The sequence below is a fragment of the Channa argus genome, chromosome 16, assembly GCF_033026475.1.
Source record: "Channa argus isolate prfri chromosome 16, Channa argus male v1.0, whole genome shotgun sequence".
NCBI classification, from domain to species: Eukaryota; Metazoa; Chordata; class Actinopteri; order Anabantiformes; family Channidae; genus Channa; species Channa argus.
The window spans coordinates 1,850,003-1,903,404 of record NC_090212.1 but is presented as its reverse complement, the minus strand read 5'-3'; the positions used below and the strand labels follow the sequence as shown (position 1 = coordinate 1,903,404).

At 39.5% G+C, this 53,402-nt stretch overlaps 2 protein-coding genes across 3 annotated transcripts; one reads left to right on the top strand and one right to left on the bottom strand.

Moving 5' to 3' along the window:
* Positions 1–8,831: 8,831 nt before the first annotated feature.
* On the bottom strand, positions 8,832–17,243 carry LOC137101714 (cyclin-K-like). The gene is made up of 11 exons (XM_067480456.1): positions 17,220–17,243; positions 16,770–17,053; positions 15,474–15,555; positions 14,845–14,976; positions 13,493–13,598; positions 13,237–13,294; positions 12,677–12,846; positions 11,422–11,594; positions 11,291–11,321; positions 11,102–11,173; positions 8,832–10,066 (listed from the first exon to the last, which is right to left on the bottom strand). Exons 1-11 carry the CDS (start codon positions 17,241–17,243, stop codon positions 9,621–9,623), a joined length of 1,578 nt encoding a protein of 525 aa, XP_067336557.1. The 3' UTR covers positions 8,832–9,620.
* Positions 17,244–17,508: 265 nt separating this feature from the next.
* On the top strand, positions 17,509–46,521 carry setd3 (SET domain containing 3, actin histidine methyltransferase). Of its 2 annotated transcripts, none has more exons than XM_067479378.1 (13): positions 17,509–17,621; positions 20,544–20,668; positions 21,378–21,470; positions 21,684–21,832; positions 22,287–22,359; positions 29,528–29,784; positions 35,263–35,321; positions 35,814–35,928; positions 36,041–36,115; positions 37,583–37,749; positions 40,153–40,238; positions 41,511–41,671; positions 42,448–46,521. In XM_067479378.1, the coding sequence occupies exons 2-13, from the start codon at positions 20,566–20,568 to the stop codon at positions 42,940–42,942; spliced, it is 1,833 nt and encodes a 610-aa protein (XP_067335479.1). In that variant the 5' UTR covers positions 17,509–17,621; positions 20,544–20,565; the 3' UTR covers positions 42,943–46,521. The 2 variants fall into 2 exon arrangements, with proteins under 2 accessions (XP_067335479.1, XP_067335480.1); XM_067479379.1 differs by lacking the exon at positions 17,509–17,621 and adding an exon at positions 19,609–19,748.
* The last annotated feature ends 6,881 nt before the right edge of the window (positions 46,522–53,402 follow it).

The following is a 53,402-nucleotide window of genomic DNA, read 5'->3' as shown; positions in this document are numbered from 1 at the left end:
AAAATTAAAATTTGAGAAACTGGAAGCATGAAATCACCAACACTGATCAAAACATTTTCTGTTTTCTTTCTAACAGAAAGGTAATTACTGGTAACTACTGACTGGTACTGTAGTTTGATTTACAACATGCATGTTAGTTATTACTTCTTCAGATAATTTAGAAGCAAAAATCTTGAAACTTGAAAGAAAGTTAAAATGTTCAGTGAAAAGCACAATATTATACATTTATTAAAATATAACTATAAAAGCATTTGCCTCTTTGGAAGTTCTCACTTTTTACATTTTACATTGTTAAACCAGGGCTGAAATTATAAAAAAGACCCTTTCATGTTAAATAGCCAATTAAATTATCCAAATTAATTACAAATTAGGGTTTTCAAAGAGGGTTTTTATAATTTTTCGGGACAACAATACAGTTTGATCCATATTTATAGTACTTTTGATGTTTTTTATTTAAAAACTTAAAAATATGTTTTTGTTTAATTAATTCTTATATTCTTATACTTAATCCTATAGTTTCACATTTTATGTGAACGATTGTTTTGTTGATGTATTTTATATCTTACTTTGTCTTATTTTTAGATGTTTTCTATCCAGTTTTATGTTTAATACTTACTGTTTTATACTTATACTTATATTTAACTTATTTTCATATTCATGATCATTCAAGCAATAGCTTTTGGGGGTTGTCCACTAGATAATTACTTCTTACTCTGCATTTCTATACATTGGCATTTGTCCACACCCTTTGCTGAAACACATTGGTATAATAAAGAAGGTTTTTAAATTTTTTAAGAAAAGCAATTCCGACATAGGCCTTAGATTCTAAACTAATGATTGGTTTATAGGATTTGTCGGTCACAAGACACATGCGCCAGAGCACGGAGTGATTAGGCATGACCATCCACTGTTTTTACCTCACCCCCACCCCCCCAAAGACCAAAGTCTTGTTTGGAAGGGTGACTGTGGTGCAGGAAGGTAGAGGGGTCATCCACCAAGCCCACAATTGCTGGTTCGATCCCCGGCTCCTTGAGCAAGACACTAAACCCTTAATTGTTCCTGGCCGTCTGCATAGCACATCCTCCCATCAGTGTGTGATTGTGAGTGTGTGAGAGGGGTGAATACGAAGCAGTATAAAGCACCTTGAGTGGCAATAGGTAGAAAAGGGCAAATTAAGTGCAGAACACTTAACATGACAAAATAGCCTTGGCTACCCTATGACCTGGTACACAAACCCTTCCGTTGGTTGTGAGCATTCAAGATTGGTGTGTCTGTGAGATCAGGTGTGGGAGCTCCTCACTGCAGTTATGAGGATCTCCATCCTCCACTGTAGGAAGAAGTGTAGCACTGTTCAACACATTACATCTTCTCACAGCAATGTTAGGTATTTCCACCAATACAGTGTGGTATCTCAACCAACGCTGAGTTGACATATGTGCAGTTTTCTGTGTGTGTAATATGTGTGTAACAGCGTGCGGAACCATAAGAATCAAATCAGTATAACCAACCAAATTTACGTGATGCTAAAACAGCTTTGTCTGCTGCAGCAACAGCTCTCAGACCGAGGGGGAGACCTGCTGCTACTGGATCCAGCTTTTTAAATGAGAAATAAGCAACAGGCCGCAGTTTACCCCCGTGAGATTGGCATAACACCGAGGTCATGTAACTGTCTTTTTGATCAACAAACTGAGTAAAAGGCATGTTAGGATTAGGCAGAGCCAGAGTGGGAGCTACAGTAAGTGCTGCCTTAAGATCACTCAATGCTTTTTCTCCTTCAAGAGTCCACTGAATTTTGTCAAGCGCAGAAAGTTGTTTACCATGCACCATAGCAGACAGGGAAGCTCCATGCAGAGAGTAATTTGGGATCCACTGTTTATTTGTAACAGGTAACAGGTACTATTTGGAATTGTAAGAATTGGATTTGGTGACAGTGTTTTGCCCTCTGGGGTGATCACATGGCCCAGATATGTCACTTTTTGTTGCACAAATTGCATCTTTTGTAAGATCTGCAAGATGTTTTAACAGGTGCACCTTCCCTTCAATTGAAAAAGCAAACCAGTACTGGCCGTCTTTGTGTACAGGGACAGAGAAGAAAGCATTGCCCAGATCTATTACTGAAAAATGAGCTGAATTTGGGGGATTTGGTGGATTGTGGATTACTTACTTCTGGCCCCCGGGGGTGTATGGCTGTATTCACCGCCTGCAAATCTTGCACAAAGCGCCACTCAGTTGTTTGACCTTGGTCTCTTATTCTTTTAACAGGAAATATGGGAGTGCTCACTGGGGAATTGTTACATGGAATTATTACACCTGCTTTTAACAGAGAATTGAACACAGGCCTTATGCCATCGATGGCTTCCTGCTTTAGAGGATATTCTTTCTGACATGTCCTGTACTCTGATTTTGGATGTACTGTCAGAGGTTCTGCATCTCTCATAAGACCTACATCATATTTATGGGCTGCCCAGAGAGATTTTGGAATTTGCTCGAGCTCTGGTGGTAAACTAGTTTGTGTGATGGTATAGGCTGCAGCCTGCGCGGTGTCATGGCCATCAATGAGCTCAACTGTTCTAAAAGCTTGTACAACTGATGTAAATTGTGTATGATGTACATCACCCTTCTTGCTGTATTCTGTCCTAGGACCTGATGCTGTTGGTCGGAAATCCTCGAGGAACAGCCTGCTCTGCAACCATGGGCCCAGTTCTTGCCAAATCTAGTTAGAAGGTTTAGCCAATGATACATGTGGAGTGTCCCCCTTAAATTGTACTTCCTGTTTAGAGGAGAGTGAGACAGGCAACCGCAGCCGTCTTTGTCCAATACACATTTGTCAAACATATCACTTCCGATAAGCCCATTTTTAAACATACCACTGTCTTTCATATTTACCTTCTGGTCCTACATTTACGTTTGCTGTGCAGTGTAGTGACTTATGATGCTGGGAATATCTTATACTTATCAGAATGACTATATATGGTAAAATCATATCTGGATTTTGTTTTTGTGTGTGAATGTGTGGGCGCTGGTCACCTGATCCAGCGTCTGCTCCCCCTGTTCTCCCACTCAGTCAGTTTGTTGCTCATTCACAGAGCAGTCTTGCCCATTGGCCCTTCTCACCACACCGCGAAGCTGCTGGGTCATGGTGATGTCTTCCCCGGCCCCGTCTCCATCTTTGTCCTCACCCATGAGCTGTCATGTTGCCCATGGCACTGAACATGGTGTATTGTTTAGAATAAAACTTATCTTGGCGCCTGTTTCTTGTTTTTTCTTCATTCTGCCTCTGTCTCTTATGCGTCTTCTGCATGTTGCAGAATGTCTCTAAGTGGACAGATTTTCCAAGTCAAACAACTCTGTTTCACTGCCTCTGCAATTTCTGGTTTCATTTTGTTTAGAAATGCATCCTTCACGTGGGCATCATAGGCACTCAATGGTTTCATTCCCAGTCCGTCCTCTGGTGGAACATGACCCCTGTAGATGTCATATGCCTCAGTTAATTGGGTGAGAAATGCTCCCACAGACTCATTTGTCTCCTGCTGTATGGCACTGATCCAATTCATGTCTTGCTTAAGTGGGAACTTTGCTTGCACACCCTGCACCAGTAGTGTATAGCGTTTCTGTATAAAGCATTGTCCTCATGTTCCCAGTCTTGCTGCGTCAGACGAAGCTTGAGATTGGAGTTGGTAAACAAGTGTCTGACCTTGTGAAAATCACATCCCAGCAGTCGTTTCAACAGGCGTTCCAGTTCCTTAAAGGTTGGTTTGTAGTCCAATTTTAATGTCCAATTCTGTCGGAAAACAAGTTGGAGGCCGTGAACTCCCCCCACCTCAATCATGGAAAAAATTAGGACATGCATATCATCTCTTTTTTGTTCTTCAAGATTGGGGGGAAAGCACTAGTGTAAGCAGGTTTGATACTGGGTCTGCCAGAAGTGTGAAACAGTGAAACAGTGTTAGCTAGATTTTGAAATTTCCCTCACATTGATCACTAATGCTGTTAATAACTAAAGCTAATGTTTGCAGCTAATCGCTAATGCTAACAGGTTTGCCGAAAAGAAAAATAACATCCACCAATTCATTCATTAAATTAACAATCTCCCTGAAATATCCTGAGATAAAAAGGTTTTTTTGCATATCATTTTTAAAATATTTTTTTTGTCTTGATTCATTGGACTTTTTTGGCAACATTTTTGCTGACAACAATGTGAATTTTCGATACAAAAATAAATGTTGCCTATAACATTTTGAAAATGTAGAGTAGTTTAGGCAGTTTTCTCTTTGTTTTTTGTATTTAACATAAAACCTTTTACAGCCTTTTTTTATTTCACCTGTGGTCGGCACAAAAACAGTTTCTGTCCTTGTTCAGAGAAAGATGCACAGTAGACACGTGAGAAGTTATTGCCGTCAGGTTTCCCATGTTGGAAAATGATTAGTGCCATCCCTCCTCACATGAAGAGGCAAACTGCAGCTTGGTCTTTTAAGGTGTGGAGTTGGAATCGCATCTAAAGAGGAAAAGTGGTCTGCCACACTTGATTTTGGCCTTTTCCTGTGAAACCTTCGCAGAGCCATGGGTTTCATCTGGGGGCTCTAGCGTCACATCTGGTCTCCACTGTGTGCCACCACATGTACATGTACCATTTTTGGAATCTGAAGCTGAAATTGTAAAGTGCAGACAGCATATCAAAGAGATCAGCACCTCCAATAAACTTGTTATATGTTTCAACAATGGCTGGTCTGCGAACTATTATGTGAGTTTTGGATTTGCAATCTCAGCATTTCACATTTCACACAGGTTCAATGCCAACAAAAGAGGAAATCCGGTTCACTGCTTTGTTGTCGTGCCAAGTCCATGGACCCTCTTCCATTCTTATTCATTCATGGCGGTGCTGTCTTTCTCATTGTTCATACAGGCAGTGGAGCTTGATATGGTATTTTTCTCCATCTGTAATTTTTCCTCTTTGCATCGCCCTTCACTGACTCCTTTCTGATTGTCCTCTGTTGTTTTGGGGACCTCAACTTCTGTGCTTATTTGGGCTACGCTTTCCTCTTGATAGTCTTCCTCATCACTGCTATCTGAACTTCCATCATCATGCATGGCCTGAATAGTCTATTCCTCCTCATCCTCTTCATCATCTTCCCCTAACTGCTCTATGTCACTTGAATTGCCATCCATTTTCAGTGTACTTTGCTTTTCTCTCTTCTTTCTCTATTCTTTTTGACATTTAAAAATATACACATATCAAAGTGGTCAATATCACATATCATTTCAGGGGAATAGTTATTGTGAAAATGCCCAAACTGTATTTTAAGATGGCATTTCAGTCATTAGTTATATAAACAAATCATCAAAATAGTTTGTATTGTGGTAGGCAAGATGCAAATTACATTACAGAAATGTGACATAACAGTTCAGGAATAGAGCACCTTATAGAGCCGCAGTATCGAATTTAATACACACATTTTAACATGATTTAACTGTAATATAAACAATGAATTATTAAGTAATTATGCATTTTATTTCAATAAAGGACAATTTTAAAAATGAGTAACAATATAAATATTATTCTTACCATAACTTCTTGAAAATTAGCAAAGATTTTCCTGCCAAAAGTGTGTGGATGATTTATAGACAGCAGCCATTTTGAAAAGGTCCCCTCCCAAAAAAGTAGTCTCAGAAACTTGAGTAACAAATATGATACATTTGTGTCCTTGATCCTAAAAAGTAAAACATTAAAATAAATAAATAAAACTAAAGTGAATTAATTTAAGAGAATAATAGCTTTGCTTCTTAATATTTAAAGCTGTTCCCAAGGAAATCAAACAGATTTCAGTAATGTAACAGAAAGCCTTTGCAATTGTACAATAATAAGCAACTGCTCTGAAGGAGGTTTCAGTTTTTTTGTGTTGATGTTAGAGAACACAAATAGAATGATAAAGTATATCAAAAAAATTAATTAAGTACCCAATACATTTTTATATTGAGACACTGTTTACCATACTTTCATTTTGATCAGGTCTAGACTGAGTAGGATGATTTCGGGTTCCTAGCAAAGTTTTTTAATCTCTGAAATATTTAATATATAAAAGATGTTTTAGCAGAGTGCTCCAGTGTGTAAATTGAAATTTTACATCTTTGTAAAGTAGGACGAATTGCAATGAATGAGAGGTTACATTTATACATACACACACACACACAAAAAAACAAGAATATGTAATGAGAAGATTAAAAATGAGGCTTCCCTCCATTGGTCAGACGATGTAATTACAACAGTGGTGTTAATTGCTTCATATGTTCCTGCTGTTTTAAGACTGCGGTAATGTTACTGATCCCTAAATTTTATTTAAATTCTGAAAAGTTTTTTTTCTGAAAAGACATTTTTATATGTCACTGTTTCTGTATTCTATAGACCAAACTTTAACCTTTTTTATTTCTCTACACAATTGTGGAAAAAAGAGGCGTTTATACAATGTCAAAATTCTGTTACAATTCTGTGTTGTTACAAATCTCTTACATAATCATGTTTTAGCTTATTATTTTAATTTAATTATTTGGAAGAGCTAAATTATTTGTTTTAATTAATGTAAACATCAAAATCAATCACTAAATATGTGGAGATTTTATTATTTGTTATTCTATTAATAATGAAAAAGAAATTGTACCTTTGTGCCCAGTTTCTTCCTATTTTGTGGCAGTGCTGAAAAGCTTTAATATTTTATTTTACAGTTTTTATTTTCCCTAAAAACTCCAACGTATAGTTTAAGATTATTTTTCCACTGAGGAAACAATTGAACCTTGCTACAGTGCCACTTTGAATGTTGTGTGTGGTACTAAACGTCACAAATAACGGAACTTTTTAGTGCTCTACTTTAAGTTTTATTCTCCTCAAATCATCTCAGTTGGTACAGTTGAACTGTACACAACATTCAAACTGCTAATAATACATATCTACATTTTTGTTATATTTTATACAAACTAAATATTTATATACAAACTAAAAAGAGGTAATTTTCTGCTCCTGTGAGTTCTCTTCAGAGTTAGGACAAAAAAGGTGAGAAAGGGCTGTGACTGTCAATTTTCATGCCAAGTGTTGGTCCAAGAGGAAGTCAAACACAAACAAGATGCTGTATTGATACCAGCAAGACTTTACTAGAAATACTCAATATTTTTAATTCACTTTAAGAAGACATGAGGCAGAGCTGGAGGTAGCAGAGCTTAAGATGTTGAGGTTCTCTTTGGGAGTGATGAGGATGGACAGGATCAGGAATGAGGACATCAGAGGGACAGATCATGTTAGATGTGTTGGAGATAAAGTCAGAGAGGCCAGACTGAGGTGGTTTGGACATGTTCAGAGGAGAAACTGTGAATATATCGGTAGAAGGATGCTGAGGTTGGAGCTGTCAGGCAGGAGGTCTAGAGGAAGACCAAAGAGGAGATTTATGGATGTAGTGAGAGAGGACATGGAGTTAGTCGGTGTGAGAGAAGAGGATGCAGAGGACAGGGTTAGATGGAGGCACATGATTTGCTATGGCGACTCCTGAAAGGGAACAGCTGAAAATAAAAAAAGAAGTTTAGTTTTACATTCATCACCCTTCCTCATCAGTTTTTCTCAGTTTCATTTTACTTCCATTTCATCATCCAAATGGCAAATTAGCCTTAATGTCATCCTGATAATCTGATTTAATCAAGGGCTTATGATTAGCAGCGCCTGGCTGCAACTTCCCCTCTTAAATCCTATGGAAACACTAAGAGGATACTTAGTATTGTCCACATTTTGTTGTCTTTTTGGCATAATTTCTGTTGAATTATACTGGCACGGTGAAAAAAGCTATATGTCGTTTGTTTAAGGTTGTTTTTGTCTAATACCATATACCGCTAAAAACACATTATCTTTACCGAAAATGTTACACACAAAAATAAAAATAAAACAAAACATAGATTTCTAAAATAATCACCATGGCCATCGTGACAGCTATTTCTCCTCCAAAGGACTTAACAAGCTTCAGCAGCTGAGCTATGTGTCTTGATGGCCTGTGACCTGACACCAGTTGTTCAAATTGCAATAAAGGGCCACTGTATGTAGCAACCACAGAGCAATTTTTCAGTATGTTCATTTATCATCACAGAAAAATGTCAATACATAGCAGTATGGTTTATATTCAATTTTTAAACAAAAGGATCATCAGTGATGGTATGAGTTCAAGCAAGTGTTTTGTCTTCTTGGCTTATCCCGTGAGTTCAGGGTCGCCACAGCAGGTCATTGTCCGCATGTTGATTTGGCACAGTTTTTACGCCATTCCTGATGCAACCCTCCCTAATTTCTGCCGGGCTTGGACACTGCACGGTTGGGGATGGGAGTGGGCTGTTGTGAAGATACCAGTCTTGTACAAATGTGTAGAGATATGCTTTGCTGTGAACTAACAAGCCCAAGTGTAATATTACATAATGTACCAGCGTAACACTGTGACATTAGTAGAATTTCCTTTTCAAAGTGTGCTTCTTGTGGTGTATTACGTTCTGAAAGTAAAAATAAATAGCAAACATCCAAAGCATTTTTTTACAGGGAGTGTTTATGTATTCACATTACATGTTCACATACAAACTGCTTTTGTTCGCACTGACTGTTTTTCCTTACAAAAACAATAAAATAAAATAGAGGCATTATAAAACTCATGAATAAAAACTGTAATTGTAATATGTTTTAATGAACATACAGCAGATACTACTAAAATGTAAAAAAAAAACAAAACAACTGAACAATGTAAAAAGCTGCCTTTTTAAGTGCTATGTTCTCTTTAACAGGCTAATAAAGAGATATGAAACACCTCATACTGTTAAGGTAAAATGAACGACATGATAAAAAGGACTCTTTGCCACATGGCAAAACAAAAAAGTGGTAGTTCTTGTTTCAAATGGACTAGAAGCCACAAAAGAGATGATCTGAACCAAAGATAAAACTTTTACTTTTAATATAACATATATCATGTGTTGTGCAAAAAGAAAAAACCCAAAACAAATGAAGACCTAAAGGAAGAACTCAGCTTAACAGTGCTTTATGCCTGTCATTTATGCAAAACACCAATGCTGGATGTGCTAATCCTGGATAAGGTTATCTGGTTCTGTTGGTTCTTTAAAGTGATTTGAGAAGTTGATTAGATAAAATGGATTTAATCTGAGAAGATGCAATGATCCAAAATGCTGGACTAGACCATATATATAAAATGACTGTTTATCCAATTCTTAAAAGGGTTTGAAGAACTTATATAACTGGATAATTTTATCCAGGATTTACACCATCGAGAATTGCTCGTTCGATCCTGGATCGGTTTGACATATGAAGAAAGGGGGCCCAGGGTCCAGGTCTTTGTGAACATGTCAAACCTACATGATTTTTGTAGAAGTACATAATTTCAGAATGGGAACAACCACAGATCCAAGAACATGTTAGCTATAGTTATTTCCTTACAATGTCTGCTCTATGTCATCATGTAATAAGGAGATTTCTGACAGCTGTACATGGCAAGTGTTTTCTTTTACCAATTTAAGGTAAAACTGTTTAGGCCAAGTTACCCACTGTGGTGATTTTATACCACTTAAATGACTAGAACTTGTCACTGCCTTGGCAGTGCTCATCTCATCCATGTACCCCTACTCAGCCCACTGACAGGGGGCATCCCAGGTGGTAGTGGAGGGGGCAGCTGATTGTGTCCTGTGCTTGATGGAGGTGGGTACCCACCAGTCAAAGTAGGTGTCATCCCTATGACTGGGGGAGGTGGAGGTGCAAGCAAGTAGCTATAAGCTGAGAGTGGAGTAGTGTGGTAGGATGTAGTGCCTGGAGGATAGTGATGGTAGCCAAGTGGTGGGGCACAGGCCTGGGGTAGAGTAGTGTAGCAAGGGCCTTCTGTCTTAATCATGGACTGCAGCTTCTGATAGCCCTCGCTGGACACCAAGGAGCTGGAGCTATGGAGGTCCATGGTCAGAGGAGGTGGTGGAGGGGGGCATTGTGGTAGAGGTGGAGGTACTGGTTTAGAGGGGAGGTCTGGGGCTGGTGGAAAGGTGGAAGAGGGTTTATGATCTGTGGATGAAAAGAAAGTTGCAGTGAATGGAGTGTGGAAGAATTTGCCTTTGCAAGCAAAGCTCCCACTAACAATGTCCCTGTGTTGTGTTCCAGCTGAATTATGGCTGCTGAAGACAATCTGCTGGTGCCTTAACCAGCGTACTGATGCCTACTAGATAGGTGAGCCAGCTGTCTGATTTATGGCTGACCCCCGTGGGGTCTGGGTGCTGGTTGAGTAACTATAACCACAAAGTACCTGATACAACATGTATTCAATGTTCTTAAATGCAATTGGAGGAAAGTGTGCTCGGCTTCTTACTTGCTCAAGTGGACAACTCATGTCCATGTTATGTTGAGGTGCAACTCAATTGTAACATGGCTGCAGCTAATAGAAATGAGGGTAAGGAGTGTTTATAGTGGCAGCTGACATTTTTATTACCAAGGGGAACATGCAAACCCCAGATAGAAAAGCTCCAACCAGCCGGTAGATCCGAAAAGGGGACCTTCTAGCTGTGAAGCGGCAGAGCTAAACACCACCGTGCTGCTCATGCTCAAATTATCATATCTACGACTATGTATGAAAATGGCCAAGATCTGATTTGTGAAAGTCTGATTTAGGTTGTTCACACTGTAGATCTAAGCCACTTGGGGACAATGCGGCTCTAATGTAAACTTAACTTAATACACTAAATCATTCTTTGGATCCAAAAAGAATTCATTGCCATTTTGTCTTTCTAAGACATTTGTTGGCGATAATGAAAGTACGGAAAATCACAGGCAGCATTCACGCTAAAAAAAAGCTTGAAAAAATGCAGGGGGATGTGTTGGCTGTTTTTAATGAAGTATGATCCACAATGTCCACCTGGAGAGGTGGAGTATGTTTTTATAAATTATTAAACACCTTTTGTTTTTAATACTCAAATCTTGAAACAAACAGAAGAAATTGCTGTTAAAAATCCACTGGTGAATGTGAGGCCTTGCTCGGTGACAAATGGGTTTCAAGCGATGTGAATGGTACTGTGATGGTATTTGGAAAGGGCAGAGAAAACCTACCAGGGTTTATGGAGACTGGAGGAGGTGGAGGGGGTGGAGGAGGAGGTGGAGGAGGCTCTAGATCTGAGAGCTCTGGAAAACAAAAGCACATGAGAGGAAGACAATTATGATGTATGACTGTATGTGATTTAACTGCACTGTGAATCTTCTTTGTTTGGTGTTAGCTAGCTAGTATAGATTTGTACTTACTAGTGGCCTTGCTGTCTTCTTTGAAAGAGGGCTAATAGAAACAACATCAGTCAGAGTCAGACAATGTTCATCTTAAGCCTTAAAATGAGATCAGGCGCTAATACAGGATTCATGCACTGAAGTCCACCTACCGGAGCTGGTTTGGGCGGTCTGGGGCTGGTCTGAGGGGAGAGCTTCTTGGCTGGTGGTGGAGCTGAAGTGGAAAGGATGGAAAGTGGTGGTGGAGTTTCCCCAGCCCCTATTCCGCCATCAGGCAACTGCTGCTTAGCTTGAGAATACAAGTCCAGGATCTGGTGACAGATGTCTTTGAGGTGGAGGAGGACAGGACAGAAAAGGTGAAGCAAATGTGACAGGAGAAAGGTAGAAAACTAGCAAAGCCGATACTATAAATTTTGTGTGAGAATGACTATAAAGCTCTGGATGTTACGTGGTTAATCCTGTGTTGTGGCACAGACGGCAGGAGTAGAGCTTGCTATTATGGATTTAAAAAAATGGTGGTGAATTTCAAGCTGTAATGGTTTTTTGCGCACTTAATTAATTAATTCTAAATACATAGAGCAGTATCTTGCAAAGCTTATTTGAACATTTTTGACCCTTACATTACCCCTGGAGTGTTTTCAGAATGATTGACTGCAGCTTCAACTAAAGTTAGATCACATTATTTTGCAGTCACAGAGACAAAGGCACATATATGTATAAAAAAAGTCTGAGGATCATGAGGTCAGCAATGCACTAAACTGTTTACACAGTCAATGTCCAGGTAACAACGGGAAGGACAATTTAGTTTTTACCTGTTCCATCAATAATGTCATTATTGTCATTCATTCATTTCCTTCCGCTTCTTAGACATTTGACTAAAGACTTCAGACTATAACCTGCTAATGGGACTTTTGGAGATTTATTTGGTTTTGTGTGAACCAGATAATGTCAGAAGCTGCATTACCTCAGAAACAAATTAGATGCTTATTTGTTTATCCAGATAATTAAAAGAGGATTCTGGAAATATCGAAGAAATGAGGTGAGTGTTTCCAAAGTGGACTTTGAAAATGTCGCCATATGTTGATTATCAGCAGGTTATCTGTGAGTGGAGTGTAAGTAATACATGAGGCACAAACCAGAGCAACAGATCCATAGAATCCATACATCTAATTCCCTTGTTGTTACAGGTGAGTGAAAACATATTTGATTAGGAAGTGTTCATTCTGACGAGCACCACCTCATACGTGAAATGCTGCCTTTATAAATGTCATCAACCCTTCCTTCGATTGAAGTTATCACAGCCGTGCCATAAAACTTGCAGATTATTAAAGGTTAATTTTCATAGCTCCTGCCAATCTTTGAATTAATTCTAGGATCCTGTGACAGCATCTCCCAAAGCTGTATTACCTTCCAGAACCTCCACGGGGACATCGTGGACAAATTGCTCCCACCAGCGCCGCGATGACTGTTTGGAGGTCCAGTCCTGGATGTCAAACTTACAGAGACGTCCAGCCAGATACAACACAGCCACTGCTATGATCTGTGGCTCCCACTGCAGGGCCACCATAGTGCAAAGGCTTGGTACAACCATAATAAACAGTGTTATTATTATCATAATGCTATTATTAGTAAAAGACACACAGGCAGCAAATTGATTGTTTAGCTCTTTAGTTATTGTTACCATATCCTGATAATGAGTCCTTACATGTAAAGTCTATTAGTCTAGTAATTGTAATATTTTATTAGTGGCTTCATTAGTGGCTTTGTCTCCCCACAGGGTGTAACTCTAGTGTGACATGGGACAGTTTCCACAGAGAAACAAGTTCTGGTGAAATAATAGATACATAAATAAAGCTAACAACAAATTAACAACAAATACCCACTTTTTAAAGAGTACACATATGAACCATTGGCATTAAATCATCTAACTGTGGTTCCTCTTTCATTAAGAGAGTTTCTGAGCTCACCTGTCATTCACAAAGGTCCAGGCCATCTGAACCAGCTTCTGCACCTTGTTCTTGTCACCTGATCAACAGAGTGGTTTTCCATCAGCCACACATCTTTAGTCTGAAACTTTTTTTTTTAAATATATAACTGAGTGACTATGTGGTGTCAATACTAATAATAATAATAACACAGACTTAAGGAAATCTGTCAAGACTTCGATGTTTGTGAACATACTACTTAATAATGAATATTTGCCAACAAAGAAAAAGGAGGAACCTTTAAGTTGCTTTGCATAGCGCAGTAGGAACTGGTAGGGGTGTTCAACCTGCAGGTCAAACTTGATGGTCTGCAGCAGGATGCGTTCCAGTACCATCACCTCCTCCTGTAAGAATAACAGTTCTTCCCTGAGCAAATGGTAAAACACTTCTAAATGACATGATATCCTGTATCTAACTTTGTAAGAAACTATCACAAATTTTTGACAGAAATCCTCTCATGCAGATCTATTGCAATAAAGATAGTGTGTTACTTTATTATTTAATTTAAATATATTCCAAACCTTCACTAAAAGCCCTGTTCATTAAGATTAAAACCAATTGCGTCTACCCACTGTTACATCTGATTCACAATGACATTCACATAACGGTGCCATAGAGGTCTACTGTTGTTTAGAATTACTAAAAACACATCAGTGAGTCATATTACTCCACTGGGTCACATGTATGTTATGAAAAGTATAACTGTAGTATTTTTTAAGAATATAAATCTCAAAGGCTCAGATAACCATCATAATTTAAATTCTTCTACCTGCTGCCATGCTAACAAATACAAGTGAACTGAAATCAGCTTGAAATACTTAACATCATTACATGCATTTAGAAAAATTTTAAATCTATTTTAGTTAACTCAACTGGAAAAACCACATTCAGTTCAACCAACTTGTTTCTATCAAATTTCATGAGTTGCATGTAATCTACGCTGTTTACTCACTCAATTTATCATTTAAAGCCTCAAGTCAGAACAACTTGTGGCCGAAAAAAATTAAGACTAGACATTCTAAGGTATCAAAGTTACATCTTTATATTAAGTTAACCACAAAAGTTTAGTTGATTTGACTAAATTCCTGTTTTACAGTGTGAAATGGGTTTCTACAAGAAAGATGTGATGGAGTGATTTCTTCTTGGAAAACAAATCCTATGATCCACTTTTTTGTTAAAAAACAACAAACAAACAAACAAACAAACAAAAAAAGCGGTGTGGCTCACTGATGTTTTTGTTGAAAAACTAATTGTTGTTATAAAAACTATCGAGATTAGCACAGACAAATCATTGCATTCCAGTTTTCCCTTTTTTTACTATTGATACTGACATTCACATGATCTTTATAGTTGTGCAAGTGCTGATGTTGAGAATACAAGTAAAAAAGAAGGTTAGAATTTCACTTATAAAACACTGAAATCTCTCACTGAAAGTTACTGACAGAACAATACAGCCTAGGAAAGACCCAAATAAAGGCTCACTCTTTGTATTCTTCTCAAATTCCTTTGAGCTTTGGTCAGCCTGTTTCAGTCTCCCATCACTGAAGCATTACTGTTCATGGTCTTATGAAAGCAGTTATTGTAACAAACCTTGGGATCATCACCAAACTGTGCAAACTGGAGGTCATTGAGCAGGCTGCGAGCAGTCTTGATGATGTCTTTGCACTTCTTTGGTGTTTCCTCCACTTTGCCTGCGAGGAAAAGGCAGCAAGCCCCTGTCACCTGCAGGTACATGCATTGGTTTAAAAATAATATTATCTGCTCACAATGTACAGTAAATTCCACTTATATGGTGCATTTTATGTTCATTAAGATGTTGCTAGTGGAGATTTAATCATATGAAGCCAATTAGAGGAATCAGCCGAGAAGGGGCTGGCCTGGACTGACCATGACTCACTAAATTATGTTGAGTTATGCATTTAAATAATTTCTACAAATTGCTAATGCAGCAGTCGGTAATCGCATATCTCCAAATCCTCTTTCAATGATTTACAGTACGTATGTTTAATGCTGCACAATGCTGTCCCCATCACTGAAGGATTTTGAACAGTATTTTCTAGGTGATTGCTCCGTAGTTTTCATAAACCTTCATAGTTTCAGGTGGAAATACTTTTTGTAGCTCCATCATACATTAACATTTGTTCTGTAGGATCAAACCACAGCAAACTTAATTAATTTAACAATCAGATGCTGACATGATTAAAGAACAACATACTTACATATCTGGGGAACTGCTTGAAGGAATGAAACATGTAGAAGCGGTGGAAGTAAACAATCCCAGTAGCCAGTGTGTCATAGTGTCTGAAGCCACACAGGTTAAGAGCATTTACAGAGCTGTATGAACAGACAGTGGTTGTTTATCAAATCAGTCTAAAGAAGGACTGCATGCCTAAGAGTATGTAGAACTACCCAACAACACACCTTCAGTGGTGTCTACTGTATCGTGACCAAAAAATTAGGGATGCTGTGTAGAAGATATAAATGAAAGAGACAGATAATCTGGACAAATACTGAATGTCAATACAAAATGTCCATGAACTTCAGGATCCCAGGCATTAAAAACAGACATGACTATATAGTGGAAATGACTGCATTGGCATATGAACACCTCTGAAAACTACTGACCGTAAACACAGTGTATCTCTGCATTCACAGAAACTGTGGACTGTTTTTGAGCCTGATCTAATTTAAAATGGGCTGAAATCTGAAAACAGTCCTATGGTCTGATGAGTGAAATTCTGTTTGGTAATCATGAAGCATTTTTGTGTTTGAATTTGCACCACCAGTATGCACTAATTCCTATATTGATATTTAACTATCTGGGGACTATTGTTACTGCCAATGTGACTGAAGGAAAACTCAGAAAAACCTTTTGGATATAACATCCAAAAGTCATATTTCAACTTTGACACTAGCTTAGACCTACCAAAATGAACTATTTTAAACCAATACAAGTATGAGCCAACTGTAAATTAACACAAGGTTTGTTAAATAAGATTGCAGGTATTACACCAGCATGGCTCGGTAATAAAACATATCGGGTGTTAAACTGACCTAGTGGCAAGTCCAGACCTTTGAAGTGTTAAGAAGGAATAAAAAACGAAGACAGAACTGTGTCCCAAATTGAGACGTGTCACTGGAATCAAATCTAAAACTATCACATCAATTAATAACATTGCTCTATTTAAATATTTGAAAGGTTGTCTCTATACTATGTTTCCATTAGATGCAACTAAATTGCAAATTACTGCATTCTGTTTTAAATGTACGTTTACACAACACATTTCCACTTTTATGGAATTAGGGTTGCACATACCGTATGTCATTGTTAAAACGTGAATGCAGCTCTTGCTTGGCCAAACAACATGTTATTCAAAGTCTGACCATACTGTATTTAGACTAAGGCATTTAATACTGGTATGTGGCACGATTCTAAAATATGTGACAATATTTGGTTACATCTAGTATCTGTTACACTGGTTAGGTTAACAATTGAGTTTCCCAGAGAAGGATACAGCCCGAGCCGTGTACCCACGTCAAAGATGAACCGAGCCCCCTCTCTGCGATACCGGGCCTCGGTGGCGGGATCCAGTCCTTCTGACTGTGAAGGTGTGTGGGCCAAGTCCTTCTTGTCCCAGTACCAGCATGGTTTAATGTGGTCCAGGTTGACCAGGTCCTTCCTGTCCCAGTGCAAGAGGGGCCTGATGAGGTCCAGGGTGGAGAGGTCTTTCTTGCCCCACCAGCAGCAAGAGATGAATGTTATTGATGTGATGCGGTGACGAAAACAGCATTTAACCTGCTAACAGCTGCGACAGATGCTACTAGCTAATATAATGATTCAAATTCTGCTCAGTCTGTTTAAACTAACTGTTGTTGTTTTCACGGGAAAATGACAGATATTTACATATCTCACATAACTATAAAAAAAAAAAACCACGGATGTATAAAAAGTTAAATATCCTCACTCTACTGAAGAAGCAGCTTAACATCACGGCAAACGAGCCTCTCCATCCAAACAAAGAGCACCAAAATACTCCGGAACCACATGACTTGACTGACATGTCTTTCAACCAATCATTGCAGCTCAAACATGACCATCTATGGTGGTTTTGAGTGTTCTAAAAGTAAGTTTCCAGTCACAATGCAGAGTGGAAGGGGAGTGTCTTTCTTTACACAAATCTGCCACTTCAACCAGTCCCCATCATGATCCTCTAGCGTGCTGCCCAACAACCAATTAAAACACCAGGTTTCAGGTTTTTTTTTTTTTTCTTGGTAGGCGTATCGTAGGTTACACCAATCACATGTGGGACTCAGTCAAGGTTGGTTTCAGTACAGGAACAGAGGAACTGCTGCTGTCACTTAAAAAGGTATGAGTGAGCCGCAGAAAAAAATGTCTATGGTTACGTTCAGTAAAGTTCTAACTGATTGTTAGTTTGTGTGAACGCGTGTATGTGTTGTACAGGGTGTATTTTAGCATATAAGGTTAGCTAATCAGCCATGTCACTGGATTAGCACCTTTTAAAACTCAGGCTGATCCTTTATCACTTGACAGCCTAGCAGCTAACTGCTAACCTGCTAACGTTAGTCAGTGCAGCTTTTGGAGATGAATGAGCACTGTACCCTGGCCCGACTCTGTTTGGATGGGCGTCAGTCCTCAGTGGTAGGAAACTAGCTGCTGGCCTAGTGGGGGTGGACCCAGAGGGGCTAACTATCAGCTTGCAGTTGGTCAGTAGAGAAAGGCGTGCTAATTCTTCTCTTGTTCTGCGTTTGAATTAAATGCCTAGACACTTGTTGGCTTTCGGCTTTATAGATGTAATTTAGTTTTTACTGTTTAGACGGGTTGATTTCACTGTTCAAATCTGAGACCTGTAGCTACATGTAAAGAGGGAGGAGCTGAAAGTGGCACTAGAGGGGGCATCATCGACAAACCACTGTCACCACTCCAGCTGAACTATCTCCACCCTTTTTAACGCTGTATTATTTCAATGCATTGTTCCTTTTTGCAGGCTTATCTGAGTTATCTCACTTTAGGTAAATGGTGTTCAATATAGGAATATAATATTTGCAACTTCTGAGTTTCCTGTAGTTTTCCTTCTGCCTTGCACTTAGCTGAGGTATGTACAGATTTTAGAGGAGTAGAGCTCCTTCTGCAACCCAGTCTGTGGTTTTCTTTAAAACTTCACGTTCAACACTGTGTTACCAGAGATTTCCTGAATGTCACATCATTGCCCTGATTGATAACCTAGCCAACATGTACACATACAAATTTAATAATTCAATTTTCCTTAATAAATCAAATCTTACTACCCAAGTTTTGTTTTTTGCTATTATTCAACACAATGTTACCTAAACATTTTGCACAAAGAAAACTTATAGCTGGACTGATCAATATTTAAGAGTCTAAAAAGTCTAGTATTTTCCTCTTGGGTCAGTAGAGCTCAAAAACAAAGCTAGAAGAGAGGGATTTGCATTTCGGGTGGGTGCAGACACCAATCCAAATAAACAATTGTGTTTCTGTTAGTTGCTGGGTATAAAAATTGTGTTCTAAAATGTTAAAGCCACATGTCCAAAAAAAAAATCTAATTACTGCAGCTCCAAGTACGCAGTTCGCAGAGCATGTGGTTAAATAAAATTGAGCCTCTTAAACCAGGTCCTGAGGACGGGCAGTCAGGGTTTAAACCTGTGTTTGTTTCCTTTAAACAAAACAAGTTCATCGGTATTTGCAGAAGGTCTGAAGCTCTGTTCTTCGTGTAAATGATTGGGTTTCGACCAGAGTGACAACTCATGCTGAATGTCACTGAGCAGCTGCATGTGAGAGAGAGAGACGCACACGCACAGTCACTGTGTAGTTAGTGTGGTCTGTCAGTGAGAGACCCCAACTGCCAAAAATGGCCACATCTACTTCCTTTGCTTTGGCAAACTTTCTGGATTGTGAAATGGTGTGTGTGTGTGTGGGGTGGGGTGGGGGTTGGTGCAGTAGTCATGCTCATGCCTGTAAAAAAACAAAAAAACAAATAAGGTCCATGTAAAGTGGACATCGACATTTGGTCTTTTTTAAAAGGTGTCATTTTACTGTTATTGGACAAACACTTTCACTGTGATATTGATGGTTGTTTGGCCTGAGAACACTTTTAAATTTTACAAAGGTTCAGTGGTTCTCAACCGCACTGTTTATTATGGGCAGTGTTTTGAAATAGAAGTACCATTTGTATGGCATGAAATTGGAGATTGGTAGGAGTGGTCTTTTAGTTGCGTACAATTACAAAAATCAAGAGTAAGAGTAGTCGGCAAACTACATGTGGTTCCATTTAATAGTGAAGTCTACAGATAACTTTATGCAGACTACTGACTGTGAAATTTAAAAGTTGTTGCTGTTTTTTTTTTTAACAAAAGCTGCAGTAAGCTTAAGCTTCTGCTAGCTCTCCTCTCATCCTTCCCTTTTCATGCTCTGCCTGACATTGCTACAGTTGACCACACTTTGCTCCATGCTTAAGGTAATAATTGTTGTTGTGAAATTATAATAAATACAAATTATGTAATCAAGCAGAAAACATTAATTCTCACATAAATAAATTAATATAGATAGATACTTCATTTATTCCAGCAGGAAATTCACAAGTTACTGAGTTAAAAGCTTTGCTCCAACACTTTTTGAACTGACAATTTCTGCACTGCTGCCAGGTTACTAACGTTATTTATATTGTTGATATTTTTAAGTACAAAACAGACAGTTCCATTCTAGATAAAAGCATCAACTTGGGTTAAAGTGCGGTACTTGGATAACAAAGTTTTTTAAGGGCATGATTGTCTCTTATAATGAAATAATCACATGATATAATGTTAAATCCAGAAGAAGCAGTGCATCATTTTCTTCCTGGTGCAATATCTATTTTTCCAATAATTTTTATTTGTTTATTTGTTTGGTAGCTTTTCTCTCAGAGCTTATCATTTGTTCCAAAACTCAAAATTTCTGGATTACAATTCAATCAGAATTGTTTGTGGATCGAGGATCAGCCATTTCTTCGTAATTGCTTTTTTACTTGTTGCTATTACTATTTGTACTATTACTATTTTTGTAGTGTAGCTGTCAAAGTTTCCTAATATATAGCAATAAATCAGTCAGTCTTTTAACTAATTGTTGACCTTCACCGTTACTGCATTCAACAAGTGGAAATCTTATAATCATGAATATATGACACAGGTCAAGTAAAATAGGCAGCTGATAGTTGAAATGATTTGGGGTAATACACATGAAAATGCTAATATGAAATGATGGTTTGTCCTTTCAGGCCCAGTTGTCCATCCAGCACCATGGGAAAGAAGAGTCGAGTGAAGACTCAGAAATCAGGCTCAGGAGCCAGCACTGCGGTTTCCCCTAAAGAGATGATGAACCTCATCTCTGAACTGCTGCAGAGTATGTTTTGTTTAAAATCTCTAAAGCCAGTCAAGCTTTAACCTTTGAAGCATGTGATTTATTGTTGAGGAAAGTACATTTTCTGGGTTTTTACAGAGCTAAATAATTGACTGTGTTTTGCAAATGAGAATTTTTTTTTTTTAAATTGCACACACTAATATAACGGCCTGGAGCTGTGGTCATTTTTCAATCCTTTGGTCCAGCCTGGCTTTATTCATCTCACTGAGGTCGTAGCTTTCACCCAACCAGTGAACAGAGACAACTTATGTTGCATGCAATGCAGATTCATCCTGCAAGCTACTGTTGTTGCCCAATCAGTGATGGATCTGTTACTCAAACATTTCTTCTTGGATTGTTCTACATTGTATATTGAAATGTTTCCATCCACAAAAGTCTATGTGTAAACTTTGGGGGAAGAAATTACAAACAAGCGACATGAAACTGTAGTCGTTTGGGTAAATAAACACAGACTTGGTGAATAAATGCTGACATACAATACGCATGTGTCTTAGATGATACAGTAGACTACTAAAAGCAGACAAATGTAGCCCAGTAAACTATGATTTACTGTTGATTTTTCTCTACATGGTGCCATAGTTTTGTTAATTTCCGGTCAATGTGTCATGGTTAAGGTAGGTTTGGGTGTGCTGTCAAGTTAAGTGATGTGGTTCAGATGTTCATGGATTGTGTTTGCATTGGGTTTGCCCAGAATGCAGCAGTGCAGCGCCCTCTGCTGGGAAAGAGTGGGAGGAGTACCTTCAGATCAGAGGCTTGGTGGAGAAAATCCGAAAGAAACAGAAAGGTTAGGATATGTGCATACGAACACAATGCTTACACTTTTGCCATTTTTGTATGTATTACAGAACCACAGAAGTATTATGTGCTAATGAATACATGTTAACAGTGTATAGAATATAAGATGTTTGTGGTTCAGTTGGGCTGTAATGGGGAATTTCATATGGTGGAACATGTAGAAAAACATGTAGTACTTGATGGTTTTTTTATGTGTATTCAGGTATGTCAATAGTGTTTGAGTGCACCAGAGAGGACTACTTTCCAGACCTGATGACCTGGGCCCAAGAAAACGGGGCTTCCTGTGATAGCTTCACTATAGCCAACTTTGGCAACGAGGGCTTCGGCTTGCAGGCCACCAGAGACATCAAGGTGAGCTCAACACAGTGGTGACAACTGTGTACTGTTCTTTCACTTTTTCATGCAGCTTGAATAACATTTACTAGTTGCTTATCAGCTTCCTATGGTTTCTAGTTTGCGGAGTACGTGTATGAATGGTATTAAATTTCCCTGCCTTTAGCTGAAAAAATGATGATGTCATGTCATCTCATAACACACAGTAAAGAAGTTATTTTTCTTGAACTTTCAGTTCAGTTGTCGTCATTCTGTTTTTCTGCTTTTAGCAGAGAGAGATTTTAATAAAGAGAAGACAAAAGGAAGATAAAACCTGGGTATACATGTATTCCCCAAACTGCAAACATGGGGTGGGAGTTGAAATTTTAAGCTTAAAGTGTCAGGTTAACAATGTTGGCTTTGCTTGGTGTCTTACTTTCCTGTTGGTTGGCGGATCATATATAAAACCTAGGTCGTGTGCGTTTGTGTGTAGGCTGAGGAGCTGTTCCTGTGGATTCCCAGGAAGATGCTCATGACGGTGGAGTCAGCACAGAACTCTGTCCTGGGTAGGAACTGATAATTGTTTGTAAAGAAGCCATTTGTCCTGAAAGTAGACAGACTAAAAAGGTGCTCCAAATTCTATTACATAAAACTATACTATTCCCTGGCAGTCTGGGCAAGCACACAAGACACCACAAAGCCCATCTGTAAAAACTTCATAAAACTAACCAACAGACAGACATGCTGCCTTGAAATGGTAACAGCCAGCAAATGTGATATATGGGTTAAATAACATTAAGGTGTAATTAATTAATGTGTCATTAGCAGGTGGCAGTGTACTTACCTCTAGCAGCTACTGATTTCTAAGACAGTAGTGACGCTGCACTTACAGTCGTCTCCAGCAGCTGCATGTCTTTTCAGCTCTCACTAATGAACATTAAATATCTCAGTAACTTGTTCAGAGTTAATTCTTCAGAAGCTGATGTCTGTACAGAGCCATGAAGAATTAGACCTCAAAATTCACTCAAAAAGCACCTGAAAAATAAGATGTGCTTTAAAAACACACCTATATGCATGAAATAAAAAAGAAAAAAAAGAAAAGGCATTACAACTATAAACTACAATTTTAATGAGCATGAAAATAAGACACTGGGTTTGAGCTTTGTCACTACAAGTGCTAACAGCTAAACTTAGAGTTAGTGTCATTTATAGTTTCATACTCAATAAAATTCTAGTTTGTTACAGTCGGTGTGTTTTTAAAGTGTATTAATACCTTTACATACTCTCCAGTAATGCAGAGGTTTGAAGTATCTTTTAGAATATCCGAGGATTGAATCATGTTAACTGGACTTCTTTTACTTGGTTGTAAATGTTTTGCTACTTGTTCAGACTTGTGTCTGAACTACACATACTTCACCTACAGAGGTGAAGGGGACTTCTACAGACAGAAACATGGTTGTGCCATGGGTTTTCCAATGTCACTTATTGTTCCCAACCTATACATGGAGGAAGTGAAGAAGAAAGCACTCAACTGGTTCAGCTATGTAGATGACACCTGGGTAAAGATCAAGATCCAGGAGGTACAAGAGGATGGCCCAGCACAGGAGAAGCAACACCTCAAGACTAGAATCAGCAGTGTACCTACACCTGAAGGACAAACACACGGTTGAGGGTGACAAAGTACACATTTTGGACATAGAAGACAGATGGTATTCAATTCAATTCAATTCAATTCAACTTTATTTATATAGCGCCAATTTACAACAAAGTCATCTCAAGGCACTTTACAGAATAAAGTCCAGACTACACAAGTATGTAGAAGCAACCCAACAAATCCCCCTTGAGCAAGCCCTAGGCAACAGTGGAGAGGAAAAACTCCCTTTAATGGGAGAAACCTCCAGCAGAACCAGGCTCAGGGTGGGCGGCCATCTGCCTTGACCGGTTGGGGTGAGTGGAAAGTGGAGAAAGAAAAGAAAAGAGCAACGAAAAGCAACAACGAAAAGCAACAACAAAACAACAAAAAAGCAACAACAAAAACAACAAAAAGCAACAACAAAAAGCAACAACAAAACAACAAGAAAAGCAACAACAAAACAACAAAAAAGCAACAACAAAGCATCGTGCAGGTTGTAGGATATAGAATTAATGGTATACAGTAGTGACAAGTAAATGTATAGAGAAAAGCTAGTTCAGGTTGAGTGAGCAGTTTAACTATAAGCTTTATCAAAAAGGAAGGTTTTAAGCCTAGTCTTAAAAGTAGAGAGGGTGTCTGCTCCCCGAATTTGGATTGGAAGCTGGTTCCACAGGAGAGGAGCTTGATAGCTAAAGGCTCTGCCTCCCATTCTACTTTTGCAAACTCTGGGAACCACAAGTAGGCCTGTATTTTGGGATCGAAGTGGTCTAATCGGGCGATACAGAACTATGAGATCTTTTAAATATGATGGAGCTTGACCATTAAGAGCTTTGTATGTAAGGAGGAGGGTTTTGAACTCTATTCTAGATTTTATGGGAAGCCAATGAAGAGAAGCTAGTGAAGGTGAAATATGATCTCTCTTTCCTAATCCAGTCAGCACTCTTGCTGCAGCATTTTGGATTAATTGAAGGCTTTTTAGAGAGTTATTAGGACACCCCAGAAGTAGGGAATTACAGTAGTCCAACCTAGAAGTAACAAATGCATGGACCAGTTTTTCGGCATCACTTTGAGACAGGATGCTTCTAATTTTAGCAATGTTCCGTAGGTGGAAGAAGGCTGTTCTAGAGATTTGTCTTATATGTGACGTAAATGCCAAATCCTGGTCAAAAATAACTCCAAGGTTCCTCACCGCAGTACTGGAGGCCAAAGTTATGTCATCTAAAGTAACTATATTGTTAGACAGCATATTTCTCATGTTTTTAGGCCCAAAGAGGATGATTTCAGTTTTGTCTGAATTTAGAAGTAGGAAATTGTAGGACATCCAGGTCTTTATGTCTTTTAGACATGCTTCAAGTTTGACTAATTGGTTAGTATCTTCTGGTTTCACAGATAAATAGAGCTGGGTATCATCTGCATAGCAGTGGAAGTTTATGGAATGTTTCCTAATAATTTTGCCTAAAGGTGACATGTACAGATTAAAAAGTATTGGTCCTAACACAGAGCCCTGTGGAACTCCATAGCTAACTTTGGTGCATAAAGAAGAGTCATCATTAACATGAACAAGTTGGAATCTGTCTGACAGATAAGATTTAAACCAATGTAATGTGGTTCCTTTAATCCCAAATCTATGTTCTAGTCTCTGTAATAAAATGTTGTGGTCAATGGTGTCAAATGCGGCACTAAGGTCTAGTAAGACGAGTACGGACACAAGTCCATTATCTGAAGCGAGGAGAAGATCATTGGAGACTTTTACTAGTGCTGTTTCTGTACTGTGATGAACTCTAAATCCTGACTGAAAGTCTTCATACAAATTATTCCTGTAAAGGTGATCACATAATTTTTTTGCAACTACTTTTTCCAGGATTTTAGAAATAAACGGGAGATTTGATATTGGTCTATAGTTGGCTAAATCACCTGGATCAAGACAGGGTTTTTTAAGTAATGGTTTGATTACAGCAACTTTATAAGCCTTTGGTACATAGCCAGTTTCTAAAGATAAGTTAATCAAATCTAATATGAATGTGTCTATTAAAGGTAGAACATCTTTAAGCAATTTGGTTGGAACAGGGTCTAAAAGACATGTTGTTAGTTTTGAGGAGGCGATAGTTGAACTTAGCTCAGTGAGATCTATGGGTGAAAAACAGTCTAAGATGGATTGGGGCCTTATTGAGGATTCTAGAGCTGTTGTACATGAAGATCTATCTGTAATATTTGTAGGGAGGATCTGGTGAACCTTTTCCCTAATGGCTGCAATTTTATCAGTAAAGAAAGTCATAAAGTCATTGCTGCTCAAAGTTAAGGGTATACTAGGCTCAACAGAACTATGGCTCTTAGTCAGCCTGGCTACAGTGCTGAACAGAAACCGGGGGTTGTTCTTGTTTTCCTCTATTAGTGCGGAATAATATGCTGTTCTGGCATCACGGAGAGCTTTTTTGTACACTTTTAAACTGTTTTTCCAGGCTAACCGGGATTCTTCTAAATTAGTGGAACGCCACTTCCTCTCTAATTTTCGTGACGCCTGCTTTAAGCTGTGCATTTGTGAATTGTACCATGGAGGTCGCCTCCTCTGATTCACTGCCTTCTTTTTCAGAGGGGCAACTGTATCTAGTATCATACGCAATGAGGCTGCAGAATCGTCAACTAAGTAATCAATTTGTACAGGAGTAAGATGGCTACTCACCATAGCATTGACACATGGTGGTGAAAAAGATGAAGAAATAATTTCTTTAAATGTATTCACAGCATTTTCAGATAAACATCTGCTGTAGTGGAATTTTTTCCTAACTGCTGTATAGTCCGTTATTGTAAATTCAAATGTTATTAGAAAATGGTCAGACAAAAGAGAGTTATGAGGAAATACTATTAAATTATCAGTTTCAATGCCATATGTAAGTACAAGGTCTAATGTGTGACTAAAACAGTGAGTGGGTTTATTTACATTTTGGGAAAAACCAATTGAATCTAGTAATGAATTAAACGCAGTGCTCAGGCAGTTACTGTCAGCATCTACATGAATGTTAAAGTCACCCACTATAATGACTTTATCTGTACTAAGCACTAAATCAGATAGAAAATCAGAAAATTCAATCAAAAACTCTGAATAAGGGACTGGAGGACGGTACACGATAACAAATAATAGTGGTTTTTGAGTTTTCCAGTTTGCGTGTGAAAGGCTAAGAGTAAGACTCTCAAATGAGTTATAACTATGTTTAGGTCTAGGAATTATTGATAAGCTAGAGTGAAATATTGCTGCTACTCCTCCACCTCGGCCTGTGCATCTAGGAACATGATAATTAATATGACTTGGGGGGGTTGACTCATTTAAACTGACATATTCTTCCTGCTGCAACCAGGTTTCAGTGAGACAAAGTAAATCAATTTGATGATCATTTATTAAGTCATTTACTAACAGAGATTTAGAAGAGAGAGATCTAATATTTAATAATCCACATTTAATAGTTTTGGGTTTTGGTTCAGTATGAGCATTAGTCTTAACTTGTATTAGATTTTTATGATTAACTCCCCTTGTGTTCATTTTTGGTTTAAAAAGTTTAATTGGTCGTGGAGCAGACATAGTCTCTATAGGGCAAATAGCAGTGTGGTTAAGATCATAACATTCAGCAAAATAATAATATTCCCTGTGTGAAAAATTAGAGTCCATAACAGCTGCATTTTGTCTGTTGGTAACGTCAGATTCTATAAATATCTCGGACTGTTTATACCTGTGGATGTTGTCGGGTGTTGGAGCGGAGGATGCAGGAGAGGTGAGCACATCAGAGCCACAGGTGTTTTCAATGGTCAGTCAGTCTCCGGAGACTGAGATGCTGTGGACAATGTTCTCAGTCAACATCCGTGATCCCAGAAAGTTCGGGTGCAGTCCATCTTGCTTGAAGTACTGAGGACGATCCCAGAAAAGATTGAAATTGTCTACGTAGAAGAGTCCGTGTGCGGAGACTTGTGGTTGAAGCCATGTGTGCAGGCTGAGGAGTCTGGAGAACCAGCCAACACCGCGACCCAGCGTGGGAATTGGGCCGGAAATGAAGAACCGTCTGTCGTGGAAACTCTCCAGTGAGTTGAAAAATGACACGAAGTCACGTTTCAGCAACTCAGACTGTTGGCGTTTGGTGTCATTTGTGCCAACGTGTATCACTACTTTTGTTGCTGTAGGATGTCTTTCAATCAGGTTTGGAATTTTCTCCGCTATGTCAGTGACTGTGGCTCCAGGAAAGCAAAACGTTTTAGCTGATTTTAAGCGGACGTCTCTAACGATGGAGTCGCCAATAATTAGCATGGTCGGACCGGGAGGACGGTGCGGTGGAGAGGTGCGCCGAGGAGGAGCATGTGGATTCCTCTCTGGAGGCATGGTGTTGGTGGCGGTGGCACGTCTGGTCTGGCGAGGCCCCGGCAGCAGGCCCCGACCGCGCTGCCCGCGGGAGGTGGAGCAGTGTGGTATCTCACGAGGCAGGGAGTCACAGGGAACCGCCGCCGGGGAAGTCGGACTTTCCAGCTCTTCAAGAACAGTGTAACGGTTCTCCATCTGGACCGGGGAAGGTGGTCCAATGGATTGGTTGACAAGATTAGCTGCAGCAGGTGTCGTCCGATGTCTCCTTTTAGCCGTAATCCAGGCCTCCTGTGTCAGCGGCGAGGAGCAGGCCCGTGTCGGGACAGGCCGTTGGTCATCCGACAGGGCCAGAAGGCCGCGGGTTGGCATCGCTATTCCAGCAGTAGCAACAGGGCCAGACCACGGCAGCGTGTCATCGGTGTCCTGGGTCACTGAACAAACAGCTGGGTGGATAGAAACTGTTTGTTCCATGTAGCTCGAGGTATTAAGAGCTGCGAGGTGCTTCGCTTGTGTGGCGGCAACGTTGGAAAACCCCAAGATAAGTTCATTTTTTTTTCTTAGTTCGTTTTCCAAAAGTGTGATGGTTTCTTGCAACTGCGTGAAAACGTGTACACAGTTTGAACAGACCGCCATTTCGAAACTACGGAAATGACCGTAGTTTGAAATGAGAGAAGTACATTTTTCATGCTTCCCTTTGATTCATCCCCAGGAAGATTAAGACCATTTCACACATTCACCAAGAGGGCCACACCTAATGACCCCCATCTTAGGGGTTTAGGGTCGTAATAATTGCACCTTGATGCCTCTACTCTGCTCCCACCTCCCACCTTAACAAGCCTATTCAGGCCAGGGTGAACAAAGGCTGTGGGACCCAGTTGCAGGATGTAACTGGGTTCCCTAGCCACCGAAACGTTTCCAACCAAGAAAAAGAAGTCCAGTTGACATGATTCAGTCTTCAGAAAACCAAACTTGGATGACTGAGAATCTTTAACGACATCTTTTACAATAAGCTAGCCTTGACTTCAGCCTTATAACTGAAATAATGCCCCATTTCATTTGAGGTGAAATGCTTTTCTACTAGCTGTGTATGATCGGGAGGAGCTCTTGTACTTGCTCTCATACTCATACTGTCTGCAGGCCATGTCTCTCATACTTGAGAGACATGGCCTGCAGACAGGCAGTGAGAAAATAGTGCTGCTCCAACACACTGCTTCCATGCAGCACTCAACACAACTAAGGAAAAACAGCTGTGAATTAGTTTTAATACTAAGTATCGACTCTAAGAAAATGTGATTTATTACTGCTTTTATAACTCAGTATTGCCATAACTTTCTAATATTGATATACTGTACAGCAATATGCACCACTGCATTAAAATAGAATGAATGGAAATGATTTAAAACCTCCCCTTGGTGACGGTCTGTGCTCTACGTGGTGCATTTACGGGTTTTCTGTTTTGTAGTTTTATGTTCTTTCATAGTGTATTATTCCTCCATTTTTCAGCATTTTTTTTTTTTAGGTTTATGCCATAGTATTGTTTTGGCATCTAAAAAAAAAGTCACTTCAACTGTGTAGACATTTTTTTACACTGTTGTTTAACATTTGAATGATCTACGTAAGATATACACAATATATGAAAATCAGAGCCTGACATGCCTATGCCTATCTGATGTCTTTCATGATGGCAACATTAAGTTTTCAGTTAACTAAGCAGCATTGTGCTATACGCTATCCTGTAACAAACAGTTATCTGTCTCAGGTCCTCTGTACAGCCAAGACAGGATCCTGCAAGCCATGGGTAATGTGACGCTGGCCCTCCATCTGCTGTGTGAGCGGGCAAACCCTGTTTCACTCTGGCTGCCATACATCCGCAGTCTTCCTCAGGAGTATGACACGCCACTATACTACCAGCAGGATGAGGTGCAGCTGCTGCTGGGCACTCAGGCAGTGCAGGATGTCTTAAACCAGTACAAAAACACTGCTCGCCAGTACGCTTACTTCTACAAACTGGTACAGGTAGGCAGATACACTCAACACACATAATCTAGGATTTTCCCAATAATTATATGGTTTAGGTACAGTGCCCACATGTTTCTGCCGAGTACTAGTCATGTTGATCCAAACTATGGAAGAGCTCCCACAGTGAATCAACAATACTTTCTTATGAGATGAAGGGACCACACAGATGCCTGATATGAATCAAATTTTAAGCACAAGGCACTGCAATATAAACAATTTAGGACAAGGGCAACAAAACACTGCAAATGTTGTCTAATGCCTAATAAAAAAACTCCTAATGCAACATCTCACAACTTATAAGGTTAATAGGCAACAGTTCGTTGTCATGATTGAGTATAAAAAGAGTCTTTCAGAAGTTAGGGTGAGGTAAGCATTACCACTCTGCTTAGGCGTCATCAGGGTGGGGCTAGATGGGGCTTGTCCCACCAATAGTTACAGTAATAATAAAAATAATAATTCATTTTATTTAAAAATGGCATTTGATGGCATACAAAATCATTTTTCTTCTATTTGGTTGTTTGCCCTATTCTTCCATTTACCAGTCCAATAGCACCATCTGTTACCATAGCAGCCAAGCAGCACAAGTGAGTGAAATCAGGTGACAGTGGCCTCCCCTTCACATGGGTGCTACAACTTACAAACTTCATCTACAGTATGACCAGTTCTCTCAAAGTCCATTGCATCTACTAGCTACTTCTCCATCTCAAACATCAAAGCCACTTAAGACTGACATCAATACGTAGTGGAAATCACTGCATAGGCTCAGCAACACCTCTGAGACCCATTCTTGGTGAACATACATTTGTTGATGCATCAACAGACTAAGTTAAAACTTTACCATGCCAAGAAACAACCGTATAAACCGTATCAACAAGCAACAGAAACGGTGCCACCTTCTCTAAGCCCGAGCTGCTTTAAAATGCAATGAGGCGAAGTGGAAAAACTGTCCTGTGGTCTGATAAGTGAAAACTTGAAATTTGTTTCGGCTCATCCTGTGAGTTCAGGGTCATCACAGTGGATTAATTGTCCGCATGTTGATTTGGCACAGTTTTTACGCCGGATGCCCTTCTTGATGCAACCATCCCTAATTTCTACTGGGCTTGGGACTGGCACTGTGCAAATATTGGTTGATAGTTAGATAAATTACTGCATTTTTTAAATGTACAACTCATTTATAAACAGAATTCTACTTGAACTAAGGATTATGGATAATGATCTTTTTCCTGCTGTTTGATATAAACTTCTAGTCATCATTCGATGTATGAAAAGTCATTTCCCTATCAAGATCAGCAGGACCATAAATATGTAACTACAACTTAAATCAAACAGAAAAGCAGTGATTATTATAGATGATTAAATGTCAGTTCAGGGGTTCAAATAATATATAATGGGATATAAATCTGAAAATATATCCTATAATTTATGTGAAGCATGGTGAAATGACAGCTGTGATGAGAACTCACCACTCATCCTCTTAAGTTAGCCTCTTCCTTCGGTCAAAGAAACATTTCTCAAAGAATTCTTTCTGTCAAAAAGCCTACGTGTTTATCTACCTGAACAAGCAGGAGAATGACTGACTGACTGTTTTGTTCTGTCATACACATATATTGGAATATCTTAGTAGTGTGCAAAAACCAGGATGAAACAAAGCTAACTGCCCTTGCTTACTGGTCTTTGAATTTTACTAAACAGTGCTGTTTCAAAGGAGTCCACTAGGTGACGGTGTTGTGTATAAAATGGTCAGTGACATACAGGAAAGGCAGAACTAAAGGACCTTTAGTTACTGAGCCATAAACATTAATATAATGGCCATTATTAAACAAGTGTTATGAAGACTCTTTGTAGTATTAGTATTGTGATGCTGAAGGGTTTCTCTGCCGCATAATTCCCTGTAATGGAAACATTTTCAGGGGACAGCTGTAGTTCAGTTGGTAAGGCAGTTGTCCACAGACCACAGGTTCAGTGGTTCGATCCCCGGTCCTGGCTACTTGTGTGTCCTTGGGCAAGACACTAAACCCCAAGTTGCTCCCAGTGGGTCACCTTGTTGCATTGTAAAGCACTTTGGATAAACGTACTACATAAGTGGCCATTTACCATTTTTCTACAGGCTGGCTAACTAGTTAACTACAGGATCAATTCTAGGATTATTATGGTTTATCAGTGATACTTCGGACAGACTGAGGTGTATGGAACAATGAACAGATTATAACAAATAGGACCCCCACTTCTCCAAACAGGACCTATTTTTGTGTGTTTCTGGTGTTTGGTCTGCTTCTTGTCATTTTGTGTGTCTAGTCATTATAATTTACTGGGGACATCCAAAAACAAGTAACAATAGCTTTTTACCTTTCCTGTTGCTGCGTTTGTCTATGCTTCATTAGTAAGGTACCTGTACATCAGAACATCAAATTATCATCAAGTGATCTTGATATGGTCGATTCATAATGGTTTTCAAGCATAAATACTAAACATATGCTGGTTCTAGCTTATCACATGTAAATTTAATGCTTCTCATAGTCGAACCAAATACATTTTACAAAGTATAACTGCCTTTTTTAGAGCCCAAATCATCAGATCACATTATAAAATTTATCAGTGTGAAGCTCTAGTGATCATAGTGCTATGTTTAAAAGTGACCCACTTTGTCTGCCAGGAGACACATGTATGTCTATAGCTGGGAACAGCCCTATTGACATATTGCAACTTGTAGTCTCTAACTATCACAGCTAAATGCCTATCCCCCACCCTTACTGTAACTCTAAATTTCTCCTGAACCATATAAGTCTTAACCCTCAAACAGCCTTTTGTGTGGATACATTTTAGCTTGATACATTCATTGTGAAGACATTGTCCAGTCTTCAAAGCTTCAACTACAGAAAGACATGTAGACACACACACACACACACACACACACACCCCTCCTCTTGTAGCCGTTGCTCTGTCCCCACCTCCTCCATCTTCCTCCTCAGATGACCGGGCTGGAAAATTAGCTTGTCACATTGGCTTTGAATTGAATTGACCTGAATGTACCTTCCTCAAAAACCTCTTTGTGTCTCTGTCTCTCTGTGCATGTATGTGTGTGTGTGTGTGTGTGTGTGTGCTTGTGTGTGTGTATGTCTCTCTCTCGCTCTCCCTCTCCCTGTCTCTCTCTCTTTTTTCTGTCTCATTGGACTTCCCTGTTTGGTTGGTAGCCATAATCAATCTTACCTGCTCACATAATTCACTTCCTAGCCTCTGCCAGATTTACCTGATCATAGGTTACAAAACTAAAATAAACTGATAGAAAGAAGATTGGTTATTAATGAGGAAATTTTGCAAGTATCACCATTGGCTCTTTCATCTACAAGGCTAACAATTGACAGGTGTACCCCTATTTGATGAAGTACTGGAATGAGAGGCGAATGGCATCGGCTAAATAAAGCTACTCAAAATCGGATCTCTACACTGATGCTGTAGTTTTAGAAAATCCAGTGTCATCATACATCTCCATTCTAAAGGACCCTGTCATATCTATTTTAGAAGTTGCATCCTTACAGTTATTCTTTGAGTTTTTTTATCTTAAATTTCTAATACATGAAATAAATCACCATATTGGGATCAAGAAGCTCTTAAAAAAGCATGTAGTAAAATGTGTCAACTTTTACAATAGGTAAACTACATTATTTAATCAGACTCTGTATCTGCAAATAACTGATTTTTAAGAACTTGAACCAGGGCCAAAAAACCTTGGAACATCTATTGTAGGTAGTGTGCTATGTTGCAATTGATTGTTGGATGGGTTGCTGTCATTAATTGAAAAGGCCTAAATATCCACCTGCACTACAGGTAGATAAACCTTCTTAGAAATGGCGTGATACAAGAGGTGAGATGTGGGAACAGGAGGCCAGTTTTGTAACCTGACCCCCACCTCAATAGCCTCAACCTCTCCTTAGGTCCCCTACCTTGGTAAGAACGAGCCTAAAAAAAGCAAAGATAACATTTTCTGGTTCTTTATCATGAGTGTGTGAGAGAGAGAAAGAAATAAGCCTGGTCACTTTGTATAACTTGACGAGCAGGATCCACTGCACTCACCTGTAAGGATGAATCAGTGTCACAACTGGACACACACACACATTCATACGGCTCTTTGTGAGGACATTCAGTAACACAATGCAATTTGTAGCTCCTTACTTGAACCCTAACTACCACAACTAAATGACTAACTGCTCACCAATACCTGATTCTAACCCGAGAGAGTGTTTAAAAAGCAGTGTGAAAGCTGAGTGTACAAGCTTTTACAGGAGCTGGTCATCCATGGACTGGACACTGTGTGGATATGGAAAATCTAGAGTGTTTCTGCTCCAGCCTCTTGGCTGGGAATAATTTTGTTGAGACTTCACACCAAGCAGCTTAGTGTGGAGAGAACAGCTCAAACAGAATAAAGACGAACCCTTTGGTCTTGGAGATCTGTTTTACCCATGGGCCCACAGCTAAAACTGATTCCTGATTTTCCTAACCCATTTTTAATGCTATACTGGCATGTTTTTTATTGTTGATGGAGGCACTGAGATTCTAACAACCTGTCTCCAGGTCTTTGGAACAGAGACCAGAGACCTGTCCCTGTTCCGAAGGTCAGAGCAGGCTTTAATGGACAATTCTAATAAGTGAATATGTGGTAGCGTTGGCGCAGCAAATTTTTGTTTGTAGCAACATGATTGTGTAAGTAAAGTTTTGTATATTAAGATTCTCTCTCTCTCACTCTCACACTCTCTCTCTCTGACTCTCACACACTCTCTCTCTCACTCTCACACACTCTCTCTCTCTCTCACTCTCACACACTCTCTCTCTCACTCTCACACACTCTCTCTCTCTCACTCTCTCTCTCTCTCTCACTCTCACACTCTCTCTCTCTCGCTCTCTCGCTCTCTCTCACTCTCACACTCTCTCTCTCTCACTCTCACACACTCTCTCTCTCACTCTCACACACTCTCTCTCTCTCACTCTCACACACTCTCTCTCTCACTCTCACACACTCTCTCTCTCTCACTCTCTCTCTCTCTCTCACTCTCACACTCTCTCTCTCTCTCTCTCTCTCGCACTGTCCTCTGCTGAAGCTCAGGTGTTGCTATATAATTTATAAATGGCTGTGGTAGGTGGGATTTAAATGGAGATATTGTGGCATCAGTAGACGGACATGCACACGAGTTTCAGGGCCAAATTGATGAGGCAGATTTATGACTCCTGCTGGCCACAACAAATTAAGTTGACAGTGATGTATGATTTTTGGGGGTTGGGCAGGGCAGTGTCACACTGCTCTGATGGACCACCCACCCCAGCGGTGGCCCACTACTCCCAGTCCTTCTCGTTAGGCGTTCCTATCAGGCAGACCCCCTCCAGCAGACCTGCATAATGAAATTCTTTCTACTGATTTGTGATTTCCTCCCCCCTGTTATCTTTTTTACATGTATCTGCATCTTCTTTCCCCTGTTTCCACAGACTCATCCTGCAGCCAGCAAACTGCCCCTGAAGGACAGCTTCACATTTGATGACTACAGGTCAGTGTATGCGTGACTTGTATATATTTGTGTTGCCAAATTTTAGTTTGATACAATCATTTTTCAGGACCTTTTGACCCTTCCTCACACTTTCAAAGGGCTGTTTAAAGTTGTGTAAAGTGGTGTCAGGATTCAGCACTTAGGCATTTAGCTGTAATGCTAAGGGGTGTTGTACGAATTATTTTGGTGTAGTACAGCCTAGCTCTTATTTTTTTCAGTTTTCAGATCTGTGGGGACACTACATTGCTGAGGTCTTGAAACACAGTTACATTGTCTAAAAAGAATAGGACTGATTGTTCAGATTGTAGCAGTTGGGTTAGTCAAACAGAGAATATGAAAAACAGTTAAAGCTTGGCCCAAACGCTACGTAAAGGTTTTATTTATTTGGATGTCCATGAGACACAGATGAAGTTAACTTGTGTAAAGCTAAAATTAGATGTGTAGGATTGGCTGTAGCTGCAGGCTCTGTGATTGGTTGATTATCTGTGACAGGTGGGCCGTGTCATCAGTGATGACCCGTCAGAACCAGATCCCCACTGAGGACGGTAGCAGAGTCACTCTGGCCCTCATCCCCCTCTGGGACATGTGTAACCATACCAACGGACTGGTAAAGCCTTGATCTCATGTTCTGAATGCCAAAAACTTCTTATTCCGATAAATGTTTACATGTATTTCCTAAGTACTAATTAGCTGGGGATTTATTAACTGTGTATCTGCAGATTACCACTGGATATAACCTGGAGGATGATCGCTGTGAATGTGTGGCACTACAAGATTACAAAGAGAATGAACAGGTTAAGAGATGTTCAATATCTATACAATTGTGTTGGCTGTCATGTTTCTTTCTTTTACACACATACACAAACTTATCAGTCCTATTGATGTCAGCAGTAAACAGATGCAAGACGGGTAAATATAAGTTTGGAAGAAAAAGAGTGGGAGACACTCATGCAGAGCCTCTTTGCTTCGCTGCTATGACATAAAAAAAAAAATAGTTCAAAATTTCAATCTAAACAACAATTTTATCAGTCAAAATTTATGTTAAGAGGATTGAAAAATAGGTCCCAATGTTTCCCCTAGAAAGTTTTTCAGGCAAAAGGATTGTGCTCGCACACACACAAAAAGTTTGGCTATTTATTTCTTATGCAGCACATTGAGTGGGTAAATTCCACGCAAGACTCAAGTAAAAGAAAGCGAATGTTAATAAGATGTATTTATAAATAATTTCTCCTGTATGTCTCACTGGAGGCCTCAACTAAAGCCCTCTGGGATGTTCCTCTTCTAACAGGCTGTTTATGCTGATGGCATATACAATAAAATATTCCTGCCGGTCTTGCCAGTTACTAAAGACAATGTTTAAACTTGCTATTTTCATAAATATTGCTTTTTAAAAAAACTGAATCATAATAAAAATAAGTTTAACACTTTTCTATTTAAATGTTCTTTTTATCAATATAATTTATTTTTTGCTTCTGTGTGGACTGTCCTTCCTGCAGGGTTGTGTGAAGCTGTGACCATGTAACCGCTGTGTAACGATCAGAAAAGACAGTTTGATTTTTTTCTGGTTTACTTATTTATTTTTTATATATTTTATTTATTTTCGCTAACGTCGCTCCCTCTCTTCATTTACGCTCTCACTGAGCTGGGGGGGGGCACCAATTAAATGGTGCATTTTTAATTTTTTTTTGTCCTTTCGGCTCATCCCGTGAGTTCAGGGTCGCCGCAGTGGATCATTGTCCGCATGTTGATTTTGGCACAGTCGGATGCCCTTCCTGACGCAACCCTCCCCGATTTCTGGACCAGCACTGCACAGCTGGGGATGGGAATGGGCTGTTAGGGGATCAGTGTCTTGACCAGAGACACTTCGTCATTTAAGGACAGCAAATTAAACTGCCTTTAGTAAGCAAGCAAAGTCTGTCTCTCTGCAACGACTGGTTCTCATTCTTCAAGTAGAAAAGGGCATGAAGTGGGTGTAGGACAGGCAGTGAAATTTAGGCACATTAACAAGAACGGCTCTCGGATCCCTTCGTACCTACCCAAGTGACATAAACGTAACATCAGTAAATATAAAAAAAACATTTTTGCCTGTTGTGTAAGCATGGTGGGCGCCATGCTTGTACCAATGTCTATAGCCTATGAACATATTTGGCTCATTCAGATTTGAGACACGCTCAATTCCCGCTTGACCTTGCAAATTCTAAGTGCTAGTTTTTAATTATGCAATACGGTAACATTTATTAAATGTTGTCTTCTACCTGTAGATCTACATCTTTTACGGCACAAGATCCAATAGTGAGTTTGTCATCCACAACGGCTTCTTCTTCCAAGACAACAGCCATGACCGAGTGAAGATCAAGTTGGGCGTCAGCAAGAGTGAACGCCTCTACGCCATGAAGGCTGAAGTGCTGGCACGAGCTGGCATCCCTGCGTATGTCCACTTGATCTTTATGTTACAGATTATTAGTAAAAACTGTGTCAAATCAACATACAGACATTGATCCGCTCTCTCTCTCTCTATCTATCTATCTATCTATCTATCTCTCTATCTATCTATCTATCTATCTATCTATCTATCTATCTATCTATCTATCTATCTATCTATCTATCTATCTATCTATCTATCTATCTATCTATCTATCTATCTATCTATCTATCTATCTATCTATCTATCTATCTATCTATCTATCTATCTATCTATCTATCTATCTATCTATCTATCTATCTATCTATCTATCTATCTAATTTTTTTTTTTTTTTATAAATAACATATAGTGCCACACAGAATCAGGCATGTTGTGAACCAGATGTATCAGTGCTAAAACATTGCAGATTGAATGCTTATCCTTTGCTTAACACAATATCAGCTCTCATATGTGACTGAATCTGCAGCTTAGGCCTGAAGCTTTTTGCTCTGAAGCCCTTAATATGAGTCAAGGAGAGTTCCAGGCTGATGAGTAACTCCATGTAACCCTCATATAGCCTCGATGCACTTGTGTCTACCAACAGTAGATTTTTCAACCAATTAGGACCCCCCTTTGGCATAATTGAAACACATAATATAAATGTTGCAGCAGGTCTCTTTTCTTTTTTTGTCCTCACTCCCCACTAAGTATCAATTTACCATCCACGCCAACACTTTCATCACCAAGAAGCTTAATCATTTTATCATTAGCCTCTTAATTTTATGCAGCATTCTCTGCTCGGCATTTTAAATCAGGCTCCTTTTAATCTCTTATTGATGACAGTCTAAATCTCAACAGTGGAAATTAAATGAAACAATCCCCGTTGTTGCCGGGGTGCTCTATTAAACTGACAGATATGCTCGTAGATCATGTTCAAAGGAAACAGCTTCACATTCAGTTGGGCTTTGCTGAGATGTTGAGCGGCTGCTATCATCACACTTCTTTCTCTTCTTGCCTCAACTGCATTTTTCTCTGATAAGTGGAAATAAGTGAGCCCTTTTCACTCTTCATTTGCAAATACAGTCTTTTCCAAAAGTATTGGAACAGCAAAGGCAAATAAGTTTTAAGATCTGAACATTAATAAGACTAAAGTTTATAATTTTAGCTTATATTTCCAGGTATTTACATTGATAGATATATTAAACAGCATAGAACATAGCACCAAATTGGGCAGTGTGAAATTTTACTCTCTGAAGTCCTTGTTGGCAGTGAGTTTTGGATCGTTGTCATGCTGCACGATGAACCTCCTCCCAGTTAGTGTATTTCTCTGTAAATTTGTAGAGTACACCTCATAATTGTACCTCACAGTTATATCTTCAATAAAGATTAGTGAGCCTGTTCTAAAAGCAGCGATACAAGCCAAAGCCATAATGCTACCTATTGTAGATGAGATTATATAGTTTGGATCATCAGATGATCTTTTTACTGCTCCACACCTTAGCCTTACTGTCTCTTTGACAAAGTTTTGGGCTCATCAATCCATAAAATGTTTGTGGCTTTGTGACGGTCTGGTTGTTACTGTTGATCTTGTTTGGTCCTTACCTTCACCCCTGCTCTGTGAAGGTTGCTGGTCAACAACTGTCAACATTGTCAACAACTAAAACGCCAGTCAATTTTAATACTTTTGCTAATTTAAAATTTGGATGAACTGATACAAAAGGTACTATGTTCGATGTTGTTCATTATATCTAGATGTTAAAACCAGGAAAAAGAAATTCTGAACACTCATCTCATATACATCATTTGATGTCAAATCCAAATTTCGCCAGTGTAGAGCAAAGCGAAATGAATTGGCTTGGTCTTTCCAGTATTTTTGTAGGTATCCTGGTGGCTCAATGCTAGAACATTGGGTGGGGATGCAGAAGATTTTGTTTCAGTATTTTTGTAGGGGACTGTATGTACAGAAAATAGGTCTTTTTTCTTCGAATACATCTTTAATACTCCCTGCACAGCCTTTTCTACAAGGAGTTAACTTCTTTGAGCTGGATGCTCTGCTGCAGAAGAAACGGACAGTGGGATAATTTAATAGGATGAGTGGGAAGAAGACTGTAATGCATTTGTGTGGTGTAATAATGTCGACCCATCACCACATCGATCACTTTGCTCAAGCAAGGGGAAAATATTGTCCTCTCTAAAATTAGCTCAGTGTGTAATGTTATGATGTGAAGCATGTTCTGCTGATCCTGATGCTGGTCACCCCTCTATTCTAGGTTTTATGATGCCTTGCTGGCTTTCACTGCAACACTAATATTATGTTTAGAGAGACACCAGAAAATCCAGAATTAGATCTGAATCAGTTTTTTTATTTTTCTTGCCAAATCCTGGATAATGTAATAACTACATACAGTTTTGTGCTGTTGTATTTTCAGGTCCTGTGTCTTTGCACTGCACTGTAATGAACCACCCATTTCAGCTCAGCTCTTAGCCTTCCTCAGAGTCTTCTGCATGACCGAGGGTAAGACACTGACAGACACACACATTAACACATACAAATTGAAATAACAGCCACAGGTGGAGCTGTGGAGCTGTGGAGCTTTCGATCCTTAGCCCTGGTTGCACACTCTTAAAACCAAGCACATTCCTCTGAGACTGTCGTCAAGTGGCTGCTTCCTCTGCACAACAGCAGAGGAGAAGTGACGGAGAGAGACAAAGCAAGACCTGTCCGTTTTCGAACTGCTTAATTGATCAAGGCAGACCACCAGATGTGTGGAAGGAACGATCCACTGGGGGGCTCTGCAATATTCATCGGCATGTATGGCGATTGGCGCCGGTGTCATAAATCCCCAGCCACACAAGGCCACAACCTCCTCTGTCACATGACTCATCTTCACAACCCTGCTTGATATATTATTCACTTTTTGTGCTGCATGTTAATTTTTCAAATAGCCCCAATGCCGATGTGTGTGTGTGTGTGTGTGTGTGCGCTCTAGGGGAGGATATTATCCCTTTCAATGCGTGTGTGTGTGTATGTGTGTCAACATTTCTTAACAGATGTGACATGATGAAATAGTGTGCTCACACTAGCAGGGTGCTGAACTTCCTCTCTTTCATCTTCTCATGTAACCAAGCCATGTTAAAGTCCTTGGATTAGAGGCAGCAGGAATAAAGACTGTGACCTTTTCACACATTTTGACAGAAGTTTAAACATTGAACTTCACAAGAAATATGTTCATGATTTAACCAGACAGAATTGAAAAGTCAACATTGGTTGGCTAGTAGCTTTTGACAGGCAAGAACATGATTAAGAAACCGGTATTATGCTCCTGGTCCAGGGGAAACCTAGAAAGAGGTAGCAGTCATTAAAGTGAAGATGATATGTTGCTTTGGCCACTGTTCATCCCGTCAAATATGAAAACTAGTGGGTCATGTGGGGCGTAGTGAACAAGGTGCCTCCTTAGTGGAACTCACTTACCCACAAACAAAACTGTGATTGAGTTTGGCCATTTCTTGAAATAGTCATGTAACCAAAACTGGCATATTTACGTTTCAACAAAACGGACCCATTTGGGGTTTAGATCTAGTACTTGGGACCCATTATGATCTTTGAAACAAGTGTATAAAAAATAATTCTTCGTGTGTTTTATTAATTTAATAATACTAGCTGCCTTTCTATGGAAATGCACATCTCACAAACTAATTACTTTTTGTAGCCCACTTCACTTTAATGGTGCTGTTGAAGGGGCTTTGGCTTTGTTTGAAGAGAAGCTAACATTTAGTTTCATTTCAGAGGAACTGAAGGACTACCTACTTGGAGATCATGCCATCAACAAGATCTTCACCCTGGGCAACAGTGAGTTCCCTGTGAGCTGGGAAAACGAGATCAAATTGTGGACTTTCCTGGAGACCCGAGCTGCTCTGCTACTCAAGACCTACAAGACCACCTCAGAGGTTTGTCAGCTGGACTTAACTTAAAAAATTGGGTTTCTAATTGCAGCTTAGTTGTAGGGCAGTCTGGGTCCTTTACGACTCAAAGGAACAAATTTGTGTGACTCTAGCAAGACGTGTTTTCATCTGTTCTGAAAGGCTAAAATAAAGGCCTTGATTGCAGTATTGTTCAATCCAGAAAGCCTAACAAAGTGCATGACACCACCCCCTGAGTAAAAAGTCTGAAAAAAGGTCATTTGGGTGCTGTTGGAAGATCTAATTTGATCTAATCTAGTTCTTAAGGGTTTTTTTATGCTTCTTGTGAAAGACTGCAAGTAAGCTCATCTCAAAATGTGCCCACACAGCAACATTCAATATGTCTACGTTCGTGCTTCTTCCACGTTATTATTCTCTAAAACTATAGTCACCGCAAGCGACCGGTCTACAGGCAGTTTTGGAGAAAGGCAGGAAAGGCACCAGACTGGGTTTCAGTTGCTTTCAACCAATGAGCCAGTGAGCAACAAATAACTGTTCTGCGTTTGTGCATCTGCAAACCACAGAGCTTTGAGAGGCACATGCTTGGCCCAAGGCTTGTTCACAAGTGTGTGATTGCGGATGTTTGTTGGGATACACTGGTAAGAGTTCCACAGGCTTTTACAAGAAGCATGCAGCAGCCCTTCAGAATTGTACTTTAGTGTGAAGTGGATTTTTTGTTACTTCTTTTTTGCCTACTTTTTACAATCTTTTGTCATCTTTCTCTTCATTTTCTGCCTTATGTCTGCTGGACTGGTCTTCTCCAGGAAGATCGCTCCATGCTGGAAAAACCCGATCTCTCTCTTCACTCTCGTGTAGCCATCCAGCTCCGACTGGCCGAGAAGCAGATCCTCGAGAAGGCATGGGCCAGCGGAAGGGCCAAACGTCTAAACTTTCAGAAAAAACTGGAGGAGGGAGCTCCGTTGCCTCGCTACGAAGAAAGCGATATCGCTTTGCTGGAGAATACAAACACAGACGCAAAGCTTCCTATTATCCTGCACAAGCTGGAGGAAGTGGAGGAGGATGGCCAGGCAATCCAGATGGAGGAGCACAGTCTCCTCCTGAATGGAGAGAAGGTGATGTATGGCATAGGTATGGAGGCCAATAAAGAGCCAGTGCAGGATGAGACTCAAGAGAAGGTCTGCAAAGATGCCAATTTACCTTCAGACTCCATTGGAAATTTAAAGGCGAAGGGCCAAAGGGATGTGGCCGACCAAAGTGCCAGTCAAACTGAAGAAATTCCCAAAGAGAATAGTGAATAAATATATTCCACTTACTACCACAGCCCATGCTATTTATTTTTTTTGTGTCTCTTAAAAGGACTCAGAAATATAGAAGCTGGAAAAAAAATTGATTGTTGCAGATTGTTTTGGACAGTATGTTCATCCAGTGTGGCTTTTCTTAGTTGTCTGCTGCTGAACTCGCTCATAATGCAGCCAGTGTGTCCCTCAGCCTTCTACACAGAACAAGTTTGAATTACAATTAGGCTTTGGTTTCAGTTTTTATGTTTCAAACAGCTTCATTATAAATGTACAAAGGAAGCAGATGGTGGTTGAGACTAGACCTGGTCTCTGCAGATAGGTAGGTGAGTAGAAAAAAAAAAAAAGGTTTTAGGTGAATGTTATTTCCACAAAGCCAAATCTCTGTAATCCTGTGAATTGGTTGGTTTATTACTGCAGTTTGTCTTTGTATGTGTCCAGTATGTTTGGAGTTGACAATCATATTCCCTAGAGCATTTAGGGGTGTGCTGCTAAGTCCATCACTGCCCTTTTGTCTTTACGGAATCGTGAAATGCTTTTGTTTTCTCATTGATGAATAAGATTTTTACTATCAAACTGTACATTTTCAGTCATTACAAATTATCATCCCTAATTAAGAAACAAAAGATTTAGTTTGTTTTGTTTATTTTATTCTGTATTTTAAAAGCATCATTCTGAACATAGTTGTTTTTTTTTTCTTGTTCTGTCTCTGGATGTCTCTTAAGAGTGAGTGAGTGCCAAAGTGATCACTTGTTGAAAGCCATATAGATCACTGAGAACTCTATTGGGGTGGGCTCAGATGTTTGTGACAGTTTAAAGCTTTTCGTTCAGCCGCTCTAAGACAAGGGAATTTCAACATGACACACTGTATAAAATACAATGAAGCTCTCTCTTACCACCTTTACTTAGAGTTTGCTCTAGAGGTGCCCCCCTGAAAGTGGGAGTCTGAATGTTGAAGACAAAAGTTTGGCTATAATTTTTAGTAATTATAGCATTGTAGAATTTGTGGTGACAGCTACTTCCATTCACCGAACTCACTTATCTGGTAGTTTAAATAAATGAAGGGCACGATCATCACCTGAAATGTCTGTTAACTCAGCCATGACACTGTAGAGCTACTTCTGCTTCAGCTCTACTAGTTACACAGGGACACGATTTGTAGTGTAGTTCACATTTACATTAACGTACATGACGGATATAGGTATGAAAAAATAGTGAGTTCATTTTCCATTGTTCTTCACATTTCACTGTCCTCATAAACACAGTTGTTGGTTTTAGATTCAGTTTTTTAATTGAGTCCCACCTGAGTGGACACATCAACTTCAAGTACTGTACTGGTCGACTGATTATCCTGATTCTTATGCAACCCTTCAGATGCAGACTGTTGTGTCGCATCACATCGCCTTCATCTGTGCCAAAAGGGGCACTTGAACACATAGCAAGACTTCAGCCAATGGAAGCCAGAAATGAAAAAAGACAGAACTGCAGATATACAAACGCTAAAGAATTTAAATTGGTAAAGAAGTCGCCTCACCAACGGCCCAACTGAAAGCTTGGTGTGACACAGCCTTTAACAGGGCAAGGCCTGTGATTTTCTATTTTCTTGCTCTGTGCCTGGTTCTGGCAGTATCCAGAGATATCTGTTGTATCCCAGTGTTTTTTTTGTTATTTGCTGTAGTGTCTCAGATTGTTGAGCATTGACTAAAGTTTCCCCACCAGTCCCCTATAACTCTGTTTGGGTGATGTCAAAGAACTCCTGTTCACAGCTAGAGCGACACAGCGACAACAGCGAACTAGAGCGTGTGGTTCTCAGTCTATAAGGAATAAGGAGAATGATCTTTTAGATGTTTATTATCCCATATGTCTTCACATGAAGACAGAGATATGGGTGAAAACCTCGGTAAATGCTTGTACGTGTGCCCCTACTTTATTATTTGCCAAGTGACAAATATATGTGAGTACATATATGAAGCTCTGAAAACATTAGTGTCTTTCTGACCCTTCATAATGAGGTAGGCTAAAGTGAAAATGGTAAGTTAAAAAAAAACAAAAAAAAAAACTGCTGCTTGTTTTAGCTGTGACACACTTTGTTGGCTTGAACATTAAAGTTTCTGTAGCTTCGTCTGCTTTGAAATTAGCCCTGCAGTAGTAATGTTCATAATTAGAAACCAGTTCAGAGGATGCCAGTTTTAAATGTCTTTTAACCGCTTTCAATTTTGATGTAAGTTAAATTGAAACCACCTATAACACAATACAGTTTCAATATATCCTTAAAGGAATAGTTCAACATTTGGATAAAATGATTCACCGTACTCTTAAGAGACAGGTTAACTAATCTAAGTCTCATGACTGTGGTGGGTAGAGAGATGGAGTCAAAGACCTGGAGCTCTATATAAAGTTTATTACTGCATCTGCCATCACCTGTTGAAGCTCAGTGAACTTAAAATTGCTATAAATTTATCTAAGTTGCAAATTGTATCGCATTTATTCATTTTGGATGCATATACAAGAAACCAGTCCAAGCCTTGAAAAGATTCAGTTTAAGGACAGCACCAAATATTTCAAACTATCCTGTACAATCGAGTTCTTGATTGTTTACCAGGTTATCATAACACCAACATCAAACTGCATGTCTAGCAACCATAGTAGTGAAGACAATGAACAGAGGAAAAAAATGGGTCAAGTTTATTTTTGGGAAGAGATTGGGATGGATGAATGAGTCAAAGAGTCACGCCGTGTGTTTTTATCCTTGATCATTCGGAAGCATTAATGTGTGTTTCATCAATATAGCCATTCCAGCAATGGTAGTTAAGGTGCTCATTCAACAGACATCTGCTTTGATAGGAGCATCTCTTTAAACAGGACCCCTGTGGGTCATCTAAGAGGGTTGGGGACAAACAGCCATTATGAACATTTCAGTTTGGAGGACGTCTTTTCATTGGGAAAACCAAAGCCACGTGCTTTGGGCTTTTTTTTGTAAGATGTTTTTATTTTTATTTTTGATGAATAGGTAACCGATCAAATTAATGACCTCGGCTTTGTCACAAGCAGATAACAGATAATCAAAATGTGGATGTTTATTTTAACTACATGCTCTAAAGTCAAAGATTTCCAGGTGTCCACGCTTTGGCCTAAATTGATTTTTGTTTAAAGAACTAATTGTTGGATTAGATTAGTAAGATGATGAATGCTACAGATTTGACTGTTTACAGATACTTAACACCCATGTGTGAACCTTGGCTTTGGCTTGGCAATCGATCGCTCTGCCACAAGATGGAGATTTTTTGTGTGTGTCACTCTTCCCCCTAAGGCTTTAGCACTTTTCTGTCACAGATCTGTAGTTTTACCAACTGATAACATTATGTTTGTTTGCTCCTTTTCTAAACATCTTTGTACTTGTACCTGTGTGTGTGCGTGTGTGTGCGTGTGCGCACCTAGCTTTACTACAGTCCTGGGTGCAGATGTTGCTGTCCAGCAGACTTCTCACCGTCTCACTGTAAAAAGAGACATACACTAAAGACAAACCCTAGCGTTGAAGCTTGTCCTGAACAGTCACAGATTAAACATCATCTTTTCCCAGCACACATGCGTCGTGTGGTTCTTTAAACATCTCTCTCTCTCTCTACAGTAGGTCACCATCCGCCTTTTCTTCTCTTTTCTGCTTGTTGGGGGTGAAAAAGGTTTATTTCATGTATTCCCCCCCTTTGCCCCCTGGCCCTATTACAAATTTATAAAAGAAACATTATCTTGAATCATTTAATTCGGGGCAATTAAATTTTGAAATGTCCCATTCATAATTCATTGATGTCTAAGATAAAACCCCTTTCATCCTTGAATATATTATTATAATGGGCACTGGGTTGGGCAGTAGAGAGCAACGCATGTCCAGTATTGTTAGTACTTGCTGCGTCAGTGCTTGGAGCAGGCCTGGGACCAGCACTCCCATCTAATCCTGCTCTATGAATTATAAACTGCCATACATATTAATATACAATCCACCTCGCTGTGGGACGGCACAATTGTTGTGCAAGAGTTTACTGGTACCACACTGATGATAGGGAGCAGGTCAGGTTGACGTTAAATCATTAGCATTACATGAGAGAACAGGGGTGAATGTAAAAATGTTTGTGCGTGTGTGTGTGTGTGTGTGCGCGCGTAGGGGGAGGCAAAATTCTTAGTTATGTATGTGATCATTCTGACGATGAACAATTTTAAGGCAAATAAACAGTTGGGGAGCCGTGAAAATCCAGCCTTGCAAGGACAATCTGACTTGTTGCGACATTTTTTCGTTGAATCACCTTTAAATGAAAAAAATAAAAAAGTATATTTAAGGGGATTTCAGATGTTTTGTAGAATAATAGTAAAACTTTATAATGAGAGTGATTGTTTTCAGCCTGTTGTGCTGAAAGTACCACGGCAGCAGGTACCTACCACCTTGTCACTCTGGCAAAGTGGTGGCACCTGGGGTAACCAATCACATCTTAGGGGTCCCCTGTACCCCTCATCTCTCTGCACCCACACCTGGGAGAGCCAAAGAGTAACTGAAGGTGATGGACACATTGATATTATGCTCTCTGTAACCAAATTCTGCTGAGGTCAGTGTGAAGGAAAAAAAAAAAAAAAAAAAAAGGAATCCAATCCAAATAATAACATCCAAACTACCAAGTATTAATATATAGCATAGAAGATGGATGTTTTTTAACTTGTTTATTATTTTTAAATAATATATGGTGATAAAATGCAGCCTGATATAGAGTCTAGTAATGCAGATACATATTGTTGAAACATATACGTTATATATTTTGCTATGATATCCCAAAAATTTAGGAAAAGGAAAATTAATGCTATATTTTCACATAGTGTAATGTGATTTTCTGAGGTAACTGACCCAGTTTTCCAGCTATCACAATAAGGTCACAATGTCAAAGCATGTCTGAAATGACCTGAAAGACCTGGTTGTAAAGTTGGTGAACTGCCAGCCTTGGCAGGAAATAGTCAGTTTTAATCAGAAGCTTTTGAAAATCTCATCTTCTAGTCTCATCTTTGTCTGGAACCAGGTGCTTCTCAAAATGTCTTGTGGGCTTTTCATGGTATGCAGTGGTCAGCACCAAATGTTCCCAGTGCCCAGACCTACACTGTCTAGCAAACTTTGAAAAGGTTCAAGTTACACAACACTGCATTTGCTTTTTATTAGTTGTCTTTATTTTTTATAACTCTGTGCTTTTTTTTTTTTTTAAATCTTGACTTTTCTCTCTTCATCCTCGCCTTCTTTTCTCTCTTTGTAAAGCACTTTCCATTCATTTTTAAAAGGTGCTTTATAATGTTGAGGAACTTTGGCAGGAAAAGTAGAAGAAGGTGACTCTGTAATGGGACACAGCTTCTTTGATACCAGTGGGAAGATTAGGCTGTAGGCTTTAGATTAGGCCTCAATCATTCTTTAAATGCTAAATGTTCTGCACTTATATAGCACTATTCTACCTATTGGCACTCAAAGCGCTTTACACTGCTTCTCATTCACCCATTCACACTCACAATCACACACACTCCTACACCAGTGGGGGAGCTGCCAGTTGGGGTTCAGTGTCTTGCTCAAGGACACTTCGACATGTGACTGGAGGAGCCGGGGATTAAACCAACAACTGTGAGATTGGTGGACAACCGCTCTAGCTTCCTGCGCCACAGTCGCCCGACGTCTTTAGTAGGGAGACGGTGGAAGAGGTGCAACCACCTGCACAGCAAGCCCCATTTTTACAGTATAAATAGTATGGGATAATTCTCTAAATATGTGTCTACATCATACCAAAAAAAAAAAAAATCGTTTCTAGCTTAATGTTATCACAAAACACTTCTGTGTCTCCAATAAAATGAGAACCAAACCAGATGAGTGCATGTGTACTGTACTACAGATCTGAAAGACCGTTTTGGCTTTGACTGCCCCAAGCATTTCAACGTTTTTACCTTTACCTTTAATTATTGTCTCTGTGCATCTTTTAAAATAAACATGAAACCAGTCAGAAAGACAGTTTTTAGCAGCGAGTGAATCCAACATGCTGAGCTGATCTCTCTCTCTGTCACACACACACATACACTGTTAAAAGGACACCTGCTGTAAACACACCACTAACTGTAACCGCATACACTGTACTGTAGTAACTGTCTTTACTACTACTTTACCATAACTACGGTTAAGCTGTTGGTGATTGTATGACTGTCGGTCCACAAATAGTTGGACCGACAGGAAGTGTTAACGTGAAGGTTAACTGATGCTGTGTGGTTAGAACTTCAGCTAATGATCAACTCTACCCTACTCTCATATGCATTGCAGTTGTTTCAATGTAACACAAGTATTACATTTGTGGCTCCTATTAAGCCTTTCACTTAACAGCTGCCTAACCTTAAGGCATCCAATTGAGGATTTCACACTTGCGTAACATTCAAAAGTCCCAACGAAACAAATCTAAATTGAGCTAAAATCAAATGCACGGGTCCACATGCTTTGCTAACTGGACAGACTGAAAAATGTACCAACTTTCCTAAAATAACCACATAAATAAACCCGTTAGCTCGACTTCTCTGCAGAAATGTCCCAGGCTGTCCACAGGCTGCACCCCACCCCCCCCCCCCCCGCCCCACCCCCATTCTCCCCAGAGAATGACTGACTGCGATTCAACGCTCCAGGCAGCTCATAATGGAAGCATCCATTTATTATTGAAGAGGTGAGCGGATGGAAAAAGGATGGAGGAGTTTCTGTCCTGGCGTGAGAGGTCTTCATATGGAGGAAATGAGGAATGGAGGGACACAAGGGGAGTGGTGGGAAGAGACAGAGGAGGAGGAGGAGGACCACAGCCTCTTCCTTCTCTCTGAACAAACCAGCTGTGATGTTTATCAGGTGAACAACATGTTATATCACATTTTAACATTTAAAGATGAGAAATGATGCACACGACAGCAGCAGTGAAGACTGAGAAAAGACAAAGCTAATTACCTTTGTTCACTGTGACGAGGACGCAAACTGAGGCCAGCTACTTCAGGCTGTGTCCTCAGCATAGAACCCGAGAAACGCATTTGTCAGGCGGCTGTTCATTGTAATAAATAGTTCACATGCACATATGGTCACATTTGTCAGGAGCTTTTATTGGTGTGATTCATTTCAGCCCCGCGTTCAAGAGAACACGGAGACTCAACCCTGTTTGAGAGACCATGGGGTAAAATATGCTTTTACTTACCATCTAAGACCAACATAGGACATGAGCGAGAAAACAAACAGAAATTCTATGTAGAAAAGGAAAACCATCCCAATTACAGGAGGAATATTTGGTTTCTGTGCAAAAGCATCACTTTTCGGAGAGTCGAAACATACACCGACGATTAAAACATCCCTGGATGTGCTCTAGAAATTTCTCCATTTCTGCTCAAAACTTTAAACTAAAACGTGATCCGATTTTCAATTGAGTCCTAAATCTACAGACACTTTTATGTGTCACTTTTATGCATTAAGAAAGAATCCAGAGAAGTTGAGTTCATAATAAAGGGTTCAAATATTCAGCCACAATTGCAAACATGGGCATATATATTTTAAACTCCAAAGACAGTTGGGGGGGTCTATGAATGAAGGTTGTTATAATTCCTAGAAAATGTTCATCAAACCCTTAAATTAAACCCAGCAATCTACTCATAATGAAAACTGTGTCCTGGTCCAAATACTCATGCTCACATCAATGTATGGCAAATCACAGGTGACTGTTTTTAGAGAAAAAAAAAGCCTTCATTTGTTGGATAAGTGTAATAGTTTACAGATTTTGAATTAACTTGTCATATTCACATCCCACAAAAAGCTCTAACCAGTATGAACTTAGAACTCTAGTGAATTCCATAGAAGTAATCCAAAACTTAAGTAGTTAAGATGCAAAGCCTCTGAGTCAGTTCCAGCAGGGACCTTTGGTCCAGTTTTTTGATATGTAGCTGTAGGGAACTTCTAGATCAGTACTTTTTTTTTGTACTTTGTACAACTCAGCTGACTCAAATCTTATCATGAGTAATGGTAGCAGACAAAAATAGAAGACCACATTCAGGGTGACAAATACTAGAATTTACTGAAGGGTTTTAGCCTGATTATTATTCAAAGAAGCAATGATTTTATTAGTTGTGTTTGCTGTACTTCCATTAGGACAAAACATGCTAGTAGTTTCATGCTTTATGGGATCACCATGCAAAAACAATGTGAGAAACACAACATAATAATAAATGCAGTTCATGGGGGTTATGCGCCATTAATTCATATGTAACTTTGGATACTAAGCACCAGTAAGAAAGGAGGAGAAGAAGAGCTTGGTTTGATGCAATTAGGTGAATAACATAAAAAGGTGAGATCAGAATGTAGAGACACAGAAAGACGACACCAAAGAACTTGTAGCAATGGAGGCCGACTGTTGTCAGACATCGCCTTCATCTGAACCAACGTGAGCACTTGAACACACCACAAAGACGACAGGTAACAGGCAACTAGCACGTGTAGCAACAGGTGGTGGTAGCCTGTATTTACTATCCAAAAATGGAAAGCGGAAAGCAGGACTGAGGATGTAATGTATTTTAGAGCTGGCTTCTCCTGAATTATCGTGATCAATTGGTCTTTAGTTCCTTTTTTCAGTTGTTCATGTTGTTGTGAAAAAAAATGGTTAACGGTCAGCTGAGATGAAGATTAGACTTTCATGACTTCCTTTTCTCTTGTCGAGAGGTGATTCACTTTACTGAACAGCTAATCAGTGTGGGGCCACCAGTGATTTAACATGCTGAATCAACACACACTCAGACAGCAATGACACTGGCCCAGCTGTGGACTTGGTGTTGTATGGGTTTAACATGCCGACCAAGAACTAAACAACTACTGTGCATTAAAGGAGGAGTGACCTAAACCCCACACCTCAGACCTGAATGTCTGAGGCTGATACAGTAGTTCAGTAGGACAAACATACTGTAAATAGTGCTGCTTATCAGCGTGGAACACAGGCTCAATTTGCTCTTCCACCTAAAGTGAGCAATATTTAATTTCTAATCTAACTTTACCCATCTGAAAACACTATTTTGCAACAGTGAAAGTGCTGCATCTATAATGGATGACATGTTCTTGTCGAGCTTGATGGGCCACGGGCCACAAGTGTGAAGGAGAAACCTTTAATGAGAGAGTTTGGGGTTCGTTTGCATGGACATGTATGGGGTTGAAATGCAACACAGTCGTGTTTGAAGTTTTGTGCTCCTCTTTATTGTTTTTTCACAGAAAAACAATGAAACTTAGTATTATGCAACCAGAACCTCAGATAAACATAACTTTCGCTGTGCTATTATTTGATAAAAATTAAGCCAAGAAAAAAAAAAACCTGGGCAACCCTTGACCTTTCCTGTATGGCTTTCAATCTCTCGCATCGGAGGAGTTTTGGCCCATTCTTCTTTACAGTATTGCTTCAGTTCATTCAGGTTTTTGTAGATATACGTTTGCATCTTAAGGTCCCACTAAGGCAATTTAATTGGCTTAAGGTCTGGACTTGGCCAGGTCATTCCAAAACATTTATTCTTTTATTTTTCAGCCTTTCTGGTGTAGATTTACTGGTCTGCTTTGGATCACTGTCATGTTGCGTAACCCAATTTCATCCAATCTTTGGCTGTTGGATAGATTGGTCAATCGTTTATGGTCAATTACTGCAAGGTGTCCAACTCCTGTGGCTGTAAAACAAGCCCAAATCATCACTCCTCCACTGCTGTGCTTGGCAGCAGGTACACAGTAAATTCACCAGTGTAAAATATCCAGTGGCAAAGCAGATGATCACTTCCAGTGTTTCACTCTGAAAAATACTTTGGAAATACAGCCTCATTTGAAAAAGCTTTGGAATTTTATCTACGCCATTGTATGTGACTGTGGTAAGCCCTCCTATGCCATATTCATACTCATATTTTATATCTTAGCCAAGTATGTTTTATACCAACCTAATTGTCTCTGTAAACTTGCGATTTGTGCATCTGAAAATGCAGAATTACAAAAGGCACAGTCAGCATCTTTAATATGCAACATACGTTTAGCCAATTTATGTTAACGTTAAAACGTTTTAATAATATAACGTGGAGTGTGGGGGGATTGTGTTTTATTTCTTTCTGGGACATCTCAAACACAAGACTGAATGGTACATTAGCAGTTTTTTATTAGCTAGTTACAATGTTTGCTTAATTATTACAAGTTGTAATGCTAAAGTGGTAAATAGTGCAAATATTCTGTTTATATTTGGTTAGTCCAATCAAAAGGGGATTTCCAAAGTAGCGCCAACATTTTGTTTTGCGACTTTGGTTTAGTGCTAAGTTAGCAATTTTTCTTGGCATGGTTGTCCAGATTAAGTAAGAATACGATAAGTGTTTTCTCCAGTTTATTGATAAGGGTGGTGCATAAAAACAAGTTATGTTAAACAGGCAAAAAGAAA

Coding starts and splice junctions, on each gene's coding strand:
- setd3 (XM_067479378.1), top strand. CDS start 20,566: ATGGGAAAGAAGAGTCGAGTGAAGACTCAGAAATCAGGCTCAGGAGCC. Junction 21,471..21,683: donor AATCCGAAAGAAACAGAAAG/GTTAGGATATGT, acceptor ATGTGTATTCAG/GTATGTCAATAGTGTTTGAG. Junction 36,116..37,582: donor ATTACAAAGAGAATGAACAG/GTTAAGAGATGT, acceptor TTCTACCTGTAG/ATCTACATCTTTTACGGCAC.
- LOC137101714 (XM_067480456.1), bottom strand. CDS start 17,243: ATGTTAAGCTGCTTCTTCAGTAGA. Junction 14,977..15,473: donor TCAAGCAGTTCCCCAGATAT/GTAAGTATGTTG, acceptor ATGTACCTGCAG/GTGACAGGGGCTTGCTGCCT. Junction 13,295..13,492: donor CTATGCAAAGCAACTTAAAG/GTTCCTCCTTTT, acceptor TCTGTTGATCAG/GTGACAAGAACAAGGTGCAG.